Raw genomic sequence first — 72,089 nt, 5'->3', positions numbered from 1 at the left:
GTTAAAATATCGCGAGCGAAAAAGAAGACTGCTAACAAGAGTGCTTAGTACAACGAAAATCAAGAGTGCTGTGTGCAACGAACAATACTACCTAAGTGTTGGGCAACAATTACGTTACAATATCTGGCAGCGAGATGTCAAGGATGCAAAAGTGGCGACGAGATATTCGAAGCTTGCTTCGGACGTTAACAATTTTTTTTTGGGGGGGGGGGGTATGAAATCAAAGAAAAAAATCATTAACATGGAAGACTTATTGGCTTGCGTGGTGCAGTTGCAACTATAACAACAGCAGTTACAACAACGAGTACACAACAATACCAACAGTTACTGGAATTAATGTTGAAGAAGTCTGAAAATACTTGACGGCGTACCAAACTCAATTAGAGAATTTATTTATAACCCAGAAGGTACTACTTTTATGCATGATTTAGAAGATATGAAGAAATCTTCAAAGAAGAATGTAAACATTGGAATGACGAGAAGAAGCTGCAACTACTTTTAAGAAAGTTATCCCCTGCCGAACACGAAAAATACTGTAATTATATTCTGCCGAAGAAACCAGATGAGATTTGTTTCGAGAATTTTCGGTGAAAGAAATTTCCTGTTCAATACTCGTTCAGAAAAAAGAAAAACGAACGTCAAGACCAAATCCATGCTATGCGTGCGGAGGTTTACATTTTAGAAGTAATTCTCCTTTTAAAAGTCGTAAATGTTTTGAGTGTGGAAAAGGTGGACATAAAAGCTCGCATTGTATAGCAAAACAGAAAAAAGGATCAAACAAAGAAAAATCTAGAAAGAATGTATTGTTAACAAAATCCTAAGCGAGGCTCAGGAAAGAAAATTTGCGTCCATAAAAAGGAATAATGTGAATATCAAATTACAACTGCAGTGATATCACCATAATTAATACAGATACATGAAGAAAAATAGGGAAACCTAGAAGGAAACTTCGAAAATTGCGCGAGGTGTTTCTGGAAAAAATTGCATTTTGATATCGGTGACAAGGTGTGTTTCAAAATATAGAAAAATGGAAGACAAGGTTGGGAAGACGGAGTAGTAAGAGAAAGAATAGAAAAAGTGACATAGATGATAAGAGGCGAACAATGGGAACACAAAAGATGTTTAAACCAGCTAAAAAATAGATATGCTGGAAAAAGAAAAGACATATCCATGGACATCTTTGATGTTCCAGCGCCACAAGAAATCAAACCTAGGCGTAGCAGCACAAGATAGAGGAAACAAACAGAATGGTTGAAAGTAGTGCCTAAACGGAAGAAATATTAAAATTCGCTATGAGGAAAATAAAAGAAAAATGAAAGAAAGATAAATAAAGGCGCAGGAGTGGCTGTGTGGTAAGTAGCTTGCTAACCAACCACATGGTTCCGGGTTCAGTCCAACTGCGTGGCATCTTGGGCAAGTGTCTTCTGCTATAGCCCCGGGCCGACCAATGCCTTGTGAGTGGATTTGGTAGACGGAAACTGAAAGAAGCCTGTCGTATATATGCATATATATATATGTGTGTGTGTGTATGTGTTTGTGTGTCTGTGTTGGTCTCCCTAGCATTGCTTGACAACCGATGCTGGTGTGTTTACGTCCCCGTAACTTAGCGGTTCGGCAAAACAGACCGATAGAATAAGTACTGGGCTTACAAAGAATAAGCCCCGGGGTCGATTTGCTCGACTAAAGGCGGTGCTCTAGCATGGCCGCAGTCAAATGACTGAAACAAATAAAAGAGTAAAAGAGTAAAAAAGAGTAAATAAAAATAATAGCATTAACTTCCAACGGAAGTCAATCTCTAAGGGAGAGATGTGATGAGAGTCATTGACACCCCTGGGGGATCGGAAGAATATACCAGCCGAATTCTTATAAAAACTAGCGTATTGATTCAAACAACAGGTCGATAGGAGTCGTTTGAAAGGACGTTCTGGAGTCTCGCGAGTACGTCGTGTGAACGCATTGTTTTTACCTCCGCATCGTTAATCATATATATATATCCAACGTTTGTTCGACGATATAAAACTATGTGTGTGAGACAGAGAGTGAGTGATGTCTAAATAGCACTCACTCACTCTCTGTCTCTCTCTCACACAGACATGCACACCCACGCACACACACACACACACACACGCGCGCACACACACGCGCGCACACACACGCGCGCGCGCATCCATTTCGTATACACGTACATACATCTTTCGCTTTCTCCTCTCTTTCACTTTAACACATAAGTAAGTAAATAAACATTTTCTACGGAAATTAACGAAACGAATCCAGCCTGTTCATTTTGGCATTTTTGAAGGTCCAACCCAAAGAATGCCGATAGTTTTTTTACGAGCTTTTATTTATACGATTTTTTCATTTCATGTTTATTTCATTAACTGTTTGCAATGTTCTCTCTCTCTCTCTCCCTCTCTCTCTCTCTCCCTCCCTCTCTTTCTCTCTCTCCCTCTCTCTCTCTCTCACACACTCCAGGTTTGACTAGCTGGATACCGCTCGGTGGGCGGTCTTTCTGCTGGTATTTCTTATGGAACTTTTCTTTGCATAACAAACAGATATGCCTGGTGGATTACAGTACTATAAAGCAATGGTCTGCGCTGTGAATGAGTTGTCGTTATAATCCATCACTGAGTAAAACTTTTCTCTTTCTCTTCTTCCCTTTCTCCTTCCCCTCCCCTATCTCTCTTTTTCTCCTCTTTCTCCCTCTCCACATCTCTCTTTCTTTCTCTTTTTCTCTTCATCTGTTTATCTCTCAGTCTGTCTACTTATATACCTCTAGTAGCAGCAATAACTTCTTTAAGAAGTTTAAGAAGTTTAAACTATCGGCATTCTTTGGGTTGGACCTTTAAAAATGCCAAAATGAATAGGCTGATTTTTTTCGTTAATTTCCGTAGAAAATGTTTATTTATTTACTTTTGTTTTAAAGAGAAAGAGAGGAGAAAGTGAAAGATGTATGTTGAAGACGTTATTGCTGAAGACGGGAAATACTTTTCAAAATCTCACGTCGTCGATGTAGTTTAACTCTAGGTTATCTCTGACCCAGTGCATATTTAATCAAAAGCCTCTCACTGAAGATCATACCGTCAATTTTTAAGCACAATGTATCTTACAGCACATTGTCCAAAATCCAATGTATCCATTTTGAAACGAGTAGAGTAGGATTCGAGAGTGATTTAGCTTGGCAGTAAAGTGATTGTATAGAGCTCCTTTAATAAGCAACTAACAAGTCTTAAATCAGAGCTTTAGTGACGTTTCTCTGCAATTTTAATTGAAATTACTGGACAATACGCTAAAAAATCTAAGGCTCACTGAGGGTTAGCTTACATCAAGCATTAAAAGTGGCATTTATACGAAACATTGAGTAATGAACTGTATGTGCAATATTTTGCTTCTTAAACAAATCAATTCGTTTTTTCTTCTAATGGTTTAGTCATGAAAAAGAATATGTACATTATTTAAACTACTCAGGCAAGATGGAAGACAGTGTCTCATTTTGCCCGAATAATTACAATAATGTACCAGTCTAATACTAGATTGAATTAATCAGTTTTAACTTCTCTTTACCACCTCAAAAAATTACTTATGAATTTGTACAAATACTTGAAATCAATATTCTTAAATATCTAACAATAACTACATAACTGAAATATATACTGTTCTTATATTTCACCTACAACAGCAAGATGTTTCAACATAATAACCAACAGTGTATGAGTTATATCTAAACGCCAACCTTATTTTTTAAATTCTTTTATTTGACTGCGGCCAGGCTGGAACACCGCCTTTAGTCGAACAAATCGACCCCAGGACTTAGTCTTTGTATGCCTAGTACTTATTCTATCGGTATCTTTTGCCGAACCGCTAAGTTACAGGGACGTAAACACACCATCGGTTGTCAAGCGATGGTGGAGGGACAAATACACACATACATGTATATATATATATATATATATATATATATATAATCAATATAAGGGTAGCAAAAATTCAAGAAAAATTCTTCGCCACCAGCGGTCTAGTGAGAAAGAGAAATAGTCACAGACTATATATATATAAATTCAACAATATTAAGGAATGGCCTTGATAGGCCATTCGACCCACTAGAAAGAGCAGTCAAACTCAAACCGCTAAATAGTTGTAATTCTGAAATCAAAGGAGAAGTAAAAACATTTACCCTTATCATCTTTGGACTATGCATAGTTTCGACACTTTGGTAAACCCATTTAATTAAATTAAATTAAATTTGTTTACATCTGGCCTGTCTCGTCAGCAAAGAAGCCAAGGAAAATATATATCCACGAGGCGACACCAGCGACGCCTCGAGTCTATATACTCTAAATTTTCAAAATCCACCGTCACCGCGCTATTTTCTCAGCAGCAAATATAAACTGCTGATATAATTTCAAAATTAGTCAAAAAGTCATCAATTAATCAATATAAGGGTAGCAAAAATTCAAGAAAAATTTTTCGCCACTAGCGGTCTAGTGAGAAAGAGAAATAGTCACAGACTATATATATATAAATTCAACAATATTAAGGAATGGCCCTGATAGGCCATTCGACCCACTAGAAAGAGCAGTCAAACTCAAACCGCTAAATAGTTGTAATTCTGAAATCAAAGGAGAAATAAAAACATATATATATATATATATATATGTGTGTGTGTGTGTGTGTGTGTGTGTGTGTGTGTGTGTAAATGTAAAAAAATACAAACTGGGACAAGAACGTGAAACATTTAGAAGACGATACAAAAAACACGGACGGGACATTCGAAGCCTTCAATCTTCAGTCAAGAACCAGATCATCTTCGCAATTTCGGCTGATTATATATATATATATATATATATATATATATATATGTATGTATGTATGTATGTATACGTCGGGCTTCTTTCAGTTTCCGTCGACCAAATCCACTCACAAGGCTTTGGTCGGCCCGAGGCTATAGTAGAAGACACTTGCCCAAGGTGACATGCAGTAGGACTGAACCCGGAGCCAAGTGGTTGGTAAGCAGGCTACTTACAACACTGCTACTCCTGCGCCTATGTCAGTTTTATTTAAACACCAACATTCACCAACAGTATATCAGATATGTTTAAACGATAACAGCATGTCAGCTATGTTTAAAGATTAATTATATAACAAATATGTTGAAACACCAACAGCACGCGTGTTATATTTAAATAACACTTACTAAATTATGCTTAAACAATATATATATATATATATATATATATATATATATATATATATATATATATATATATATATATATATATATATATATATATATATATATCAGTTATTCTCGTGACATTTGTTACTTGTTAACTATTCTCACATTGTCCAACTGAAACTATCTGCGTGCTGATATCTGCTCATGCTATATTTTGAAAAAGAAAAGCTCTATTTTGATATGGTCGTTACATAATTCTTCATAATTAACTTTAATTTTGCCACAGTCATCTTTAGTTTGAGATCATATGTACAAATATTTAGCATACATCCCTGTTTGCTTCTCTTATTTGGAAGGAAGATTAAGACCTATCCGAAGTATCGTCTGAAGAATATCAAATATTCTTGCTTTTAGCTGGCCTAAAATATTAGATAACATTGTCAAATTCCACCAACATACTTTTTACTGTTAGGTTTATTTATACACGCCAATAACTTAATATTTATTACAATATGTCATTAATTAATTTAAAATTTACTATATTGTCTTCGACAAGCTAAACAAGTTTATTTACATCATAAAAACAAATTTCATACTTGCTCTAAGGCTATAAGTAGAGATACTGAATTTAGCGATATTCAAGGCTAGCAGATTTGGCTGAGGAAGGTGGAAAAAGCAGAGAACTACTGAATCTTCGGATAAGCATACATAAACGCATTTGAAAACATACTATAATTTCAAACGAGATGAAATATGGAATACAAAAGAAAATCAAGGATATTAAAATTGCTTCGTTTGGAGTTTTTTGTATAAAGATAAAATTACTTTGCTTTCTTATTGCCTGCAATCCTAGTATGACATGGCAGACCAAAAGTGATGTAGTTGTTTGGGAGGAGAAGAAGAGGAAGAAGAAGAAGAAGAAGAAGAAGAAGAAGAAGAAGAAGAAGAAGAAGAAGAAGAAGAAGAAGAAGAAGAAGAAGAAGAAAAAGAAGAAGAAGAAGAAGAAGAAGAAAAATCAGCGTAAAAGAAGCTTTCTCTTGTAGTCAGAAAAACTCATAAAAATAAGAATCAGGAATATTAATGCTGTCGTCATTATCGTTACTGTTGTACTTATTTGCCTTGTATTTGTGAATGTTCTTTTAATAAAGTTGCTTAGAAACTCATCTTAAAAAAAGAATGGCAGTATATTATAATAAAACAATTCAAACAGTTTCCTCGGGTTAGTTACTTTCACAGGGATTTATTTTATTAATGTCTTGCTGTTATGAAAAATATCTGACTTCAACTTTTTCAATCTTTTATTTCAAAGCGTTTCTACTTTCTTTCCCTCCAGTGCCTTGTCTGTGTATATGAATATATATGTGTATATATGTACACACACACACACACGCATGCATACACGCATGCACAGACACACACACATACACTCATATATATGTATGTATATATATATATATATATACATACACACATCAAAAACTAAATATGCATATACTTATATATATATACACGTTTATATATATATATAAATTTATATATGTAAGTATGTGCATATATATATTTACATGCAGATACATACATACACACATACATACATACATACATACATACATACATACATACATACATACCTACATACATACATACATACATACATACATACATACATACATACATACATACATACATACATACATATGAATGAATATCTTTAGAAACGTGAAATTAGTTCTACTTGCGACAAGTTTGGTAACGTTGATCAACGATAGTTAAATACACAGCAACAAACTCGCTTATAAACACACTTAAAATTACAGCTGCATAGATTCTTCAAAGTAAAATAACTCTCCTAAGATATTTTGAGCAAATAGTAATCTGGTACTGAATACAAGAATATCGTAGGATGATATCTCTGAAGAATTAGACTTAGGCGGTATTATATATAAATAATAGCATGTAAATATTGGGCTGAAAATCCCCTTCTGGTAGAAAAAGTCGAAATCCAAGCAGGGTTTTTCAACCCAATATTTATATGCTACTATTTACACTTTTATGTGTGCTTCGAGATACAATATTCCGAAAAACATTTCACTAACTCTAAAGTTTATAAAAATTCTTATGATGGGATCTTTTCCCTTTGAAAGGCAGATCGAGAAATTTATTTTTTGTAATTAAACACTTTCAAACTTCGGACATTGGTAGAATGTGTCATGTAAAACATCTTTTACTCTTTGTGTTGTGGAGAAAAGTTTATATTTTCAAAGTTATTTCGTGTTAAAGTTGTTGTGTTTCGGTAATTTCAACCAATCAATGACGTGTATTCAGCTAAATAAAATTACTGCCGACGTTTGTCAACAACAACTATCGGCGGTGTATATTTTGTTTGTCACTGTTATTTATGACGCCGTTCGTGCGTTTGTACTGGTTTTAGCTTTAGGGGTTTAGGGTTAGGTTAAGGTTTTAAGGCTAAGGTTTTAGGGTTAGGGTTACGGTTTTAGGGTTAAGGTTAGCGTTTTAGAGTTAGGGTTAGGGTTAGGGTTGGGGTTTTAGAGTTAAGGTTGGGATTTTAGGGTTAGAGTTACGGGAAAAGTGAAAAATGAAGAAATTTTAAGGGGGAGGGGGGATTCTTTCCGAAAATAGTAGCTGAAAAACAAGAAAAAAACTAAAAGCAGTAGAAATGCACGAACGATTATGGTAGTGCCATGAAGTAAACATGCTTCAGATACACTCGTTTATTCATACAAACGTAACTGAGATGAAATATGTCATGAATAACAGTGACTAACGAAATATACACCGCTGATAATTGTTGTTGACAAACAACAGTAGTAATTTTATTCAGCTGAATACACCTCATTGATTGGTTGAAATTACCGAAATGCGACAACTTTAAAACGAAATAACTTTGAAAATATAAACTTTTCTCAACACCACAAAGAGTAAAATATGTTTTATATGACACATTCTACCAGTGTCCGAAGTTTGAAAGTGTTTAATTACAAAAAATAAATTTCTCGATCTGCTGTTCAAAAGGAAAAGATCCTATCATTAGCGTGTGACATTGATAGAGATTTGGCTGTTATTTCCAGCAAATCGTAGAGAGAGAGGGGGGGGGAGAGAGAGAGAGAGAAATGGAGAGAGTGGTGGTGTGTTGACGATCTGAACGACAGCTTATACAAACTTACCAATCCCCTACTACTGCATATTCATTTATTAAACCCTCTCCTTTTCCTTGCTTCCATTCGGGGTTTTATCAGCTTTACATGAGTGTGTGTATGTGTGTGTGTGTGTGATGGACAGCAGAAACGCTGCATAAATAACTGTTGTCAACTTCACAATCCCCCTCCCTCCTTAAAGCTATGAATTCCTAACATTTACCTCCCTTTCCTTTCCTCAGCGTTCTAAAAGTTGCATGTGTATGTGTGTGTCTATACGTATACATGTGTCTGTGTATTTACGTATATATATATATGTATGCAGCTTTCCAAAACAGTTGACCCGATGACCCGGATGTTGCTCTTCCATTACTTTCGTAAAAGAGCAGTAACATTCTTCAGCTGAATACATGTCATTGACTGGTTAAAAATTACCCAAATACGACAACTTTAACACGAAATAACTTCTAAAATACAAAATTACGTCAAAAAACGTTAAGACTAAACCGTGTTCTACGTGACACATTCAACCAGTATCCGAAGTTTCAAACAGTTTAGTTTGAAAAAAATAATTTAAAAGTTTGTAACTGAGATTGAAAATATCCCAATTAGATACAATGAAGTTTTAAATGAGTAAGATAAGAAAAAAAAAAGATAGAAAAATGATTTTTTTACAAGTTCTGTCGTAGTGCATGAAGGAGGATTCTTTGTCGTGGGCTTTGACAGTGCGAGCTTGGAATGTTTTAAGCTGAAGTCGTTTTGTAGATATAGATTTTTAAGTTATAGGTTTAAGTTCTGATTGGTTATTAATTTGATGACATTCCTCATTTTATTCCGGCTTCAATATGTCTCTTGTTTTTCATATGTTCTGGTCAAATATTTTAATTTTGGCAGTAGTCCAGCGTTCTGCTTAGTTGACTTCCTCATAACGTCATTTGGTTATCGACTGTATTGATCGTGTGTTTTTGACCAGTCGAGATCCAGTACTCTGGTTGACTGGTTTTCTTATTTCTTTATTTGGTTGACTGGTTTTCTGCATATGTCATTTGGCAGTTACAAGTCTTGGTAACCTGGTTTTGTCTGACGGTCATCCAGTTTTCCGGTTGGCTGATTCACTTAAGAAGTCACTTGTCTTGGTAAGCTGAATGTTTGTTTTTGATGGGTAATTTGATGCTAGTAAGTAACCGTTTTAGAGACTTGGGTTTCTTTTACATTTAGCAATGTTGTTTTTCCAGTGCTTTTTCATTCACAGGTCGTTCATTAATACGGATATCCATCCATGTTCCATGGATTGTGTTTGATACATAAGGTAATGTGTTAAGTGTATCAGGATGTTTTCTTGTTTCTCGTAATTTTTGGATGCCTATTGATTTTGTACGTGTCATTCCCTTATTGATTAAACTGATAGGGTATTTTCTTTCAAGTAATATATTTTTATTAAGTAATATATTTTCAACTAATATATTTTTCTACGAGCTGACAGAATCGTTACATGCATGGTAAAATGCTAAGCGGCATTTCGTGTGTCTTTATGTTCTGAGTTCAAATTCCGCCGAGTTCGACTTTGCCTTTCATCTTTTCGCAGTGGGTAAAATAAATACCGTTTGAACGTTGGGGGTCGATGTAATCAAACTACCCCTTCCCCAACATTGTGACCTTGTGCCAAATTTTAAAATCAATACATTCTTAAGTTCTTGGAGTCGTTTTTTTCCGGTTTTCGGGATTTGTTACGATTGTACAAATTCTACTTGCTAGGTTAAAAGGTATTATAGATTTTTATATGCTATGGATGGAAGGAAAAAAATAGTAGATATTGTTTTGAATTTGTTGGTTTAAAGTAGATGTTGGCTTCAATGATAATATCTGTTCTTGTAATTATGATGTTAAAAAATGGTTGCTCTTTTAGCTTTATTCCTTCGTAAATTGGATACAGTGCTTTATGTTATTAAGTTTTTAAACTCCAAGAGTTGATCCAGATTATGCAACCACAAAATGAAAGAATCATCCTGGTAGTGTATTCAGTTGGCAAGTAAGTACTTATAGAAGTTATCACCGAATTTCAGTTTGGTGTATTCGTATATTTGGTCTTCTAAATATACTAGGACAAGGTTAGCAAAGCTACCTTCATCTCCACCGCAATCATAGATACTTGTCTGTAGGTGTTGTCTTTGAAATTAAAAAAGTTATTTTGTAGGGCGAGCTTTAATGCTTCAATGATAAATCCTTTCCTAATTCGTCCAGATATGCCATTTAGAAATTGTACCAGCCAGAATTTATTACATAGAATAACACAAAAAGAGTATCCATGCTGGTTTTGCTTATATGAAGCTCGGTATATGTTTAAGAATTGGTTTTAGAAGTACGCCAATAAAGTTACTGAGTCCATTTCACAGGACGAGCATGCCACAATTGGTTTCAATTAGAGGTCTATGGGATGTGGCACATGAGGTTGATCTGCTACAAGCTTCATTTATGGCTTCACTTTTCTGGATTTTCTTAAGTTCGTAAAAGTTAGTGGTTTTGCAGTCAAATCTTGTTAAGTATTTTTCTTCTCCGCCAAATCTTTTTGGAACTGTTGGTAATCGTTAAGGTACAAAGCAATTACATTATAAGGCACAAAAAGAAAATGACTCTCCCCAGACACAACAGGTAATTGTTGATCTTTTTTTTATAAGTGCTGTCACGAAGAAGAGTTAGTGTAGTGTTTATTCCGAGTCCTCAATGACTATAGTACTACATTTATCAGTTTCTTTAATAGCTATATTTTGATCATCTTCGAGATCATTAATGATTTTCTATTCTTCTCAGCTTGTATTCGGTTTAAATTTCGAAGGTGGAAGAGAAAATGACTACATTAATTTACAGTAACCTTCCCATGTAAAGAAAGTTTTACTCCAAATATGGACCAAAATTGCAAAAGTTAGAAATTCGCTTTCTGAAACATGATCAAGAATAACAACACAGCAGAGATTTATGAAAGTCGTTCTTGGGGGATTCGATTTCAGCAGCTGAAAAAAGAATTTGATCACATAATGAGCTTGGTGATGGAGATTTTAATTCTATACTATCTAAAATAACATTCTTTGTTTCTTTAAAACATATACACACTCGGTACATTACATGATAGTATGAAAACGCGAACGGAATTTTTAAATCAATCTGTATTTTTGTATCTCTCTAACGCTCACTCTCTCTCTCTCTCTCTCTCTCTCTCTCACTCTCCCTCCCTCTCTCTCTCTCTCTCTCTCGCACGTGCTTCCATTACTCTTTCCCTTGCTACCTTTCCTTTCTCCACCTCTCTCTCCCCTCTCCCCTCAACATTTTCTTTCCTCTTCCTTTCTCTCTCCATCTCTCTCTTCTCCTCTCACCCTCCTACGACTATTTCTCCTTCTTTACTCCCTCTCTCCCCTTCCCTTCGCTGAATCGCATTTTATCTCCTGAAGTTCCATTTTCACTGTTTTTCTGTTTTTACATTTCTGTTTTGCTTTCAGTCATTCTTCAGCAGTTTTCTATTTATGTTTCATCTATTCCTATGACATTCTAATTCTTTATCCTTATAAATTCTTATCTTTCTCTCCCCCCCTCTCTCCCTCTCTCTCTCTCTCTGTTTTACCTATGTAGAAACCAACTCTCACGTACGCACACACGTGCATACACATACACACATGTACACATACACGTACACACACACACAATAATACATGCACACATACACATATACAAAGATACACTCACATGTACACACACACACACACGCACATGTGCACATGCATGCGCACACACATACACGCATACACATGCACAGACTTCGCACTAATTGTTTCCATATTTCTTAACTGCTAATTCCCAAATTTAATTTCATTTGATTTCACTTCACAGGGGAATACTACAAATTAGAAGAAAAATGGTAAGGAAGAATAAGACAAATGAGGATAAAAGAAAAGGCTGTGTGGTAAGAAACTTCGTTCCTAACCGCATGGTTTCGAGTTCATTCGCACTGCGTCTCACCTCTTACGATATGTACGGTTATTTTCTTCTTTTTCTCGTTTTTTTTGTTAAGAGACTGAAAATTGATAGCCATCCATTGTCACACAGTTCAACCAGAACACTTTTTCTTCCCCAGATAATTCAGGTAACTGCAGCAAATCAAGGAAAGCTAGAAGCGCTTTCCTTCTTTTCAATTCGAACTCTCCATTCATCTCTTTGATTGGTAAAAGGGATATGTATGTGTTATCGAAGCTGCTGTTGTTATCGTCATCTATGTCGTATTTCCCCCAAACGATGTTAGCTTCTATCGAAAAAGTATTATTTGCTTATTGTTATATTTCGGGACGGTCATTTTTTTCTTCTTTCCATATAAGCACACGCCCTATATATTCGTTCGTCAATTGTTTATCTTTGTTCTTATTTTATCTTATTATAAAATAAGAACAATAATAAACGAGTCCCGAAATACAATATCTTCTTCAAAACAGGATTTCATATCAGGTATCTTGCAAAATAAATTCATAAACGTACTATTTGTTTCTCTTTCTGAAATATATTCCACAGGTATTTAAAATATTTTCTTTCTGTCTTTAATATACGTTTGTTTTCACTCCAAATTTGAGGTGGGGTTTTGTTTTTAATACTGTGGCCACTTTTACTACGAGAGATATGAACTAAACATTTTCTACGCAAGCTTTTTTTTTTCTTTCTTTTTTTTGCTACCGGCGGCGGCGGCGGTGGTTGTGGTGGTGGTGGTGGTGGTGGTGGTGGTGGTGGTGGTGGTGGTGGTGGTGGTTATGGTGGTGGTGGTGGTGGTGATGATGATGATGACAGGCACAAACACAATGTTTGATATTTGTCGAGAAAGTGTTAGCGATTAAGTCGACCCCGGTACTTGACTGTTATATTTATCGAACCCGGGGGAATAAAGACAAAGTTGGCCTGGATAGAATTTGAACTGAGAACATAAAGACCTGAAAGAACGCTGCAAGGAACTCTTTCCGATGCTTCTTGCCAATTTAGTACATCTTTAATTGTTTCTAACATCAGCCCAAGGCATGGCATTTTGGTGAGAGTTGTCTTTAGTCATAATAACGGCAAAATTGGTGTCGGCACTCTGTGTTAGATGTGAATGATACTTTGAGGTGAAAGGTTAAGGTAAAAAGATACGGTTAGTAAGATCTGTGTAAGAATAAACATTGTTGGAGGCAACAATAAACAGGTCGCTGTTGTATAAGAAAACGAGTGGTAGAGAGCAAAATCGAATCTTGGGGCACATCGAATGCCGGTCTCAGTTAAAGTGGGGGTCAAGTGATGTAGAATATATGGGACCCGTGCACACCAAATTGCTCCACCAAATTACCCACTACTGAGTAATATAGGAGAGTAGGTACGTGGCTTGACTGAAGCCACACTAAAGGTCAATGAAGAAAGAGAAGACAGAGCGCGTAAGAGAGAGAGAGAGAGAGATTCAAAGTATTGAAGAAAGCTGTTAATAGAAATCTTTGAAATGGAAACGATAAGAAGAAACTTGGAAGGTCAATAGAGTTACTAATGGGACACTCTATAGAGTGTTTCCAAAGATAGGAATACATCCCTGTAGAGTCTGAATGATTGAAAAGTTTGAGGAGGAAAGATCCACTGTGTATTGATTGAGAGTAAGGAAATAAGCATTGTCAGGTGTGTGATGGGCTTGTTTAAAGCGAACAAAGGTGCGTTTGTATTTGGGCTATATTTGTATGGGCTAATGAGCCGAGCGAAACGGAAAGGAGTTTTCCAGGAGGAGATTTATCTGGTGTGTGCAGAGTAAATTTAATGACAGGAAGAGAGGGAGAGCGACAATGAGAGAGAGATGGATAAATAGATAGAAAGATAGATAGATAGATACATACATACATACATACATACATACATACATACATACATACATACATAGTAGGTAGATAGGGAGATAGTAGACAGGCAGAGAGATAGACAGATAGGCAGACAGTCAGGCAGATAGACAGACAGACAGGCTGATAGACAGACTGGGAGACAAAGTGAACATAGAAAGAGAGAGGCAAAGGGAGAGAATCGTAGCTAGTCGTGTCAATATATGACTGTTCGTAAACTTATATTTAACATATAGTATCCATTAGTCACTGACCATAACACTGAACTTATGATCTCTCCTAGCTGTGAATGGTTGATAAAGTGATATCTTTATGCAACTGGAAGAAGTGTGGGAGTTGAAAAGGAAAAAAAATCTGTCAAGTAATTTGTTATCTTACATTTGGGATTTCAAAAACTCCATTACTTCACGAGTAGTGGACCAGAACCAATTCCATTTTATCAAGAGATTCTAAAATCGACAAGATTGCTAGAAATTCAATAACCCAGTGACGTTTTCTGTGGTGTAATGAGGACGAAATCAAGCAATGCATGTAACTATATGTGTTCTTGCACGGCACGGCTATATAATGTTGCAATGCGGCAAAATTTACAGTCTTTCTCTTTCTTTCCTACTTTTTCTTTTTCTCATTTTCTCTTTTACTATTTTTCTCTTACTCGCTTTCTCATAAGTATATAATCAGAAGATTGTTACAGTGATTACTTGGCCATTTGTTTAAGCTGATTGACGATTCCATCATTTCTCCAGATATGTAATTTGAAATGCTCCAGAGGAATCCATGGTAATTCTTTTACACACAAAACTGAATCTTTAAATAACTACTAGAACTCAAACATTCTTTTTCTTTTAATTCTAAACTTCTTGGCATTGTCTTCACGGTCTGTAAATTTTATCAGTTTATTGCCAGATACAAAGCATTTACTTGTTAGTATATATAATGCATAGAAATAAAACATTCATCTTTATCGTCGGCAAGAGCTATAAGTCAATGGCTTCGGCTGTCTTGGAAAGAGGCAGCCACTAACCATTGGATCAACCATATTCTTTTAATCAGAAAATTTCGTACTTCGTTTACCGAACTGGTCTGCGTAGAATTACATATCCTATCTTGGAACAACGTGGAGGCACATGGCCTAGAGGTTAGAGCAGCGGACTCGCGGTCGAGGGATCGCGGGTTCGAATCTCAGACCTGGCGATGTGTGTGTTTATGAGCTAAACACCTAAACTCCACGCGGCTCCGGCAGAAGGTAATGGCGAACTTCTACTGACTCTTTCGCCACAACTTTCTCTCACTCATTCCTCCTGCATCTTGTAGCTCACCTGCGACGGACCGATGTCCCGTCCAGGTGGAGAACCTATACGCCAAGGAAACCGGTCCTATGAGCCAGACGTGGCTCGAGAAGGAACAAACAACAACAACAATCTTGAAACAAAACAATAGACTGACATTGGGTTCCCTACTTCAATAACACTTTCCCATTAACCGTTACCCAATAATTACACGCTGGGCTAAATGCTTAGCGGTATTTCGTCTGTTTTTACGTTCTGAGTTCAAATTCCGCCGAGGTCGACTTTGCCTTTCATCCTTTTGGGGTCTATAAATTAAGTACCAGTTGTGTACTGGGGTCAATCTAATCGACTGGCCCTCTTCCCCAAAATTTCGGCCCTTGTGTCTAGAGTAGAACAGAATATTCATCTGACTAAGGCAGTGAGCTGGCAGAGTAAGAAAAAAAATGCTTAGAAGCATTTCTTGATTTTACGTTCTAAGTTCAAATGCCGCCGAGGTAGAATTTGTCTTTTATCCTTTTGGTGTCAATAAAATAAGTACCAGCTGAGCACCTCCATGAAATTGCTGGCCTTGTACCAAAATTTGAAACCAATATTCATCTAACTCATTAATTCAATACATGTAGCCAGTTTGAATACGTAGTACCTACGTACGTACATACATACATACATACATACATACATACATACATACATACATACATACATACATACATACATACATACATACATGCATACATACATGCATACATACATACATACGATTGTCTCCAATGTTAACAAAGCGAAAAAAACAGCTGGAATATATAACATTTTGGCCTAAAGAAACATGCATATTTGATTGTAGAAACGATGAAAAGCAGTCCCCGCAGACCCAAAACTTGTGCATCAAGGGTATCACTATCTCTCCTACCACACACAAAGAATGCTGTACCTAGGCATTGATGAAAATATATCATACGAAGGTACTATGAATAAAGACAGAGTGACCCAAACACATCACACTAGATTTAGAAAACTGTGGTACTTGGAACTCTCCTTTTACAACAAGACAATATCCCACAATGCATTTGCAGTACCAGTGCTGATTCTAACAGTTGGAATACTTGATTGCTCTTCAAAGGATTCCACTCCAGAGACGTTGAGACCCACAAGATAAACTTTAAATCGCCACAGATATGGGGATATTGTCAGGTTCTACCTAAAAAGAGACAAAGTAGTTAGAGGCTTGAAGTTAGTGCAGGCAGCCTTCGAATCTCGTATAGACTCTTTCAGATAGCACTTCCTAAACAACAGCTGCAAATATAAATAGATTAGTGCTGAAAAATGAAGAGAACAATATCCTACATATCGGCAACGAACTTCTCGGGAACCGCTCTCTTCCTGATGGATTCCCATACAACCTCCAAACAGCCGGACTAACATTCTTCAAAGAAGACCTGATTAATTGTGAAACGCTCAGTATCCCCAAAAAATACTATGCATGGGTGTTTCTCAAAGACTTGAAGGAGACAGTAATATCGACATGAAGCGTAGCCTCTCTTGATCTCTTAACCACTACCTCACATCACACTTCGTAAGTTACGCATTTGCAATCCAAGGACGGGAGATTGCTACTAAATATCCAATCAACAAAAGAGACAGTGAAGGCCTTGGAGCTCCAGGATACAACCAAAAATGTAGATTATGCCATATGTCTGTGGAAGACATCACACATTTGGTTAGCAGCTGCCGAAAAATGTTACCAATGTCCCACTTCATATGCAACATGACGTTGTTGCACAAAAATATACAATGCCTTTCGAAATAAAGACCATCTTGGAATAAATATAGAGAATCCTCCCGTTATTGAATACATACACAAGCATTGACACAAGGAATACTGGTAGAACATTCCCATTAAAACATGTCAAGCGTAAATGTAACAGGCGGGGTTTGTGATAGACAAGAAAAAATATGTACCATAATAAATGTCAACTGTCATGGTGATGTGAATATCTCTTTGAGAATCAAAATGGTTAACTATGGACATCTGCTTCGAAACCTTCAGCTTCTATATCCAGATTGTTAATTCACATATATATTAATAATAATTGATGCACTTGATTTCCAGAATCAAAGTGAATTCCAGAAAAAGAAATCATCCAGCTAACTCGCACATTACAAATACACTCTGTAGTGAAACACACTTTTCTCAAGCTTAACATGTGACATTGTTTCTATCTACATTCCAACGATTGAACTTTGTATTACTGTTAGAAACGAGCTTATTCCACAGATGAAGGATTTAAATAATTAAAAACAGTGAATATATATATATATATATATAATATATATATACGTGTGGGGTGGGTGGAGATGCGCGGGGTGCGTGGAGTGCGTGGGAGTGATTGTTGGGGTGTGAATACCTATATAACAAATGTACATATATTTCATATATATTTGTGTGTAGATACAAAAGTTGATCTTTGTCGAATGTATGAGAATGAGGGTACTCAATACATGCTCTAGTTCAAACTGGATATTTACCTCGCAATATGAGCCGAAATCTTGATTCGTGATTAAATGAATATCTAGTTTCAAAGAACTATACATAGATATAAATGGAAAATAGAACAGAGGCAGAAGACGGAATTCACGAGGTTCTTTATTCAAATCCACTACAGTTGTTTGGTGTCATTCCGCATCTGTACCTCACAAGTGAGATGCTGTGCAATCAATTGTCTGGCATCGCCGGTGCGGATTGCGTCTCCTCAGGTGACATTTCAAACAAGTACCTCACTCTTTCTTCTCTGCTTAGCGGTGTAACACTATTTAATAGACAAATTTACATATTAAACACATTCCTGGCAACTGGTACGTAAATATTAATTGCTAGCAAAGACTTGGTAAATATTTCAAGGAACGGACTGACTAAAGAAATTTGTTGAAAAAATGTTATATGGCTAAGCAATGTGAAATGTGAGCTTTCTGTCAAGTATCAAACTGTTGCATTTCATTTGAAAATGACAATGCTTTGGAATTATACCTTAATCTATTTCTTAGTCTGATCATATGGCATATTTCACTGTCATTTATTTATTTATTTTACTCTTTAACCGTTTCCATAAACAAGTATTATATACGGTGTTATATACGATGAATTGTGAATTCCCTTGAGCCTCAAGCAACTGATTAAATAAAAGTTACAGAAGTAGAAAACATTGTTTTTTCTTTATTTTCTGCTGCAGTAGCTCTCTTCTACCGAACGTATCTTTAATACAATGCCACCATAACTTAAGCAACAATTGAGTGGGCCTTTGAAATAAACGGAACCTAGCACACTCACACACCTCACAAACACACACATACACACACCTATATGCGTATATCTGTATGCTTCTATGTATTTGTATTCGCACTGTATTTTCTTATTTACTCAAATAACTCAATTTTTCTTGCCTAGTCCGACACTTAAATATGAGTCTGAACTCATATGTGAGTGCCGTTTTCAAATATGGAGGAAAACAATGTGAAAATACTTATACTAAAACAAATAGCGTTAACAGTAATTTCGAAAATAGAATTTTCCAGCTGACTCCAAAATATATTAACAAAGTGTGAGTTCTTTATATTAATTTCCATAAATGAATCTTTATGACTAATTCATTCAAATTTACCCGAACGTTTTGTTACCATAAAATATTAATATTTGAATTAATTTTTTTAAATAATTAATTAAGAATTAATGTTTCCTTGTATTCAATATCAAGGTCATATTCCTATTCTTGTTTTATGTAATCATGGCGACTGTCTCACATTCATGTTTGATTTCTTTTATTCCGTAACACATCATCTTTTACGCAGAAAAAATCAATAGTACAGTGAAATTGTGATTCAATAATACGATCAGGAGGTTTTTCATAAGACACTGTTAACTAAATTCCAACATATAACTATAGAAGCCTTCACATGGACAGTGGAGAGCAGCAATGGTTGAATAAAGATTGATCGTTCCACTCACACTTCGTGCATTAGAATCCAATAGCTAACAGCGCAATTTTCTTTGCAGAAGCTCTTAAAAAGCCCTGGTCTGAGTTGTATTGGACGAGAGTCATTGTATCAACTGATTTAAGACAACGAACAGGAAAAATGTTCAGAGCGTTGGATAAAAATGCTTTGCAGTATTTGTCCCAGCTATTTAGATTCTAAGTTCGAAACACAACTACGTCAAATTTATCTTTCATCCTTTCTAAATCGATGAAATAAAATACCAGTCAAGTACTAAGGTCGATAGTATCGACTAATCTCTTCCATTTAAAATTACTGGCCTTGTACCTAAATCAGAAAGTATTGATTTAACTGTTATTGTACAAACTGTACAGCCTACTTGATCAGATATTAGTATTGTAGAATGAATACAGAAAGCATATTTATTTAACAGGTAATATTATCAAGCTAGCATAATATATTTCATTCATTTTATTCATCTATTTATATATTTGATGTTTATTTGGTTTCTAAAGCGCCGTTCATCAGAGGTATTCAACAAGCTAATCCATGATTTAATCCATTTTTGAGGGTGAGAGAGACAATGGTGGGCTTCACACGGGGAAAAACAAGGGACTTCCTTGTTTCTAAGGTTTTCTAGGCAATATTTATAAATCATATATATAAATCGGCAAAGGATGCATAAATACAAACACGAGCGCAAATACAAAAATATCACACACTCACGCACAAACACACAGACACATACATAAATGTGTGCGTGTGTGCTATGGTGAATATAGCCGAAAAGTCAAGAACTGAGCTTCGCAATGGCGAGGTCATTTCAGGCAACTTCCCTGTTCTGCAGCCTTTATGAAGAAATTGGATATACGGAAACTCTTCGGAAAGCTATTGGATAAACTATGCCTGTAATGTAACGCTGAAAATAATGTGGCTGTGGAATACGCAGTCAATTACATGTGAACTCCATTGATCGAATAACTGAAAACTTAAGATCAGAAATTCCAACAATTCGGAAATACGTGGCTGCATTGTAAAGCAATAACGCAGCCCTTTTTACACCCTGACATCTATCTCGAATTTGTTGCCTTGTCTTTTCTCTAGTAATTTTTGATGGTACAGTTGAAATAAAAGCAAACTTCCGAAAGATAAAAATACGGTAGTTGAACACATTTTTAGTACGGTAGTTTAGTTAGTGTAGTTTAATATATATTCAAATTAGATACTTCTGCAATTTGTCAATGTCTGTATATATTTTGGCAATATGATGAGCACAGATTTTATTTTTAGCTCTGGTACATCTCTTCTTGATCTGTAAAAGTTGAGTAAGATGGCACTCTACTAAACTCTGTGTGTATGTGTGTTTATTTGTGTGTGTGTGTGTGTGTGTGTGTGTGTGTGTGTGCGTGCGTGCGTGCGTGCGTGTGTGTGTAGAGCGCTCAATGGAAAATATATTTATAACATCTGGTAGGGGCAAGTTCAAATTTTATTTCCCTTTCCTGAAGATGCTAATTATTTTTATTAGTTTAAAGTTTTTTTTCTTCATTTCGGTAGAAGATATATTATCTAACTATTACGGAATTCACGTTTAATGAATTTTGCCGATTTAATAGTCGCGAATAAGGTGTGGACATCGAGAGAGAGAAGGATCCAGAAAATTCTACAAAATGCAGTGGCAAAATAATTTAATTTTGCGCCTGGTAGGCATTAAAACTCATTAAAATTGATAGAAAGAAGAGGTGCAGATTTAATAGGTGAGTTTATTTCAAAATCGTTCCAAGTCTGCTGTTTCTAAGAGCAGAGACATTTGTAATAAATACTAGAAGAAAAAACGGTAGAACTTCCCTTGACGTTTGTAGTTGAAGTATGTTAAAAAGTAAATGACAAAGACTAAGAAACTGACATCTACTTTTATCTGTTTGCGAACATACGTTTATTTAAGATACATCATAAGCTTTCCTATTTTGACACGTATTTCACTTTCTCTTGTCTCCACCATCAAGCAGAAAAGATGCGTTATAAATGAAAAATTATGTACATATCTTTAATTGAATAAGTATAATTAGCCTCCACCAAGAGCTACATTATTGTTCTTTCCCTGTTTATGATATAATGTAAGGTGATGGAATACTATCAACATCAGCGGGTAATAGAAAAACACCTCACTGAGCCGTCTTTCTTCTGCGCCAAAACAAATACTAATGCCAAGGGACTGCACGATTTTCCCGCTGATTACCCGCTGATGTTGATAGTCTTCCATCACCTTTTCTATTTCTTGTCCCTGAGCTGGTTCTATCCTCCAAGTCGGTTGCTTGAGTGGGCGATGATCCCAGGTGTCAATATGGCGCTTCACTAGATCCGTGCAACCAAGGTCTAGGTCTCCAGTAGAGAACACATCAGCATACCTCACTAGTAGCTGTTTCAACCGCAACATCTGAATGTCATCCACTTACTCCGACTTCCTCCGACTACACTCCTTCTGCAGGTACGCAGGCGACACTGCTCCTGGTCCACTGCCGGGCACAGTCCCACAATTTGTCCTTTGCGAATTTTCTGTGCCACCCGTAAGAAATTAGCCGCCACAACTATCAGTACCTGTTTCCACTAGGACTCGTCTGACCATCCCTCCAGCCTTCATCTTGTACCGTCTGTCAGACTCCACCATACCCAGACAACCATCAAATGAGTCACTCACACTACACTGGAGCAGTAGCTCTGATCTCGGTGGTATCACTGTCATCCGTAACGTTCTCACCTCACCACCAGCAGTGGTCCGTTTTATAGCCCTGACAGGGAGGGACAATTGGCACAACTATGAGGTGCTGCACCGTCGAGGACAGGTACATAGCAACGCTGACAGTCTGAATCATCGGCCTTGTGACCAGGATTGCAAGCATTGTAGTGGAAAGGAAGATCGTAGCAAGAAGTGCACCTGTACTGCAGTGACTGCGCATGTGTTGACTGGAGAAGAAATGAAGAAGAGACAGATGGAAAATGCAGACTTGAGTGGCCGCAACAGTGAGGCTATCTTGGGAAGAAATCTCCAGGACCGCCCTTGAGACTAACAGCTATTGAAGCCAGTGGAACTCACTTCGCCTGAACAACTGACTACTCCAGAGATGGCCTTAACAAGTATTGGCAACTAGTGATATCTAAGAAGATGAGACCTGAGTTATTAGAAGAAACTCATGATCTATTTATGAGTGGAAATTTGGGGGTAAAGAAAACTCTAAATCGGCTGCGGCAGAGATTTTACTAGATGGGCATGCGTAAAGATATTGAAGAATGGTGTCGTTCCTCTGATGTATGCTGCGCCAGGAGGGGACCCAAGAAGCGAAAGTGTACCCCCTCTTCAGCTGTACCAAGTTGGTGCACCTATGGAAAGATTAGCTGTGGATATTGCTGGACCTTTGCCACTCGATGAAAGAGGAAGTTGTACATACGTATGGCCATGGACTACTTTACAAAGTGGCCAGAAGCCTATGTCATCCCTGATCAAGAAGCTACTACTGTTGCACAAGTGTTGGTTGACCAGTCCTTCTGCTGGTTTGGGATGCATCAGGAGCTATATTCCGACCACTGTAGGAACTTTGAATCAGCAGTGTTTCAGGAGTGTTGTAAGCTGTTGGGAATTAAGAAGACCAAGACAATCCCATTGAGATCACAGTCGGACGGGATGATGGAAAAGTTTATTTGGACACTAGGGCAAGAACTAGCCAAGTATTGTGTAGAAGGACAGTTGGAATGGGATCTCAAGTTACCCACTTTGTTTATGGCATATCGTTCGGCAACGCATGAGTATTCTGGCTATACATATGCAATGCTGATGCTGGGCCATGAGATGAGACTCCTGGTTGACCTGTTGGTGGGAAGGCCACCAGTTGAAGGACTGCCTGGCGAAACCTCCAGCTAAATGAAATACCCGCAAGGGAGACAGACAGAGGTACACCAGCATGTTATGGAAGCTCTAAAGTTTTCGAGTGGAATGATGAAACATCGGTATGATTCCAGGGCGAGCAAGATTAACTTTAAAGAGTGAAATGAAGTGTGACTTAATAATCCCCAGCGGAAGAAGGGCAGTCGTCGAAGCTGCAGAGTCCACTGGAAGGATCTTATACTGTGTTGAATCGAGTGTCCGACGTGACATACCGGATCCGAGGAGCCAAGAGGGCTCGTCCTAAGATTGTAAATGTGAACCGTCTGTGAAAGGACTATGGACCTGGTCAGTTCAGCTGAGACTCCCCTTGGAAGCTGGATATATCTGTTGACGATGGTACTGGTGAAGGCCAAGAAAAAGGAGCGCAAGAGCAAGACAGACACTTTAAGGACTGAAGTTATAAATGTATACTTTTTTCGGGTCGGCAAAGGTCTAGCGAGGAGGTAGTGTTACAAAGGAGAAATAACGCTGTTGATCACGTGACTAACTTGAAGTATGCTGCACGCTTTTCTTTGTTTTATGCGTCTTTGCTTACGAGGTGGACGATTTGAACAAGTAAAGGAACTCGGGGTGGGAAGTTGATGACGTAAAAAACGCGCGGTTTCAATTGGCGACGTAAAGAATGAGGAATGTGAAGATGACAGCGTAAACAAACAGTAAAAGGAAAGTCAATGTGAAGTTGGCAACGAAAATAATCTGTGTAAAGATATGATGCGACCAGTCAAAGTGAACCCGAGCGACGAAGAACCACGTTACACAAGACATCCAGCCAGTTACTACTACTCCTTCTACTCTAAGCAAGTTGGCTTGCTGGGCTGTTCTGCGGTTTTCAGTTGCTCACTTGGTTGTTAGAGCCATGTTCGTGTCAGGAAACCGCAGTTTCGCAACAATAGATTTTACAGGGATCTCTAATATACTGACCTTGCTTCTGGTTACACACCCTCCCTACAAATACGTGTACACTGTGCCTTGTAAAATATATTGACATTGCTAATTGTTATGATCGATTAGATATGTTATGATTGATTAGACTTCTACTTATATAAAGGAGTCAATGTAATTAACACAATCTCCTTTATATCAATAAGTCCTAAAATAATCAATTTTAACTTGATATGACATAAATTTTCTTTAATAGATGTTAGGAAAGCAGTCAATAATTCGCTTGTAGTAAATTCAGTAGCACTTATTTTATCAAATTAACCAGACTGAAAGGTAAAGTCGAGCGCAACTCTATCTGACCTGGTTAACTTAAAGCAGTGGTTTCCAAACTCTTTTGGATTGCCACCTCCTTGGTTACCAGACCACATTCCTAGGGCCCACAACCACATCACCATAAACATCGATCGCTTTCTACTGCAAATTGAAGAAAACTCTATTTTACAAATAAAGCTTAACCTACTTAACACATTATTTTGCTATTTTTGCAATATGAAAAAATATATTTGCATTTCCCATGTAACTACAAAGTTTTGCATATTTTTATTGCTATGGATGTACTTTGTGCAATGATATCAGCTTCCCAACATCAGACTGAAAGACATTAAGAAACAGTCTTAGATCCCCGCGTTTAATTTTTAGTATGGGTTTACTTGGCTTAGAAAGAAGCTGATCAGCTGTACGAAACCCCGCTCTACTGAATATTACATTGAGGAGGCTATAAAGTACATCTTCATTTTGTTCCACGGTGCAAGGTAACAATCAGAGATGACCTTTTGCAATAAAAAATTCTGGTATGATTTTTTTAACTTTCGCCTCAGTTCAGTATCAAAAACCATTGCCCCCGCCAAAATGTCAAAGCATTAGATTGTTGGTAAGAAAGCTAGCGAATGTGTACGACAATAAAGAATATAACAACAAGAATTTAACAAGAATATAACAACAGGTGTCTTGTGACTGAGGACGAATCAAATTGAGCTGGCATGTATGAAGTGAAATCCTTAAAGCAAGAACATAGGAGATGGACATAAGAGGTGTTGGTGGTCGGCAGTCAGGCCAAGAAAAAAGGATCATGGCTGGCCTAATACCGGTCACGTGGAAGGAGGAGAAAGGGTTAGGGGCAGCGGGATCGGATGATTAGAAAAAATCGAAGAGACAAAGGGAAAGGTACAGGAGAGATAAAAGAGGAGGAAAAGTGAGAGTTAAAGAAAGAGAGGGCCAAGAAATGTGAGAGAGGGGAAGCGAGAAAAAGAAAGAGGAAGAAAGTATGAGGGGGACTAAAAGATAGAGTAAAAGAATCGTACAAAATTTAGAAAGATACTTACTATAAGGTGAGCAAAAGTGTATGTACACTGCTATATGTCTATATAAATATAAAAAAATGGAACAAAAACATAAAAGAGTACGATAAAACATCCGCAAAGACAGACGATAGAAAGGCGGACAGGGAAAACAACAATTAGAGAGACAAGAAGAAAGGACGGGTCATTCGTGGCCACATGTCCTCACAGTTTTGGGCAGTTACACTTGAGACTGTTCGATCTGGTTGCCTCTCAAAAAGTCGTCCTCTATTGCGTTTTTGTTGTCTATTTATAATTATTTATACATTTCGCGGCGTACGTACACATACACACACACATACACACACACACACACACACACATACACATATATATATATATTTATATATATGGGGAGAGTTTACGAAAAAAACAACGAACGATGAAGACAGGTGGTATACAAAACAAACAGATGTATTAGTATAACGCTCAGGAATAGAAAAAGTTTTTTACGTTTCGAGCCTACGCTCTTCTACAGAAAGGGACACAGAAAACAAGGAGAGAAAAAATGTTTGTAGTGGCTAACGATCTATCATGGCGTCTGTATGTATGTATGTATGTATGTATGTATGTATGTATGTATGTATGTATATTTTCAAAAATGTTACTCCCAGCGTTCACTATTTTCCTCTCGTTCAGGTCTAACGATCCTCCATGTTTGTTGTCATTCGCTTTCCTTGTATGTCTCCACTCTCATGTTTTTGTTCCCCGCTTTGACCCTCCATAAATCCTAAATTTTATTTTAGAATTTATGGCCGCAACTTTTTGAAGACTCATATTGTCATTGAATGCTCGAAATGAGGAGTAGATAGAAAGTCAACAACTGACGAAGGGTGAATTCTCTGTGTTTACTTGTTCTGTTTTCCAGTTTTTCTTGTTTACGTATGTAACTTGTTTTTTTACGTATTCCATGTTATTTGCACCGTTGGTGACGACCTGTACCCACATATGCATATATATATATATGTATGTATGTATGTATGTATGTATATATATATATATATATATATATATATATATATATATATATATATATATAAAGTATAAGGAAGGGGACAATATAGGCGTAGACGATCTTTTAATCCAAAGTTGGTACAAATCCAGTAAATATTCTACAAATTGTCTCCAAGCCTAATTCATTCCAAAAACAAAGCGAAAAAATAATCGCTTTGAATTAGGCTTTCCTTCAGGAACTCATCATTGGAATGAATAGGCTCGCCCAACATATATGTGTGTGTGTGTGTGTGTGTGTGAGTGAGTGTGTGTGTGTTATTTAGAGATAGCAGTCCCATCATCACACCATATAAAAGAATTTTAATTTAATACTTACTACTCATTTCTAAATCTCTGCTATACGTTGTTTTTGAGGTTCTTTTACGGTTCCTTAAGCACTCAGTTCGATATCAAATAGTATATTTGAATTTTAACAGATAAGTATGCGTATGTGCAAATATATTCGCCGAACCTTACTGTGCAAGCCATAATTTAATTCAAATAAAATTAATATAAATAATAAAAGTAAAATTAATAAAAATAAAAAATTTACAAAAACTAAATTCTCACGTAACTTATGTCTGTAAATATTCATATAAAATTAATAATATGTAGGGATAAAATTAAAATATATATTTGTGATGATATAATAATGAAAGCAATGACAAATAAATATATTCGAATAAGAACTATAGTTAAAAGTGGACATACATAAATACGAATGACAAAATGCAAAAAGAAAATTTACAAATGATACGAATGATAAAAATTCAAAATTTACAAAGTAAAAATTAGAGCGTAATAACTTAAGAGTAACGTAAAAGAAATGTAAAAAATATCGTAAAAAATATGTATGTACAAACTACCGTTGACTACCACAGTCCTATTATGTATATATATGGGATCGTGGATTCATCAGTAAAGACATTTTGTTGGACCAAAAGCTGAGCCAAACTATATAAAGCTTTCATTTAGAAGGTCCAGAAATAGGCGTACCTTTTCAAACTTGTCCTTGCTGTCGAGTTCATTGTTGTCTACTGCATGAAAGTATTTCCTTATCTCAAATTTGTTTCTTCGCAATGAACTGGCTACAAGCTCATTTCGAATATGATTCGGTTTCCCAGTATAAACGATGGCGAGAGAGCGTGTTATACTCTCACCTTCATCCCGCTACTTAGTAATTGGAATGTATGATTTCCTTTTAGAGCTGCAAACAAAACAGTATACTTGGTAAGTTCTATGACGGTATCGTCTAAGAAGAGCGCAAATATTTCATGAGGTTGCCGAGGTGTGTCAACAATAGAAAGCCTGTAGGGGTAACTTGTGACTTCCTCTTTCTGAGGGCACATCCTCCACACTCTAGTGCTTGGTCTTTTTACGCTTACACTTTTTTGTCACTGATGTGCATAGCCTAGAGTTACGTGCTTGCCGTTGCGATAACGCAACACCCTGTTAACGTAGGGTACCCATTATTGCGTTTACGCATCATCAAAAAAGTTTATTTTTACGTTTTCATATGAACTACTTCAAGTTGGTAAAACTTATAGATATTTTTCTTTGTCATCAGGTTCAAAACATTAAATAGCTTGAATTAAAATATGATATACAATACTTACTTGAATTTGTGAGAAGACATGGTGACTTAAAATTTCACTGTATTTAGATTAAACGTTATGATAAACTTTCACAATCTCGAAGTGAAGGACAGTATGCAACTGTTAGCTACGGGTATCGACTACCTACTGAATGTTTCGCATGCTCAGTCAGATGCTTCCCGACGAGTTCATGTCCAAACAAGTAGGAGCAGGTCTTGCGTTGCGAAAATGCAACCAGTGGTATATATGGATTAATAGCAAACTACAAGAAGATGACTTCCAAACACTAGCAAATATCGCAGATGTATAGTTTAACAATATTGTGACGTTACTCTCAATTTGCAATTATGACGTTATAATTAGATTAAACCGTGCTGGATAACGCTTTAATACCTGACGTACATAGGGCACATGTAATAAACAAAATTTTCGCCTGATTTATCTCGTTTCTGCGGGTTTCCCCCCGCTTTCAAAGCAAACTATTACAATACACATGTAACTTGAATTTACCGCCTAAGAAAATTATTTATCTGTTTGCTCTTAAGAAATATTGTAAATTATAGAAAATACCTTACCAGGCCTAATATTCTAAGAAAAACGAAATTCGTATTTTTACTTTATATTCGGTGGCAAAACTACCCAGCTGTTACGTGTGCCCAGACGCTTGGTGATGCCAAACTTTTAACACTGCCGCAAATCAATATGGTGCGTATTATTAACTTTTTGATGTGCAGAAATACTTTATATAAGGGGTAAGGGGAGTGTGCCTTTTCTTTTTTTTTTTTTTTTTTTTTGCAATGTTAAGTTTTCCCAAAGGCATTTGCGGTGTAAGTCATTTGAAAAGGTAATAAGCAGAATCAACACTGAGTTGTGAACTCTTGGAACTCATCAAAACATTTCTTCGCTAGTCACAAAGGCCCTATCTTTTAAGGGTAACAGAAAAGGGAATGTGTGAACTTCATGCATTTCCAAAACGAAAGTGGAACAAATTTGCATCTAGCTAAAGTTGAAATTATGTCGTTCGAGGAACTAACTGAAAGCTCAGTTCATGTTTTATGAAGTTTCCTGCTATCATGAAGTATACCAATCCTGTGTATTTCTATCGCTACCCTCTACGACTCCTGGATCTGCAAACTATCGGGATGGGGATCCGTATTAAAGGTACTATTTTTGACTTACATTGGGAAAAAATTAGAACTTAATTTGCCAATTTTTTTTACAGATAAGTACCCAACTTAGAAGATAAACTTCCCAACGGAGTATGTTATTCCTTATAAAGTTAATGATTAAAAGATTCACATGTACCTATGTATTCAAGCCTTTATAGCCAGATTGTAGAATCACCCACTAAACGGGTAGTAATTATATGATGCTGAAGTGATTCTAACCGGGATCATTGTATCGTATGTATCCCTAACGCGCGCAGAAAACTATTTATTATTTCTCAGTTCCGAAATTAAGTTTTAATTATCTCTAATATTCAAGCTGTAATTTATAGATTTTTTTTCACATTTATGTACATACATATTTGTAGACAGGATGAGAGAGTGATTTTTTCGTTATATGACTGTCAAGATTTGCATGAAACAGAAACCAGCTGGCAAGCAGAGTTGTATGATTTCAGTTCTCTCCACTGAAACCAGAAAGAGACGGAAATATTAAAATGTTTCACGATAAAAAGTAAATGAAACAAAACTTTAAAAACTGTTGCAAAATGCCACATTAATTGCTAAATAATTCAAGCAGGCAGCAATAGAGAGTAGCATCAAACAAAAATGGTAATTTTACCATCGAATGAAACGAGTTTCAAAGTTTTCATCTATTTTCTTAGATGTCTCATTATTAATATTGTTATTATTATTCATTTATTTATTAATAACTTGTTTTTTATTTTGCATTATATTTATAATTTATAGCAAACACAATGGAAAGAGACAGTAAAATTACGAACACACATGCATACACACACACGCACACACACAAACACACTCACTCACACACACACAACATCAATATAACTTAATGATCTTCATGTTTTTATACAATAAATATTAAAGATCACTGAATGACCTTTAAAGTCATAATGACAGTCTATTCTGATCGGTAATGTTTTCCATTACATCTTCATTCAAATATCTGATTGAAATATTGTTCTCTCTCCCCACCACCAGCACCAACACACACACACACACACACACACACACACACATACACACACACACACACACACACAAATACACACACACACACTCACGCATATATTTGTCAATATGTACAAGTGTCAATGTTTGAAAATATCTCTGTCAATCTCCTTATTTCTTTCTATCTCTCCTCTCTCTCTCTCTTTCTCCTCTCTCTCTCTCTTTCTCCTCTCTCTCTCTCTCTCTCTCTCTCTCTTCATGAATATCAAAGGAGAACCCAAGCGAAGTTTGCTGAGAAATCAATGCTACTATCAGGTCGCATCAAGAGGGTCATACAACACACTCGGTCGTAGTTAGACAACTTGAAATACGCTCTTCAGATTGTGTATCTAGAACAAGGAAGACCTGTAAAGATTCTTTTTCGGTGAGTATATGTGAAACGACCAGAACAAGCAATACAAGTAAATGCGATATTAATGTCAATTTGACCATGTTTCCAGTCGCCGCAACATTTAATCCGTGCTTAAACATGTAATCTATTTCCAGACTGGGCGATCGGATTACTAAAGATTTAAACATTTTTGTTCAGTTGTGGGTGACAGGTTGCAAACCTTAATGTCTTCGGTCTCCTTGACATCACTTCTAACTATTCAACCAACCACCATCTTAAAGTACGCACACACACACACACACACAAATATATAGAAATATATACACACGCGCACTACTACTGTCGCTGGTGCTGCTACAGCTACTGCTGCTATTACGACTACTACGACTACTACTACTACCCCTGATTCTTCTTCTGCTGCTACTACAACTGTTACTGCTACTGTTGCTACTGGCATGGTTCAGTTGTGCCAAGATTTTGTTTCGATAACTCTCCCTAATTTACAATAGAACTGGAAGAAGTTCGGTCTCTAAAAGTATTTACATTCTTATTGCACTCTCTAAGGCAAAAATGTTTGCATTTTTGGGTTTTTATTTGTTTTTAAGAAAGAAAGTAAAACTAACAAGTTAAAACAACTACCAAATCTTAAAAATACAAAAGAAAAATACGTATCAAATAACACACAAACAAATGACAAGAAATGAAAAGAATTACGCGTGTATGTTGTAAGAATTTTGCTTTCGAATCATTTGGTTTCTGGTTCAGTCCCACCACATAGCATCTTGGACGAGTGTATTCTACTATAGGCCCCATGCCGCTAAAAACTCTGTGAGTGGATCTGGTAGACGGAAACTGAAGGAAACCCATCATAAATCAGTGTGTGTATGTATGTATGTATATATATATATATATATATATATACATATATATATATATATATATATATATATATATATATATATATATATATATATATATATATATATATATATATATATATATATATATATATATATATATATATATATATATATACAGGGTGCGGTAACTAAACTGTAGTCTAAATTAAGCAAAAATGTAAATAACACTCACATCTCATTTTAACAGATATATTTACGAAAATTACGTAAGAATATCCTGAAATACAAAATAGTAAATTTATTCAATGACATCGCCATTGGCTTCAACCACGGCCTCCAGACGACTTCAGAATTTCCTGCAACTCTTCTGGACGGTCTCCTTGTTTAAATTGGTGAATGCTGCCACACTCTTACAAGGAGTTTTGTTGGTCTCTCGCTCAATTGTGCCCCACGCATAATGATCAAGAGAATTATAGTCTGGGGAGTTAGGTGGTCAGATGTTAGGGGTGATGTGGTTGCAGAAATTGTCTGACAGCCATAACTGGATTCTCATGCATGTGTGGCATGGTGCAGAGTCCTGTTGCCCGACATAGGGTCTTCCAGCACTCATCCTCTCTACCCAGGGCAGCACTACCTCCTCCAGGCACTTGACTCAGGCCTCCGTGTTGAGTCTTAAGTTGTGTAGGAAGATGAATGGAGGGATAACGTCGCCACCATTACTATATCACTCCAAGCACCATGATGTTGACTGGATGTTTGATTTTTATCACTCTCGGTACATGTCCTCAGATTGACACCCAAACACTCTGAAATGTTGGTATTGGAGCTTCCGACGCGAATGCCAAGCAATACAGCATGTCGTTTCCAACTGAATGAAGACTTTACAATATTTCTTAAATTAATAGAGTCTTGAGTTGACCTAGTTCAGTATGGAAATGAATAAAATGGGTTTTTCATTTTTTACTGTTTTTGACATTCTGAAAATTGGGGGAAATGAAACTGCTACAACAGATCTTTATGTAAGGACACACTTTAAATTTTATCACCCGTTTCATATGAAAAGGAACATCCAATTTAATATAGCAATACGTTTACAATCAATAATTACGAGAACATAGACGTAAGACATGATTTAGAATTAATAATATTCTTTCAAACACAAAAATACCCGATAAACATAGTAAACTATACTATAACCAACGAAAAGAGGCACCAATTTCTGTCTTACGTAGAAACCCTTCACAATGAGAGCGAAGACAAAAAACAAATATATATATATATATATATATATATATATATATATATATATATTGTTGTATTTGGGGATGGTCATGTTGCCAGTTTAGCCAATGAAAGCACACGCACTATATATTTGGTGTTCACTTGCTTCAGCTTTCTACAACCTTAATTCTTAGGTAAAATTAATAGAGGTCACGAAAGTGAGCTTTGTTTTCGGGAAGTAAGAAATAACTAAGAAGAAAAAAACCCAAAAGTTCTTGAATGGGAAGAGATTTACGAGTAATGCGGACATGAATAACAAAACGAACTGAAATTTTACAGTATCAGATGCCCCACAATGCTAGGACAATTATATCGTCCAAACGGGGTCAAAATGAATACATCGCATTAGAATACATAAGCAACAATTGATATCTTCGTTTAGTGAACATCTAGACATTTGTGCAAATGGAAAATTCAAAATATTAACTTTTTTCATAATACAGGCAAAAGAAGAACATAAGAATTCTAAATCCGATATTAAATCAGAAATAGTAAACACCACTACTAAAAATAACTTGCCTCATAACACATGTGACACAGAGTAAAGAGCGAAAACTTCCTTCCACGATACGAAAGCTTCTCTCCAAACGATTTTCAGTCTAACAGCTTTCTTCAAATATATATGTACGCGCGCGCGCACATATATATATGTATATATATATATATATATATATATATATATATATATATATATATATATATATATAAAATCAAAACAAAAAATTAAACAAGAACGTAACAGGCAACAACAAAACATTCGGACAGTAGGTGATACAAAAAAAGGGACAGAAGAAAACAAGGAAGGACATCTTCAATATTCAGTCCAGAAGCACATCATCTTTGCAGTTTCGGCCGGTTAATCTCGAGACTGCTCTAATCTGGCCGGCCCCAAGGAAATCTAAGTTAAGAGCACTAGATTCTTGGGAAGAAAGCAAGCGAATGTATAGGAAAACAAAAAAACATGGAGAAATGGTAAACAATTACAAATACAAACAATAGGACATTAACAACAGGTGTCTTTCGACTAAGGACGGATTAAATTAAGCTGGCGTGTGTCGAAGTGAAGCCTTACGGCAGGAACATAGAAGATGAAAGTCATGGGAAGCAACACGAGATATGCTGCACGGCTGGTAGTCGAACCAAGAAAGAAAGGTCAGGCTTGGTCGAACACCGGTCACGTGGAAGGAGAGGAGAGAGGTTTTGGATAGAGGGATTGAAGGATTAAGGAGGGACGAGAAAGAGAGAGAAAAAAAGGAATGGAACAGACTGAGGTAAAGGAGGAGGGAAAGTGATGAGAATGAAGGGAGTGCCAAGAAATATGAGAGAGGGTGGGAGCGAGAAAAAGAAAATTGAAAGGAACGAAGAAAGTGTGAAAGGGGCTAAAGGAAAGAGTAAGAGTCGTACAGAATATAGAATACAATATAGAAACAATACAATATAGAAACAACCACTTTCATTCATACCCTGCCACAAGAAACGAGTTCTTTACTAATCTAAACAACATTGTTAGCCTTGTGTACTAGCAGAGAGCTTGTAAATTATTTTGCCTGGGTTCATAATTCGTCACTAATAATTGTGTGTGTGTATGTATATATATATATATATATATATATATATATATATATATACGCATCTGTGCACACAGATGAACGCACATATACCTCTCACACAGACCACACACATGCATACAGAAACTCGCATGCACACACACATACCCACACACACATACACACACGCGCACACACGCGCACACATCGCACACGAATGTATACATACCTAACACTCACAACCCACGCACACACTTACCCCCCATACACACACGCACACATGCATACACAATCGTACACGCACACACAACTACACGCACATACACATACACACGCACACTAAGCGCACGCGCATACACGCGCATGCACGCGCAAAAAACGCACATATACCTCCACACACAACTCCTTGTTCACACACACACACGCACGCACACGCACGCACACACACACATGCACATACACACGCATACACATACAGACACATATATACACACATACATACACTCACACGCACATACATATATACACATGCACACACATACACACACACGCGCGCACACGCACACACACGCACACATAACAGAGCAATGCAGATTTTCTCCACAGACACAACCCCACACATACACACGTACACACACGTGCACACACATACAGACACAGGCACACACATACACAGGCACACACAGACACAGGCACACACAGACACAGGCACACACTGCACACAAAAGACACACACACACTATATATATATATATAATACATGCACACATACATACTTCAAACTATCAGATAAACACCTTTCTACTGACCATTCTCCTGCGCACATGTGAAGGGAGACACACAAAGGACAGCCACTCCTACCAAAAATTCTTACTATAAATTCTTTCTACGACATTCAGTGACACACAGTCCACTCAAACACACACATACGCACATACACGTGCTATTATTACACACACACACACAGACATGCACGCACGCATATACCCACACATACACACACATGCTCGAAACGTTAAATCCTCTTTCTTTCCTTTCCTTAGCATCTGATAATACAGTAAATCAATATGAGAAATATCTAAAATAATTGGCAGATATTACCAAACTGTGCAAAAATTTGTAACAGCTTCTACAAAGAGACGTAAGGCAGCCGACAAGGGTCAATCGAGGACTGTTTCTCAACGTTCTCTGTCACGAATTAAGCGTGAAGTTGCAAAGAGACCAAGTCTTATAAGTGGAGAACTTTTCAAGTTCTTTGGCGAAACAACTACGTCCATTTCTGAGGGAGCACCTTGAACTTTGGTTAAAAAAGCAAAGTATCACCTTCTTGACAACCATAATATTCATGTAAGATAATGCGTCCTCGCACTCAGCGAAGAAAACTACAGAGTGTCCAACAATTAGGCTTCTGTGGACCTCGGAAGATGAAGTGCCTGTTTCTCCCACTTAAACCCAATAGAAAACTTGTAGAGTATTCTAAAGCGACGAGTTTACGACTATGGACGCCAATTTAGGAGCAAGGATGAACTGTGGCAGATAATAGTGGATGTATCTCGTGGTATAACGTCAGAGAAGAACCAGAAATTGGCATGATTCATGGACTAGCGCCTTTTCCAACTTATTTCAAACAAGCGCTCTATATCCCCTTCAAACCACCTCACCTATCATTTTTGAACGCTGTTTATTTGTTCATTTCTATTTCTTCCATGTTTATGACTGTATATGTTTATTTCAGTATGCACATCAAACAATTAAACTGGTATTTTCTTGCTTACATGGATTTTAATTACACAGTGCTGATAACTTGAAACAATGAAAGTTTACGTAAATTTGGCATAGTTTTTGTGTTGCCATAGTTTTTGTGATGTTTTACAAAATCTTATGTACTTTACACACCACACACATATAACTGTTGTCATCATTCTGTGAAAATTTCGTTGAATTCCAATGAGTAGTTTATAAAAAAAATTAAAATGTTACATCGTTAATAATTTGAAACCCAGTGTGTGTGTGTGTTCATATAGATAGATAGATAGATAGATAGATAGATAGATAGATAGATAGATAGATAGATAGATAGATAGATAGATAGATAGATAGATAGATAGATAGATAGATAGATAGATAGATAGATAGATAGATAGATAGATAGATACCTCCTATTAAAACTACAAGCAATTGTTATATGCCAGAGTAACACAGAGTGTATTATTGGAGACCAGTTGTTTTTTTTAACTTCCTTCCTTGGTCTTCATCGATGGCCAGATACTCTTTCGAGGCTGTATCTCAGGCTTACCTACTAATCTTTTATAGTGATGAAGTTCCAATTAACCCATTGTCCGAATGGTAATCTGCCGGCGACCATGTTATAGATGCTGCAATTATGTTGCTAATGTCCATTCGAAGAAAAATATCCTGTGTGAAATGGGAATGAATCCATATGCATTCAATAATATATATCGCTGCCCTCCATCGAATCACTATGATCACCAGTTCCATCGTTGCCACAAACATCCCTGTGATAGACATACATACATGTATATATACACACATACATACATACATACATACATACATACATACATACATACATACATACATACATACATACATACATACAAATCATACATACATACATGCAGACACACACAGACACACATACTGATATATATATATATATATATATATATATATATATATATATATATATATATATATATATATATATATATAGTCATAGTTTATGTTTAGTTTGTCTGTTCAGCTTCGATTGACAGAATGATAAAAATATGATGTTTTTCCGGGCATTTTTAACTGTACGATATATACATCGGAGTGGGTTGGAGTTGGTTTTTCTTCGTGATATGATAAGTTTGTATTAAATGCTACATTAACGAGCTTAGATGTTTCCAACTTGCATTGTTATTCTAGAAGAGAGGAAATCAATATTCTCTGCAGCTGACAGGGATATAATTATATATTAACAAGCCGGTAGTGCATAATTGATCACAGAGAAACGTTTATCGACTCTGAATGCTGAGCCAAAGATAAGGGAAGTTGTGCTGAAACTATGAAACTACCTTCAATAATTACTTCACGTGGGTTTCACAATGATTCTATGAGAACATCACAAAGCTAGCATTTTTAAACAGTTTACTTCTCTGACATGGGGATTCCACAAAGACCTGATAAAGTGTCAAGGGAAAGTGAAATATTCGTAAATAGGTATCCATTTATGAAAATTTTCTCACTTAATTGACACTTGGGATTTTAGATATATATACATGTATGTATGTATGTATGTATATATGCAGATATAATATGTATATATATATATATATATATATATATATATATATATATATATATATATATATATATATATATGTATGTATGTATGTATGTAATATATGTATATATGTATGGATGTCTGTATCATTGTTCAGTTTTATATCGAGATTTCCTGCCTGTATGTATGTATATGTATGTATGAATACATCATGACTAGTCTTTCGATGGCTCTGTGTAGGCATCAGTGTGAGCCACGTCTATTGATGATCACAATATTTCTCTGACTGAAAAGTTGACCCTGTTTTAGATTTCTCTTCCCAGCATCTTGGGCACCTTACCGTTGATTAGGTTGACAGTTTTTCCGCCAAGGTTTCGTACCTGCTATGCTGCTCCCCATGCAAGTAATCAGAGCCGTGTTTGCCAGTTTGGTTTCAACCTGCCCGCCTTGGGTCACCCCGTCAGATTACCGGAGGTGATCTTCCTGTCCATGGCCAGAACAGGAAAAAGTTTCTTTATAGCTTAAAGAGGCAATCCCAAACTGTTGCCATCACCACACGAATTATGACGAGGGTTTGGAATTTGTGGTGGAATTACAAAGGAAATACATTAATACCAATTGCAGCGAAGATTTACGATGCATAGCTACTCAATCGAATCCAACCTCAAACTGAAAGAGCTCTTAGGAAAAATCAAAATGGATTTAGGAAGAGACGCTCTACATCTGGTAAAATTCTCAGTTAGGAGGATGCTGGAAGGAGTACGAACCAGAAATCTTAATGCATTTCTGCTCTTTCTTGATTTCTCAAAGGCCTTTGACTCTGTACAGAGAAATAAGATGGCAGAAATCCCTGATGAAACAATAAAGTTAGTAATGATGCTGTCTAAAAACACTCGAGCGAAAGTGAGGTCACCAGATGGAGACACTGACTTCGATATTCGTGCGGGAGTATTGCAGAGTGACACACTAGCTCCTTACTTGTTCATACTAAGTCTCAATTATATATGACGTACCTCAGTAGACCAACACAAAGATTTGGGTTTCACTTTACAGAAGTCTAGAAGCAGAAGATATCCAGCCACCTACTTGACTGACGCCGATTATGCTGATGAAATTAAATGTCCTTGTCCTGCATTGCCTAATTGTTTGCCTTTCCTCACTACTTTAACCTATATATATATATATATATATATATATATACTTGCAGAGTTACCAGGCGTTGCCCGAGTTACATACAGTTGAAGAATTAGACTTTTCTGTTATATTTTCTCTAATGAACTGGAATACCTATGTTTCGAATTTCATCAAAATTGCAGATGAGGGTTATTCCCCTCTTTACACACCCAAACAAATTTGTAATCGTGCTACATGTATCCCATACTACTGATGTTTATGCGCATATTCCAAAATTCCTGTCTTATAGAACTTGTTAAAGGGATTTTTCTCCTGAAAAATGGAGGTCATGGAGCTCTAAAATGTGAGAGTTAACGCCCCTATTGGGGGTGGGCATCTTAATGTCAACCAGAGAAGTTGAATTGTTGAGATTCTTTTTAACTCAGGTTTTATATCTATTGTTTGAAATAGGGAATATATGTTCACTGGGTTTGTAAAAGAGAGCAAATCTACAGGAAACCAAAAGACGAATGATCACAATAAGCAGTCAGCTACAGTAACCTAGTCATTACCACTCCCAATGTAGCATTCCTCACCATGCAGGTGACAGACACAGCCGTAAGATGCATTACGAATCTATAGTAATTGGAAGGGCGTGACCCAACTGAAATAAACATTAACAACTGTGTGACGTGATGGCTAAGAAGAAATGAAAGTTGGAGTTTGCAAATGACCACTATACTGATACGTAACTGGACAGAATAAATATACAATCTATAAATGTCTTTGAATAACCAGTCACTCATCTGGGAAGGCCTTGAAATCAATATTACCATGTGGGGACTATGTGTGATCCAGTAATAATAAAAAGACTGAAAGGAAATCTGCAATCAAATAACTTTACTCAACACTTTGCAACTGAATCAGTGGAGGCAAAGATGCCTCTCATTTACTTGACAATTTATACAGCACATTGCAGAGAAATCACAATCTAAGTGTATGTCAAAGCAAACTCTTACACTCTTGTACCATTGAATTACAAATAATGCTCATCTTCTATGCTCGGATAACCCCACAGCTTCCAAGAGTACAACTACTCGTCTTTGCTTTGATAACACGACAAAATTGTGGGTGTTAAGTCCCCATGAAGGGGTCTTTCTAACTTGTAAGAAGATGAAATTTCATAAATATTACTGCATTTGTATCTAATATCTATGGTTAAAATTTCATCAACAGCAAAAATATATGAATTGTCATGGGGGTTGTGGCCCTTATGTATAGAATATAATTTCCAAATTTCGTAAAGATCCATTCAGTACTTTTGACCTAGTTTTGGATCATAAAAGAAATGACTAAAATGTGGGAGTTAAGACCCCCATTAGGGTGTCTTAGAATCCTCATGTGAAGTGGAAACTTTGAGAATACTTCTTGATGTGTGTCAATTACCCATGGTTGAAATTTCATCAACATCGAAAATTTATGAATTTTCATGGGGGGTTCTGTCCCCTTTAAGCCATCTGAAATTCAAACCAAACATATTGCATTATACCCGCCCTTACGCATTGAATCTAAGTTTCAAATATCATAAGGATCCATTCAGTAATTTTGATCCATTAAATTATATGAAACACACAGCATTACCCTTCTCCCTAGGCTTCGATTTTGTGTTCCAAATTTCATTATGATCGGTGCAGCAGTTTTCGAATGTATAAGTAATACACGAACACATAAAGACATTGTCTGTGATATAATAAATATGAATGTACACATATACATACATGTATATATATATATATATATATATATATATATATATATATATATATATTGTGTGTGTGTGAGTGTGTGTGTATTTTATATATATATATATATACACACACACACAAAGATAAATTGATAGATACAACTGAGTGGGCAAACAAAAATATAAGACACATCGTAGTGCTTTTTTATGTTGATAAGCCTGATACTTATTCTATTAGTTTCTTCTTGTGAAACCAGTAAGTTATGGGGATGTAAATAAACGAACACCAGTTGTGAAGCAGTGATGAGGGTGAAACACAGAAATAAAGTCACACACATACACTTAAATATATACATACATATATATACGATTGATTTCTTTAAGTTTCTGTCTATGAAATCCATATATATATATATATATATATATATATATAGTTAATCCAAACAAGAAGGCACAAAAAACACAACAACGCGAGGACGTGGAACAAATATAGTATTATTGGACGCTCAGGAAAGAAGGAAAGAAGGAGGGTTTAACGTTTCGAGCGGAGCTCTTCGTCGGAAACATAGGAGAAGGAAAGATCCAGAGAAGGGAAGACAAAGGGAAAAAAATCGCCAACGGTACACACGAGGTCACACACACACACAGACATACACACTCACAAAGATAAATTGTGTGGGCAAACAAAAATATGAGATACTGCCTAGTGGTTTTTTTTATTTTGATAAACTTGGTACTTATTCTATCAGTTTCTTCTTGTGAAACCAGTAAGTTATGGGGATGTAAATAAACGAACACCAGTTGTGGGGCAGTGATGAGGGAGAAACACAAAGACACACACACAGACTAACATATATACATACATATATATACGATTGATTTCTTTCAGTTTCTGTCTACAAAATCCACTGACAAGGCTTTGGTTGGTCTGAGGCTATAGCAGAAGACACATGCCAAGTCACCACACAGTGGGATTGAACCCAGGACCATGTGTTTTGAAACAAAGTTTGTTACTACACAGCCACACCTTCACCTATGTATGTGTGTGTATGTGTGTATGGGTGTATATATGTATGCATGTGTATATGTGAATCACATTTGTGTACATATTACATGTACATCTATATATTTATACATCTACACATATACATGTATACATATACATCTTTGTCTTTCTGCATATGTCTTGCCGACTCCAGAGACGCTTTTCTAGCCTTCCGAAAGCAACACTTGCTTTCCTAATTCTATATGGAATTTCATCATCCAAATTGCTATATCTATTAATAGTGCTTTCCAGGTAGACAAACTGATCAACTACATCAAGTCGTTTACCATAAACATAGATATTTGGTACACTATACTGCTTACCAGGGGCAGGTTAATACATGACAACAGTTTTCTTGAGATTGACTGTCAATCCTAAGGCAGTGCAAGCATCAGAGAATGCATTCAAAATGTGTTGCATATCAATCTCTGTGTGTGCTACATATAGATATAAATACATATATACGATGGGTTTCTTTCAGTTTCCGTCTACCAGATTCCCTCACAAGGCTTTGGTCGTCCCGAGGCTATAGTAGAAGACACTTACCCAAGGTGCCACGCAGTGGGACTGAACCCAGAGCCATGTAGTTGGTAAGTAAGTTACTTACCACACTGCCACTCCTATATCTTTTCGTTATTTCAGACATCAAACTGTGGCCATCCTGGGGTACCGCCTTGAGGAATTCCTAGTCTTATACTTTCTTTCAATCAAGACTAGTATTTATTCTATCGGACGGTTTTGTCGAACCGCTAAGTTACGGAGATATAAACACACCATCATCGCTTGTCAAGCGGTAGCAGAGTACAGAAACAAAAGTACACACACACATGTGCGTGTGTGTGTGTGTGGTGTACGTGGGTGTGCGCGCGCGCATGTGTGTGTGTGTGTTTTTAATTATTATAAATCTTGTACTGAGAAGGGAGCCGGTTTCCAACAAAGATACAAAACTCTATCTTTGAGATATAGTTTACATAGACAACTTGAGAAAATCTTGCATATTTTTATTGTTCCACTCACATATTGCACTTGCAATGTACGAATTAACCGGTCGACTTCTCAGTTTATCCAGATTCTCCTTTAAGCATTTACTAACAAAACCTAGTGCTCCAATTATTATTGGTATGAATATGAATTCATAGTCTAGATATAGAAGCTGGAGTTTTCGAAGCGGTTGTCCATAGATATCTTCTTTTACTTTGATTTTCAAATACATATTCATATCTTCCGGGCAGCTAACCTCTATAAAGGTATGATGGTACATACCTTTGCCCCTCTGTCCCAAACAACGATATCTGACCTGTTATGTTTACATTTGACAGAAGTTTTGATGGGTATATTCCACCAGTATTCCTTGATTTGGGCTAATGAATGTATTCCATAACAAAGGGATTTTCTAAGTTTATTTCAGGACAGTCTTTTTTTGCGGATGGCATTGTAAATTGTTTTAGCAACAACATCGTGCCACATAGAGAGGTAGTATCGTGACGACATTTTAGGACAGCTGCTAATCACATGCGTGATGTCTTCCACAGAAATATGACAGACAACACGTGCGGTTGCATCTTGGGATTACAAATGCGTCACTGTCTCTTGTGGCAATCTCCTGTTCCTGGATTGCAAATGCATATCCGTCGAAGTGTTATGTAGTGGTCTTGTGTCCAAGAAAGGCTGCGCTTCGTGTCAATTCTACTGCTTTCTTCAATCTTCCGGGCAACATACCTATGCATAGTCCTTTTTTTTTGTATGCTGAGTACTTTCTATCCAGGTCTCCTCTGAGGTGAAAGAGTCTAGCTGTTTTGGGGCTGTGTAGGAGATAATCAGGAAGAGAGTACTTCTTGAGGAGCACACTACCAACTCGCACAATGTTGCTCACTTCACTTTTCAGCACTGCATTTATATAATTATTTTTGCTGCTGTTGTTTATCAGGTGCTACCTGAGTGATACCATACGGCATTAGAAGGTCGTCCACATTGATCTCAGGCCTCTACCACCTTCATTTCTTCATAGGAAGAGCCTGTCAATATCAATGTTTCTGTGGAAGTTCCCAGTTGTAGGATTTTGCGGGTTTTGATATCTATTGAGTACATTTCTTCTACAGACCAATCAAGTATCCCAAATGTTGGGATCAGCACTAGAACTACAAATGCATTGTGAGATATTGTTTTGCTATTAGAGGAGATTGCCATATTTTCCTAAGTCTGGAGTGATATTCTCGGGTCACTCTATCTTTATTCACAGTGCCTTCATATGATACTTGTAACATTCTTTGTGTTGAATGGGGGAGATAGAGAGACCGTTGATGGACAGCTTCTGGGATTGGTGGGGCTGATTTACCTCGTACTATAACCAAATATGAACATTTCTTTTGGCCAAATTCCATGCCTATATTATCTGAAAATGTATGTATGTATGTATGTATGTATGTATGTAAGTATGTATGTATGTATGTATGCATGTATGTATGCATGTATGTATGAAATATATAAAATAGTAGACTCACAGACTTAAAAGCATACAAATTCAAATCTTTTAATTGCATTCTGTAAATCCTAACATGGATACAGTGTAGAAAGTCACAAAACGGTATTCGTTTTGAGAAAGCTTCTGGTATAAATATATAGTGGTAAACAGCACAAAAATGTACCAGTAGCAGACGAAAATATTCGGCAGCGGTAGTAGAATTGCTAAATCTAAATTTCCCTGTCGGATATTTGCGCAACCAGTAACTTTTTAATCACTGTTTTTCTATATCAATAGAGGCTAAATTTAACCAAGCAAGTAATTAATACTTGCAACTGATAACGTGCAAAGACATGGCAATCATGATTTTACAATTCCACTACTCCTGCTGCTGGACGCTTTTCATCTGCTTATGATACATTTCAGTGCGTTTTAGCACAATACGAGAAGCTGTCTGAAGATGAACATATGACGAATATAGTTTTGTAGCTTTCTACAGTATATCGACGTTAAGTAAGATATACAGAATAATATTTTGAACCAATGCTCCTTTCGTCGCTAATAACGAAAGTTTCCACCCTTCAAGTTTTTTTTTTAGTTTCACATATATATGCGGTAAAATTCAGCTTCACTTCAGGAGGGATGTAAAAACAAATAGGTGCCTTGGAACAGAATATACGGAGAAAGTGAAAAAGGAAATAAATAGGTATTAGCGACAGATAGTGGGAATGAAACAGAAAAAGAAAGACAGAGAAAAATAAAGGAAAGGAATAATGTGAGAATGAGGGAATAAAACAATGTTACCCAGTAGAAATAAACGTTGAACTATCGATCAGGAACGTAACATAGAACGTCCAGAGCAAAGATTACAAAATCAAGAAAATAACTGAATGGTTAATAGAAGGGAATATAAAATTCTCGATCAAACTTCATAAAGTCAAGAAAATTATTGAAGAAAAATTTAATTCAAGGGAATCTGAAACTTTTGAGCAAGCAAAGACACAAGCAAGTCACTCAGAGGAAAAATAGAAAAAAGGCAGGAGGTGCCGTTTAACAAACAGAAAATATAGAAGGCCTGTATGAAAGCACACAATGAATTTAAAGATGCAAGGATAGACACTATGTTGGAATACTGGATGCTAAATGTTTAAAATGCGTGTGCAAGAGAGCATTTAAAATGCAAAAACAAATCAAATCCTAATTTCAGTTTATTGTGTGGAAATGGATAGGTGATACTATAACTTAGTTCCTGCTAGTGTCGACAGAATATATGTGCTAACCGGCCATCTTAAAGATAGTGTTTTAGTACACAGCTTGTGTGTGTGTGTGTATTTGTGTGTGTGGTGGTGGGGTGGGGGCGCGTATATTAATTTCTTTTGACTAATGAACATGCACAGCATTTTAAACGAATATATGTTTTTACTTATCTGCTTTTCTGAAATTTAGTAGCCGTTTCTCTTTTTATATGCCCGTAGATTTGTGATTTTAAGAACCGAAATGTGGGATATTTTATTGTTTGCAATGACTTTCCTTTGGACAATACTTGAACCATCTGGGTATTGAAATTATACTACGATCAAAATTTTGCATTCTGCCATATGCTATCCATGGTGCTGCAACTTGTTATACGCTACTCGAGAGTTCTTTTTAATAAGACAAAAATGTTCTCTACTTTGCAGGAAAAGCATGAAGAATATTGCAATAATATTCTTATTTTTCCAACAGCATTGTTGTTGTATGTTAATTGAGCTCACTTGAGCTCACTTCAGACAAAATATTAAAACCGAATCATGAACTCTGCTTTCCCTGACGTAGACCGTACTCGATTGAGCTTCCAACTATATAAAGAAATTCCGCCTTTAATGATAATCTGGCTGGATCAAGGTTGATTTAGGACTACTCCAATGTTTGTTCTTGAATTGCAAGCATCTACTGGTTCAGTATCAAAATCCACCTTATGAAGCGTTAAATACCCCAGAAACATGATTAGTTTTAGGCCAAATGCTAATATATCGTAAATAATTTACTTTGTTAAACAGGATTCCTATTCCACTCAGATATGAGAACTATTTCCTTATTGATGTAATTCATGTAGCCAGAAACCACAAAATGCCTATATCGGTTATGAACTCCTGACCATCACTAAATGCAAGCTTAAGCATAAGTTATTTATTAACACTGATATAAATCGATTCCCAGACAAGTAATTTCATTTTGAATTGAATTTTTTTTCTTAAAATGAAAGCCTTTCCTTTATTCTTGTTTCTCTTTATTCTTAAAATTGTATCTTTTTCAATAATTATATGATGCACTAATTCATGTAATCGCGATATATCTCGAAATTCTTGACACCAGGCTCATCATCGGAGAAGACAGATTCGGTCTCTAAAGATATATCATCATTATTATCTTTCATCACCCACTCTCTGAAACATACCTTAACTAGTCATTATTAGGTAGTTGGCAATCAAACGTAGAAAAGAAAAAAATATCTTGAACGCTGACTTCATGTGTGCTCTCCCTTCGAGCGATTTGGGGAAACTGACAAGCTCGGACAATGGTCGCTGCTTTTGGGTACCAAACATTTAAACATTTCGAGTTTATCAGACTGATCCAGCAAGCTTGGAAACCATGCGATATTACGTTACCATTCCATTCTGTAACATATTTTAACGATATATATCGTATCTTTCCCAAAAGATAACATTGTCAAAATTCGAGATATTTCGCGTATAATCCGGGAGGGGATAATCCTTGATGCATTTGTATTAACTTGTAATATAATTTGTATAATACATCAGTGCCCGCGGCTTACTTCATGGTTTCACCACTGCATGTGTTTCTATTGTTTCTTGTGTGATTTTCTGTCAGACATATCTGTGTGATTAAGAAATACGCCGAAGCCTCATGCTTTTAGGCTCAATCCCTCTATGCCGTACCTTGGGCAAGTGTCTTCTATAATAGCTGCGGGCCGATCAGTACCTTGTCAGGAAATTTGATTGAAGCAAACTTTACAAAAGCCTGAAATCTGTGTAAGAGCGTGTGTGCTCTTGTGTTTATCTCTCACCACTCGACAAAAGATATAGATTTGTATATGTCGCTGTAACTTAGAAGTTCGGCAAAAGAACGATAGAATAAGTACCAGTCTTAAAATATTACTGGTGCAAATTTTGATCGGGTAAATTCCTTCAAGACAATGTCCGAGCATGACCTTAGTCCAATAGCAGAAGTATGCGAAAAGATAAGAGTATAAAAAGAAAGTGTGTAAAAGATTGCTAATAAGTTTATGGCATCCACTGTGTCATCCACTTGATTATTGCAACCTCTAAAAATCAAACCAGAAACTACTTTAAAACAAAATCATTAAGAATCTTTTTTTTTTTTTTTTCACTGTAGTAAATGATTTTCTTCGAAAGATAATTCAATGAACTGAGGGAAACTACGAATAGAAACGAATTGACTTCATTTATATTGTTTAAGCACATAAGGAAAGCATGAACACCACTGCTTCTTATTTACCTCATCTAAAATATAGTCATGACAAAAAGAAGTGATACTTTATACATCTCACAGTTATAATCTGAAGATCGAAGCACACTGTCCTCTTTCGATTCCCGATTTAAACTATTTCGCTAATGCTGCTAATATCATTGAAAAAGCATGAATATTGTAAATATCTAGCCCTGGTTTCCAATAAATGAAAGGTTTCGTGTGTAAGAAGCCAAATATGTATCATTTTCTTCTTGATGTTTCTTTATTATGACACTGTTGTTAACATGAACTGACAAATCTTACAGATTCACCGTAATATTTTACAGGCAAAAGCAATTTCGATCGGTAGAAATCAAAGATTTTATTTCCCTGATTTTGAACTTAATGTTGTGCATACCATGTTATTAAATAGGTTTATTAATTCAATATCTAACTTTGTACGTTTTTCACTGAATCTGCAGCCATGAATATCTTGCACTTTATTCCATGTAGATGAAAAGGAAATACAAATATATGTGAGAATAATAATCATAGCGCAGCAAATGTCACTTTGAAAAGGAAACATCCATTGTTACATGTTTGATACCTTCTCATTTTAACCAACTTCAGCTGCTTATTATCTCCACAAACGATTCTTTTCAATAGGCAGTGTTTCCACAAGCTGTTGTAACTCTGCCTTTGCCTCATAGAATTGTAAGTAACATCGTGTATTAGTAATATTGCTAGAATCTTGCCAGCTGACCATAAAATACACTTCCGGTTACTACATATAACCGTTTCACTTCACTTTCAATAATCAAGCCTTACAGAAAAGCATAAATACAACACATCTACGTTCTCCTCAATGTAGCTGCATGACTTACTCGAAATAACAGTCAAATATCCCTAAAATCATACATTGCAATCTTAAAAATAAATCCATACACTGGATAATACAGTCCTATTCACACCATTTCTGAAAACAAACACTAGATGATGCCGACAAAGTACTATAATTTAACTTTGAAGGAAACTCATCAGCATATTCTAATACCTAATAGGCACCATTTTAATGAATTTGTTTCATTAAAACTGTTAAAATTCATAAACATTACACTACAACTGCATCCCACTTGTAATAAATATTGAACTTTATGTCATAAAAAGATTAGTTGATCATTACGATTCCTCTTACGTGGATAGTTAATGTAACGACGAGGTCCTGCGTTAACAAAAATTGCGACTAAACTTCCTTTTTATACTTAGAAATTGTTTGATACTTTATGACCAACAGATATGCATGAAAATCATTCCCTACTTTTCGTATGTGTATATAAATATGTGCAATTGTGTGTATGTGCGTGATTGTGCGCTTGTATAGTGTATGCACATGTAAAGTATTTGTATAAGTGTGTGTATACGATTTTATGTATACGCTGCTAGGTTAATGTTTCACCTAAATATTGATTGCAAAGAATGAGCGAACAATGTACTTTTTTTCATGTTTAATGTTTCGTTACAACTTTTCATCTTTTAAATTTTCGGAAAAGTAACCAAGCTTTTATTGTACTGGATATGGTAATAGCATCTATGCTAATCTGAAGAATCAGTAGAACGTCAGTAAGTACAATGCGATATTTACCTACGTGTTCTCACGTTCTGAGTTCAAATCGTACCAAGGTCTGCTTTACTTTTCAGCTTTCAAGCGGTGTGATGTCTGTAATGGACTATCAATAGAGTGGTGTCCCCAACGGAACATTTTACAAATCTTTAGAGTTCCAATGATGGCTTGGATCTGTAGGCTTCATGTATGTATGTATGTATGTATGTATGTATGTATGTATGTATGTATGTATGTATGTATGTATGTATGTATGTATGTATGTATGTATGTATGTATGTATGTATGTATGTATGTATGTATGTATGTATGTATGTATGTATGTATGTATGTATGTATGTATGTATGTATGTATGTATGTATGTATGTATGTATGTATGTATGTATGTATGTATGTATGTATGTATGTATGTATGTATGTATGTATGTATGTATGTATGTATGTATGTATGTATGTATGTATGTACGTACGTACGTACGTATGTATGTATGTATGTATGTATGTAACTGCTTGCATGTATACATGCTAATGAGAGTCAACATCCATAGGCTATCATGCCTATGAACTCAAGGAGTTCGTTCTCAACCGCACAGTTCCTTGTGTATAGAATTTCATAGACAAAAACTGTGCGGAAGACGATGGTCTATGAATATATTTATTTTGTGTGTGTGTGTGTGTGTGTGTGTGTGTGTGTGTTTATCTTTCGCTGATTTATATCGACACAGGATATCATTGAAAAATCCGGAAGACGGGTGCTTTCTGAGGTACCTTGCATCGATGTAGACATTCCCTTGTTATTCACGCCACCATAAATGCAGTAAACCCGTGATTTACCTGTTAAAAAGCTATAACAAAAGAATTAATTATTCGCAGAACGCGATATAAACTAAATAACTAAATGTAGGATGTCTAATCCCACCGTTACCAACATATATACCATATAATAGTTATTTAGAGAGAAAAGAAGTATAACAGCCTCTATTTCAAAATGTATACTGACATAAAATATAATGTCCGCACATTCTGCAATATATACAATGCACCACAAAACTAAATCTGAATGAAGCATTCGATTATAATTTGTCTTATTTTATTTTAATGTGATGGCTACAGACAAATAAATCAACCCGAATCTAATTAGAAAACCAATAGCTTGTCTATAAATGACGTTTATACGCAATAATCTCTTGAATTATGTAAAATATTAGTAGGTGTGTGTGTGTGTGTTTTATTTAAGAAAGAGAGAGGGATGGAACAAATGTATGGGTGTATATGTACGTCTGAAAGCGTGTATATGCATTACATATATATATATGTATATAGTCATGTAGTTTTTTATATGACAATAAGTGAACATGTACTCGTATATTCTATTGCCTACCAGTGCAAGTGTTTGTGTATAAAAAGGTAGAGGTAGGCAGTTGTACATACTCAAACACATGCGCGCACAAACACGTATACACACCTGTATTTGCGTGTATGTGCCTGTATTTGCATATAGTTAGAGATGTAGAGTTGCGTACACTCTAACTTACACATATACACACAGCATATGTATGTGCGTTTGGATATAAACAGAGATGTAGACAGTTTATAGGCACTCATCTAAACACACACATGCGCGTGTACGTTTGTAGGAAACGGCTTTAATCTTAAATGTGTTACATTAGATACACAACTGTGCTCCAGGTTAAACTTTTTTATTAGAAATTTCTGAAATTAACTTTTTCGTCCTTTGTGTTTATTTTGAAATAACCATCATAATCGTCGTCGTCGTCGTCATCATCATCATCCTCATCACTATCATCACCTTCATCATCATCATCATCAAATGCCATATTCTGTCGCATAGCTAAGCTATTTTCTTCCACTGCTATCCAATCGCAGTTAAATGTCTTGCACCTCCGTCAATTTGGTTGGTCTACTTCTTGAAAATGTCGAACTTTCCATTTCCAATTTGTGATCGGATTTCTTCCACTTTGCTTTTCAGTGTGTCATTAATACTTAAGATGTGCACAAAATAAGGACCTTTATCGCCTCAATGCAATGATATTCGAGAAATGTTGCCACGTTTTGTAGTACACATCACAGGGCCATAGTAATAACGTTATAACCTATGAAATCATCATTGCCGTATTTCAAATTGTTAAAATTGTTGCTATTTTCAAAGTTTACTTTATGTGCTTGTTTTATATACAATGCAGCTTGTAATGTGAAGTAGTAGTGTCAGACATCACATGTAGAGAAGAGTGATACGGCTTTCACTGAAACAGCAAAATCTAGAAGTAAAACAGGTATTTAATAGTATAATTCTAATGTATGATCGGTTTATGTCAGATTTTACAAACCGTATAATTATTTTTAAGTACATAAATAGTCATTACTCAGAATATCGTTTTCATTAATTTTATTTTCTGATAAATGACACAGACGTCCCACAAAAACTAGGAATATAGAAATATATCATACTCCATAGGAGTATGCATGAAATCATACACATACATACATACATACATACATACATACATACATACATACATACATACATACATACATACATACATACATACATACATTTATATATACATACAAACATGCATATATATATATATGGGCGCAGAAGTGGCTGTAAGAAGATTGCTTCTCAAGGTTATAGTTCTGTGTTCAGCCCTACTGCGTGGCGCCTTGGGCAAGTGTCTTCTATTATAGCCTCAGAATCTGCCACAACTATAAAATTTTGGTCTCTATTATTGATGTAAATTTATTAAAAAATGGTTTATCCTTTATGTTCGAAGTCTATGCGTTCATCTGACGAGAACGGTTTCTTTCAAAATGATGTAATGTTTTCATTAATCAATTAAATGGAGCCGCTTGAAATGGCCATAATGAATTAACACCTGTACACCTTTGTAATTTATTTATATTATATTATATTATATATATGTATATATATATATTATATATATATATATATATATAATATATAATATATATATATATATATATATATATATACATATATATATATATATATATATACATATATATATATATATATATATACATATATATATATATATATATACATATATATATGTATATATATATATATATATATATATATATATATATATATATATATATATATATATATATAAACAAAGATAAATGCGATACAATAAAATTAATTATAATCGCCGGTGTACCAGTACACGCCATATATTATACATATATCATTACATTCAAGGCGAAGAGTGCACTAGATACACAATAGCTGGATAAATTTAGTGAGATGAAATTAAAAACTTTTACAAACTTAACTTTTCTTATACTGCAGTTTCGCCAAATTCAGTAATAAAAATAGTATTTATTTACTCAGGCTGGCTCTTCAGTAAGATTCCTGTTAATGATGGGAAGACCATATCAATAGACCCTGTGCGTCTATCGAAATGCTCTTTCTAAACTATTCAAAACACTGCGCAGACTCAGAACAAACCCGACAAAATAGGGGATTGTGGTATATCGTCTAACGGTCAGAAATTTATCGAGAGAATATGTAAACAAAGATAAATGCGATACAATAAAATTAATTATAATCGCCGGTGTACCAGTACACGCATATATTATACATATATCATTACATTCAAGGCGAAGAGTGCACTAGATACACAATAGCTGGATAAATTTAGTGAGATGAAATTAAAAACTTTTACAAACTTAACTTTTCTTATACTGCAGTTTCGCCAAATTCAGTAATAAAAATAGTATTTATTTACTCAGGCTGGCTCTTCAGTAAGATTCCTGTTAATGATGGGAAGACCATATCAATAGACCCATGTGCGTCTATCGAAATGCTCTTTCTAAACTATTCAAAACACTGCGCAGACTCAGAACAAACCCGACAAAATAGGGGATTGTGGTATATCGTCTAACGGTCAGAAATTTATCGAGAGAATATGTAAACAAAGATAAATGCGATACAATAAAATAATTATAATCGCCGGTGTACCAGTACACGCCATATATTATACATATATCATTACATTCAAGGCGAAGAGTGCACTAGATACACAATAGCTGGATAAATTTAGTGAGATGAAAATTAAAAGCTTTTACAAACTTAACTTTTCTTATACTGCAGTTTCGCCAAATTCAGTAATAAAAATAGTATTTATTTACTCAGGCTGGCTCTTCAGTAAGATTCCTGTTAATGATGGGAAGACCATATCAATAGACCCATGTGCGTCTATCGAAATGCTCTTTCTAAACTATTCAAAACACTGCGCAGACTCAGAACAAACCCGACAAAATAGGGATTGTGGTATATCGTCTAACGGTCAGAAATTTATCGAGAGAATATGTAAACAAAGATAAATGCGATACAATAAAATTAATTATAATCGCCGGTGTACCAGTACACGCCATATATTAATACATATATCATTACATTCAAGGCGAAGAGTGCACTATATATATATATATAATATATATATATATATATAATATATATTATATATATATATATATATATATATATATATATAATAACACACCCATATAATATATATATATATATATATATATATATATATATATATATATATATATATATATATACCCACACACACACCCTTCATGTTTGAGCCTCTGATGAAGTTGTTACTTAGACACTCACCTATGATACCACCGCATCTTAGAGTGAAAACAGCTGTAAAAGATAATGAAGTTTATAAGATAATCGTTTATTCCTTTGTCGTCTCTTTTTCATAAAAATATATATCGGTCAGTTGCCCATAAATCCGAAAAAAACACATTCTAAAATGTTTTTTTTTTTTGAGAAGTAATATTTTATATATTCAAATCCTTAATAGCGTATCAGTGTAAACAAAATAGTTTACAGTCGTATAAGGTATAATAATAAAGTCAAACCAAATATTGCTATTGTGAACGCAATTAATACACACATTTCAGATCATTTTGCAAGAGAGAAGGAATTAATCTCTCATGTAACATCTTCTTCAGCTGAGATATTTCAAAGTGTAGAATACAGTAGAATACACCCATAACATATAGTTTTGGCCAGGCTACATCAACATATCCTGCCCACTAGAAGAAGAAAGGACGTAGCTAGAAGGAATAGAATATCTATAGAGAGAAAAAGGAATTAGTTTTGTAGTAATGGGAACACTGAACGGAAAAAAGAAAGTATGAGAGGGGTAGAAATGCATTGGAGTACTATGAAAGAAAAGCACAACTAAATAAACAGATAAATTAAAACTTGAATAAATAAATAAATAAATACTAAGTAACTAAATAAGTAAAGGAGTAGATATACAGGAGTTGAACAAAATAAGGGAAGCACCTTAAAATTTCAAACAAATTTATCTTAATATGGGGTAGGACGGCCTTTGCCAGTAATTACAGGCTTGAATTCTATGTGGTATAGACTCGTACAAAGTTTGAATTGTTTCCAAAAGAATTTTTGTCCATTCTTCAGCTAAAACAGTCTCCAGTTCTTGTAGTGATGATGGTGGCGGATATCGACTCCTTACTTGTTTGTTTTTCTAAAATGCACCATAAATGTTCAATAATATTGAGATCTGGGGACTGTTCAACTTCACTAGAATGCTCCTCGTTCCATTCAGTAATAACATTAGCTGTGTGAATTGGTGCATTATCATCCTGAAAGATTGCGTTTCTCTACGGAAATAGTTCTGCAACCATAGGATGAATTTGATCAGATAAAATGCTTAAATAGTCTTGACTATTAATTCTGACCTGAAACCCCCACAGATCATCACAGCTCCTCCTCCATGTGTAACAGTTGGAAGAAGGCAGTCTGGGTCAAATGCTTCTTTTGGCGGTCTCCACACGTATACTTGACCGGTGGTCGGAAATAAGGTAAAGGATGACTCATCCGAGAAAATAATATTCTTCCACTGTCCTAGAGACCAATTCTGTAGGTTTTTACTCCACTCTAAATGCTTATAAACGTTTGTTCTTGAAAGGAGTGGTTTTCTAATTGCAGCCCTCCTATGAAATCCGACTTTGTGCTGCTCCCGGCGAACAGTTTTAGGGGGAACTGGGTTCCCGAGGCGGTCATTGAGCTCTGCAGTAAATATTGGAGCTGTACCTTTTGTGATCCTTTCTGATAATTCGCGTAAGAGTCCGACGGTCCATATCTAAAAGTTTTGGTTTTCTTCCAGAGTTTTGTTTCGACGAGGAGGTTTTACCCTCCTTCTCAAAAGCTGTCATTACTTTCGAGACAGTACTTCTTGATACACCAAACATTTCAGCTGTCTTCGTTACGCTAGCGCCTACCACACGAGAACAAACAATTTGACCTCTTTGAAAGTCTGATAGATCGGTCATTTTAATGAATTTTAATTACCTTTTTCCTACGATCTGTAAAGAAACAATGCTTTTAGCAAAACATATTAAGCAACACTAATAATAAATTAAAAGGCTTAAAAATAAACAAGCATTTGACGGTTTTATAGATATTTCAAAATTATGGTGCTATGATGCTAAGTGCTTCCATTATCTTGTCCAACTCCTGTACGTACGATATATCAGGAGGATATGAGAAAGTATAAGTATGATAAAAGAAATTAAAGAAAATGCCAGCGAAATAAAGCGATCGTGGTATCATAAAGCTAGAATCGGTGAGAGAAGTTAAGTACCGAATGGAGATGAGAAGGAAATAAGGTGAATAAGAAGAGAGGGAGTTGGGGACAAATAGCGGGTCGAAGGAGCCGACAAGGAATTAATAGAAGTTCTATCAATTAAGTGTATTATGTATGTAATTACTGCGGACAAGACTGCGTGGCATTCAATTATAAATAAATTTTAAAAGTAAGCATTAAGTACAGGATATCACCAACGAGTGAAAATTACGTAAATACACGAGAGAAAAGTACAGGAAAAAATATCAAAAAAGATAACTCGCTCATTAGATGTCAACTGTATATTACTACCTCTTCCGTGCTTTTAACGGCAAGAAAGAAATACTTCATAAGAAATACTTCATTTTTTCCTCTTCTACTATTTTCTTCTCTTCTATTTATTCTAGATTCTTTCAATTTTCTCCTAGGCTTTACCATTACAATTCGTCTTGGTCTAACGGTCCTTAATGTTTGTCTTCCTCGATTGTTTACCTTGTACGTTCACTCTGTTGTTGTTTGTTCGTTCGAAGCCCTAACTCTCCACAAATTTCATATTTTAAAAAATTTTTGGATGCCGCTGTCTTATGGAGTATTCCTATTTTGTCGTTAAAAGCGCGAAATGGACAGTAACAAACAGTCGGCCACTGAAGGGTGAGTTATCTCCTTTTGATATTTTGTCCTGTACTTTTCTCTTGTGTGTTTACGTACTCATCCCTCTTTGGTGATATGCTGTACTTAATGTGTATTTTTTATTTATGTATGCATGTATACATGCAGTTTGTATGGTTTGTCTTATGTATGTATTCTCATGCATATTGTTGTATGTATGTATGTATGTACATTTTATGTTTTACTTGTTTTAGTCATTAGACTGCGGCCATACTGAAACACTACCTTGGAAAATTTCAATCGTACTAATTTTTAAGCCTGGTACGTTTTCTATCGGGTGCTTTTTACTGAACTGCTAGGTCACAGGCGACGTAAACACACCAGCATTGGTTAACAAACACAGACATAAAGATAACTCGTTCATCAGTTGTCGACTGTTTATTACTACCCATTTCGTCCTTTTAACGACAAGATAGGAATACTTCATAAGAGAGCAGCATTTTTCCTTTTCCACTATTTTCTCTTCTATTTATTCGAGCTAGTAAAGGATGGTTTTTGGAGTATTCCTATTTTGTCGTTAAAAGTGTTTGTTTTTTTTATTCTATTTATTCCATATACTTTATTAGTGCCAATTCACAACACTCTCACTCTGAGTCACTCTGTTACCTCTGCTAAATATTAATAAAAATATACATATACAGCAGTCCCCCGGTATTCGCGGAGGTTATGTTCCTATGGCACCCGTGAATATTAGACGTGGTCCATAAAATGCCTTTAAATGTCAAAATAAAGCGTAAACTTTTATATTATATATAAGGAAATAATTTTATTCTCAAATGCAGGATAATGCTAATAATATAGCATGAACAGGATAAACTACACATATTTTGTAGAAAAATATGTCGGCGGCCAGCCACGAGACTCGAACTCACATCCCTGCGATTACGCGTCCAGTGCTTTACTTTTAAGCTAAACTGACCCAACGACAAATCCCTCTGCAAATTTAGGATACATAAAAAATAAAGTAAAATGTACAATTACTCATCAATAATGAATGATATTGATTCAAGACGACGATGATGAAAATAATGAAGGTAATGACTGCACAGCAAAGATTTAAAGCACTTCAGGTGACGCCTCTTCTTCAGGTGTTTTAGGGGATGTATGTTCCTGCAAGATTCTCTTTGTGGGTTTGAGAAACATTGTGATGGGAAGTTGCTATCGTTGTTTCTTCATGGTGGTGAGGAGAATTTTATGCTTGCATGGCAGCATCGATGGTATTTTTAAATTGGAGAGACCGAACCGTATATGGATCCCATGCTTCCGCCATCCCTTGCAATTTCTTTGCTGTCCTTTAAAGATCGGACAGACGTTCGATTGTCTGGCCCACCTCATCCTCCTCCTCTTCGCTGGCAGACATAGTTAACTCCAACAAACCTTCGTCTGTCAGCGTTTCAGAGTGGGCATCCATGAGATTGTTGACCTCGTCTTGCGTGATGTCGTCAAAACCATCGCCTCCAAGTACCTTTGCCAGTTTTACTGCATTGTTGACAGCCTCGTTCTGAATATCTTCAGCTGAGAAGCCCTCGTAGTCCTGGACATGCTCTGGTCACACCTTCTTCCAGCATGCGATGAGGGTTTCTTTTTTCATGTCTTTAAGAGAAAGGCACGTTACGATCGTGAGGTTACGCCAGTACTCCTTTAACTTGAAATTCTCGCCTGAATCCATTGCGTCTACAAGGGGGTCCGAGTGAAAAGTGCTTTGATCCATAGGCTGGATGAGGAAGGTGGTGTTAGCAGGGAGGAACTCGACTTGGACTCCCTCGTGATTCAAATCGAAAGAGTGACCACCTTGAATTCCATGCATACATTTTGAAGGTATTCCTTGGCTTGAGGGATGAAGCTATGGTGGAACCAATTCAAAGTTAGACTTTTGGTAATTCAGACCTTGGGCTTGCGCATCCAGTGGACAAGCAGAAGGTTTTTATTCTTATTTTTGAAGGTCTTCGGCTTCGCTGACTTGTAGATAAGACCTGGTTTTATCATGAATCCAGCAGCATTGCTACACATAATTAGCGTCACTCTGTCCTTCTGTGCCTTAAATCCTGAGGCTCTGGCTTCGTCCTTGATGTACGTTCTGGAAGGCATCTTCTTCTAGAACAGGTCTATATTGAAAATCTGTTCCGGCTTGTATCTCTTGTCCTCGATGATCTGCCTGAAGGTCTGAAAGTACTTCTCGGCGGCTTCTTTGTCGGCTGATATTATCTCTCCATGCCGGGAAACACTTTATTTTAAACCGTTTCTGAAAACGGTCAAACCATCCCTTACTAGCTTGAAAATCTTCGGGCTCCGGTGGTGTCAATGGTCTTGGTTGCGGTTCTTCGATGCATTCTGCTCCGCTTCCTTTGTCGAACTACTTATAATTTCCGCACTTTCTCGCGGATGTTATCAGTCAAGGGAATGTTTTTCTTATTGTAGTTACTGATCCACAATACCAAGATAGATTCCATCCTGACCAAGTGCTTATTTCTCACTATCGTTATCGTTTTGGCACTTTCACAGAAATTTGTTGCTACGGTAGACATGATCGCTACCTCGTTCTTCTTTACGTAGTGTATAGTGCTTTAATTGACATCATAACAGCGTCTTGCTGCAGCATAACTTTTACCTTCCTGGAGCATATCCAGCAGTTGTACCTTCTCATGAGACGTCATAACCTTTTTCTGGCGCTTAGATTCACTACCAGAAGCCTTAAAAGGTGTAGAGCATTTGGGTGGCATCTTAGGACTTTAATAAGATGCTGCGAAAAATCAGAACACTCAACAAAACACCCAAGATAGCTACTGGATGCAGTTTTTTCCCCAAAACGTACAACAATATCTTCTTTTCGTCTAATACACCCAATGTGAGATTGAGCAGAGATGTATGGTTTTGAAAAACTTAGTAATCTATATTAATAATAATATATAATAATAATAATAATAATAATAATAATAATAATAATGATATAATAATAATATAATAATAATAATAATAATAATAATATAATAATAATAATAATGATAATAATGATAATAATAATAATAATAATAATAATAATAATAATAATAATAACACCACACACCGAATAACTGGGACCGCGAATGCCGAACCGCGAATAAGTGGGGGTACACTGTACTTGTATTTTGAGTTTATTTTTCCTGTTTGCACCAACATACTTATATATACAAATATATATGCGTGGGGGGTGTATCTATATACATACATACATACATACATACATACATACATACATATACATATATATATATTTAGGCGCAAGAGGGACTGTGTAGTAAGAAGCTTGCGTCCCAACAACATAGTTCTGGGTTCAGTCCCACTGCATGGCACATTGGGAAAGTGTCTACTACTAAAGCCTCCGGCCGACCAAGTCCTTGTGAGTGGATTTGATAGACGGAAAATGAAAGAAGTCCGTCGTATATATATAAGTGTGTGTGTGTGTGTGTGTGTGTGTGTGTGTGTGTGTGTGTGTTTGTGTGTATTTGTGAGTCTGTGTTTGGCCTCCCACCATCGCATGACAACTGATGTTGGTGTGTTTACGTCCCCGTAACTTAGCGGTACGGCGCAAGAGGCCGATATATAAGTACCAGGCTTACAAAGAATAAGTCTTAGGGTCGATTTGTTCGACTAAAGGTGGTGCTCCAGCATGGCTGCATGCATAGAAGAATATTACACTGGGTTGTTTCCTATATTTGATGTTAACTTGGGTTCAAATACTCAGGGCAGTATCTTCTCATTCGTAGACAGTTATGTAAGAATCTTTACTGGGATCAATTCAATCCACTGTAAGCTACTTTTATGTCAATGCGTTAACATTTACTTCTGTAGCGGCTTCTGTACTAGCAAAGGCTTGTCCTATCACATACACACATATATTATGTTTCTAAGCAACAGAACACAGGAGGCACAGGAGTTGAGACCTTTATATATGATAAAACTATTGTAATTCATTATCTGCCTCTTGGTTAAATAAATTTTGTATCTAACTTAGCAGTAAGTAGAAACCCATACAGTCATATAATACAAACTCAAGATACAATTGCTTAAAAATTAACATCATAAATCGACCAGTCACGTTGGTAAAATATAGAAGAGTCACTCTCGCCTCATTCAGAGACTTGCGAACCTGCAACAGAAATCTTTACTTTTCTCTGTTTTATACTGGAACTAAACTGAAACTAAACATGCACGAGATATGTGTAATAACCGTTTTAATGATTTACTGCAATAAGTTGAATTGTATTGCACTAAGCAATTAGAAATTGAATAAACAAATTTTATTTCTCAGATCTACAACTTCTTGCGTCATGAAATGAACTGCAATATTAACTTTGTAAATTCTCTAAACTGCCAATTTTTCTGGAAAAAAATTAGCTTTTAATATCATTTGACATTATATTTGAACATTGATGATATTTTTGATTATTTCAGTTTTCTCAGAGAAAATCTTACAAACCAATTAGAAATGATGGTGTTTGCTTGCGAATTTGACTGGCTGCCTTTACCTTTTGAGAGTACCACTAAACTTTCGCACCATATTTCAGCAGTTGATAACTTTGATTTTGATCAATGATTTTTATCAATGGTTACTTAAATTTACTTCAAACCACTTTTAAACTTACTGCCTACAAAACATTCATCCATCACCATTCTACTTTATCAATTTTCTATTTTTGTCTTTTTTATCACCCAGATATGAAAAAAAACTTTTGAGAGTACCACTAAACTTTCGCACCATATTTCAGCAGTTGATAACTTTGATTTTGATCAATGATTTTTATCAATGGTTACTTAAATTTACTTCAAACCACTTTTAAACTTACTGCCTACAAAACATTCATCCATCAACCATTCTAAGTTTTAAATTTTCTAGTTTTGTCTTTTTTATCACCCAAGATATTGAAAAAAAAATAGGTTTCAATATGATAGCGATGAGGAGGAAATTCAACTGTGTTTCGTGGTCTGCTACCACAACAGCTCCTTTATGGGATCCAGTTAGCTCAAGACATCATCAGGAGGAACCACGTCCGGTTTCGGCCCCTACTCCTCTACCGTTTTGACGCTTGCCCTCCCCCCCCCCCCCTTCGGAGGTGTCTTCAGCTTCTGGTGTTGGGTGCGTGTCTTCTTTCTTCTGTTCCCTGACCTCTTTGATGTATTGTCAGCAAGTGTCAGCTGGTGACTGACTGTCTTGTCAAATTTTTCTCTTTAAATACCTACCGTATAGGCTCCAGCAGGCATCCCCAGGAAGTTGTCACGTGACACTGTCTCACCTCAACTGACTAGTGAAGGCGCGTAGTTTTAGCCCGCGCTTTTTCTAAACGACCGTCACCTGTCAGCAGGCAACCCAGCAAGTTGTCATGTGACACTATCTCACCTTAATTGACTAGTGAAGGCGCATAGTTTCAGCCCGCGCTTTTTCTAAACGACCGTCACCTGTCAGTCAGCGAAGCTGCTTCAGTCAGCTTGTTTCACCTAATGATTTTATTTCCCGTCGGCGTGTTTATGATTTTCAAGCTATTTTCGGTCTTCCCGCTTCAGCCATATATAGAAGCTGGCTTTTTTTACCACCTCCTGTACTCCCCTTATTAGTTTACGCAGCTCGGGGCTAGAAAAAACAAATCTTCTTTTGAAAAGCGTTGTCATTTTCTTTTCAATGAAGCCTCTAGCCCCCACTGCCAGGTGATAATATTCGACATTCCATCCCTGTTCTCTGCATTCTTCGATTAGCTTTTCATACATCTTCTTTCGTTCCTCTGCATTGCCTATGTTCTCTTCCCAAGATACTGTCAGTTATAGTAAAATTCCCATTCTCCGATCTCTGTTCCATAGAACTAAATCTGGTCTTTTTGTTGTTTTAATTAGTGGGAAAATTGCTTGTCTTTCCAAGTCCGTGGCCACCTCCCAGTATCCCTTCCATCTTTCGTCCATCTCGTATACTTTACTTGTAGGTCTGGTTTTATAATCTTTTCCCTCCTTGTGGAAGTATACTTTCCTGCGCTTTTCTACTTTTGGGTACTCTCCCCTATTGTACCTCTCGATCTTCTCCTTGAGTGCTGCGTTATGACGCCGAGGACTTGATTATGCCGCCATGTATATCTTTCAAATGCTAGGTCTGCAACCTGACAGAACATGTCTAACTGTCGGCTTTCTCTCCGCATCTGCACTCATCGGTTGTTTTTATGTTTCCACCGGACTAAGTTCGCCGGTGAGGGTAGAACGGCGAAGGTAAACTTGATCAGGAGGATGTTCTTGCTTGTTCCCAAGCCCAAAGTTCCTTCCATGATATTCTGCCCTCTTCCGCCTTCCATTTCCTTTTCTGTTTCGTACCTATGGAGGGGTTTCCCGGATTCTCTGATCTTTTGAATACCTAGCATCATTACTGCCTAGTGTCGCCTTTCCTGCCTTATATTCTTCGGCGATTGATGTTATTGGTAGTTCAGCACGGGTTTTCCATATAGTGCAGTTCTATCAGGATGGTTTCAGCAGACCCAAGCCATTTTCTGATAAACACACTGCAATCTTTGCTCCATCCTTTCTACTATACTCGAGGCTATTTCGTTCGTACTTTGCAATGGCCGACCAACATTATTCTTTGATACAGCCAACTGCAGTTGTCCAACATTGAAAGTTTTCCCGGCAGCGGCGTTGTGTCCGTCAATTGCCTTTAATCCTTGTTCTACTAACTCGTGTGTTTCTTTCCCTTGCTTCTTATCATTTAATAAATCCCTATACCATCTGCCGAGACTCTTTACTGGTTGTTCTTTCACCGTTGGTATGTCTTCACTTCCTATCCTGAATTTCACTTCTTCTTGCCTTCCTTTCACGAAAGCCACGCTTCGAGATTTTTTGGCTTTGAATTTTATCCTTGCCCATCCTATCAGTTCGTCCAACCGCTCTAACGTTCCCTCTGCTGCTTCTCTACTTTCCGATAATATAGTTACGTCGTCCATAAAAGCCCTTAGTGATGTCTTTGTAACAGCTTTCTCACAGTTTGTAGATCTAAGTAACATTTCTATGACTAGCACGAATAAGATGACTGATATCGTGCATCCGGCTGCAATACCTATTTCAAGCCGTTGCCACTCCTTTGTGAACCTTCCTGCTGTAAATCTCATCCTCAGATTGTCGTAGTACGACATGAGCATTCGTTGAACATCTTTTGGAATCCAAAAGAAGTCCATCGCTGTTTTTATTATTGCGTGCGGAACAGATCCATAAGCATTGCAAGATCTAGCCAAACAATATATAGGTTTTTCCTCATTTGTTTTGCACAGGTGATGGCTTCCCAGATGGAAAATGTGTGTTCTATGCACCCAGGGATTCCGGGGATTCCTGCTTTTTGAATCGCTTCATTAACGTATCCGTTATGCTGTATGATTCGTCTAGCAATTATTCCGAACAAGATTTTCCCGTCTGTATTTAGTAGAGAAATCGGTCTAAATTGGCCTAGTGTTTTTGTCTCTTTTTCTATAGGTAGATAGATACCTTCGGCTATACACCATCGCTCCGCTACATCTTTCTTCTTCCACATTTCTCTTATCAGTACAAACAGCTGCAATCGTAATTTCGGGCAATATTTGTATACTTTGTAGCTGACTCCATCGTTCCCTGGTGCACTTTTCGCTCTTGCTTTCCTTATGAACTCATCGATTTCTTTCCGTTTGATGTTGCTCAAATCAAATGGTACTCTTGGTTCAGGTGGTTTCTTCAGTCCGTGCATTTCTGGGAGTACTTCATTTCTGTCAGAGTCGCTTTCAGATGTTGTTCGAGCTCTTCTTTCGTGCAATCCAATTTTCCACTTTTACTTTCAGTAAATAGATGTTTCGCATATTGATAGGGATTGTTCACAAAGCTACAATTTATCTCTTCATACAGCTGCTTTAGCCCTTCTCTTTCCTCCTCCTTCGCATCCCTTCATCTGGTTCTGAGTTTTTTCTTCTCTTCTCGAATCTTTGCGATCCGTCTTTCTCTCCTCGATGGTCCGCTCTTTGCCGTTGATTCTACATTCCCTGTTGTTTCCAGTTCAAATCTTTTCTCTCCTTCCTGGTAGATTGTATTAGCCAGGTTTTCGAGCTTTTGTTCGTCGTCGCCTTTGAATTTGGTGGTCATTCTTCCTACCTCGTCGTCAAATTTTTTATAACTCGCTGCGTCATTTGCTTTCGGCCACTTAACCTTTGTCCTCGTCACGCCTATCAGTCTTTTTGACTGTTCCAATTCAACTGTGGAATGAACCTCACTATGGTTATTTTCCGGGGGGTTCTGGCCACACGTCTTATGGTTTATCAACCCGCGTTGTTGAATTACTTTCTTCTGGCACACCTTCCCTTGGTGGATTATCAGCCCGATATAACTAGCAAACACCTTTCCGTAGCAGCTGAACTCCTATACCGTTTCCTTTCTCATTGTCCATTTCCGGTCCAAGTCCATTTCGTTTTTTTCCGTCCCTATTTGATCTTTTATTCTCCCCCCGTGGTCCGGGATCATGGGGGCATGATTTCCCATGTTTTTTGGTTTTTTTAATTGTCTAAATAGTTCTATAACAAAACTTGTTTGTGCTTAATTACATTACAGGAGGAGGACATTTATTTCTCCCATATAAAAAAAATCCTAAATGAACAACGATGGTTTAATACGATTGTTTCGCTAAAATAAATAGGAATTGGTTACTTGCATCAGTATTAGTCTCACAAGTTTGGAATGCTTCTTTAGTTAAATGTATACCTTGCTTCTCTAATGAAAAATCACAATCGGTTTGGAACCAGAACATAGTCCATCGGTAGAAAAGTAAATAATTCAACCGGTAATCAATGGAAGGTTTATCCTTGCGTTCGACTTCAGACTAATGGTAATGTGAATAAATGTCAAAAACACATCGACATGCACAGCCAAACAAGAAAATGACGATGGATCCTGAATGGAAATATCAGTAGTTTTATGAGCTGCATACTTGGAAGTTACACTTCACCACCCATCTAATCAATGTTGAAGGATCAAACTTCTTCCCACACCTCAACACCTTCAAAATGGTGTAGACCCAGTGAAGAATTAAGGGTTCCAATGTGAAACATACATTGAGCTTCCTGTAAATTCTCTTCCAAAAACAAATTGTCAGTCACATAAAAGCAGTATGCTTTCAATTTTGGATTGGTCGGTTGGTAGAAAAGAAAACCCTGATTCACAAATTCTTCCACTGACTGTTGCTTGACGTCATTAATTGTAAAACAAAATGTAAGTTTTCATGTAAGGTCATCAAAGAGAATGTAGATTAAGGCTACTTTGACTTTCAGGTAAATCCGTCTTGAAATATTTCTGAGCGCATTCTGAACGAGAGCAGATTTAATACCAATGCTATAAACAAGGTTTATAGTTACCATACAAGAGATACAATGTAACTTGGATAAAAATGTGATGTACGCATTTTTGATCACGTGTTGACTTATTTTTATGCTACAGCAACAAACGAATCAATAAAATTTTGATCAAATTAGAAAATCAATAATTACGAATAAGTAATAATAGACATACAGTTGACTTTGAAAAGCTTCCGTCGCAAGTGTACAGCGACAATACTCTGCACTTGGTTCAATAATGATTTTTAATCTTACCAAAGAGGCATCTCGAAGTGTTTGGGAGCAGGCAAATTCGGTGTATGGCGTTAATTTTTATACTTGTGTGAAATAGATCTAAAGCTTTTCTCAGAGAATTATCAACAATACATTTTCTACTTGGAAGCATATACTGCTTTACTGAGCCTTACAATCACGTAATTATCTGGTACCTGTCTCCTGGAACAACAGACTCATCCCTGGAAAGTTCCTAGCAAAGAATCAAGTCGGTGTAAGTCCACCCTCAGACTAGCCCAGATACTTAAGACTATCAGCTGCAAGTGGAACCAAATCTCCCTTTTTCCACGCTACCAATGTTGACCAAATGAAAAAGGCAACGGTCAATGTAGCTTGGTTAAACATTGCCCTTGACTTGTATCTTCTTATCAATCGCGAAGAATGAAAGCCAAAATTGGCATAGGCAGGATTTGAACTGAAAACACCAAGCGCCATAACAAATATCAGAAATCATTTAATCCGACGCTGTAATATGTAACCCAGTTCACCTCAAAAACATGAACATTAAAAATGCATAAATTAGATGAATACTTCTAGATTCAAGGAATGTAGTGATGGTCTGCGTCGACAGAGCAATTGTGAGGATGTGTGTTGGGAAATAATTCAATTACAAAGATTTCCAAAATCCTGCAGTGAATGAAAGTTGGAGACTGTGAAGTGAGTGTAGGTACAACTCCATGAAAGATGAGATACGTGGTACGGTCTTCATTTGCAAAGATTTCTATCGGTGCTTGGAATCTTTTAAAATTAACGACGGTTGATAAATTTCTATATATGGAGCTATAAGAGAGGCTGTTAGGGGTGAACAAGTATAGCTGATGCGCGGGGTAGAGTAAATGGAAGTTCTGCACTAAGATATTTCAGTGGCGACTTCTTAATGATTAGCATGCAAAAGTAAGAAAGAAATGAAGGCCTTAAATGATAGAGACAAGATGTGGACAAGGGGGTAACCTTAGTAAATGAGAGAGTCAAGAAGAGAGTGACAGAGATGTGGTGAGAGGAAGGGCCAAGAGAGACTTAGATGTAAAGACCACACTACTTCTCTCACACTGGCTATTTGCGAAACCAATGCCTGTTCTGGTACTGTTGTTCTATATATCACTGGCGGGTAGGTGAATCACTACTATCTCTAGCAATCGACAGGACCAAAGAAGGTCGAAATCACGCGATCTGGTGGTCTGGGCCCCGAGGGCGGTGGGGATTTGTCTCCCGCTAACGATATAAACAAAGCCAATATGATAGTTTCTCTCATGATATCTACTGTAGTATAGTTTGTTCCAACAGAACATCCAGGTTTAAGTGGGAATAAATATGACCTCACTTCACAGTCTCCAATTTTCATTAACTGCGATGATTTGTCGTCTATTGTTTACCCCTACCATTTTTTTTATTATTCCTACTTCCGTCAATCAAATAAGAGAAAGAACTCACTATTGAAACACAATAATTCAAAACATCAGATTTCTCAGTTCCCCATCGCAACTGAATGGACTGATATCTACAATCTCTTATGGATTTACTGTAACCACTACTTCTTATATTGCCCCCGCAGATTCTTAGTACTTCCCTTAGATTCAAAATATTACCCCCCCCCCACACACACACACACAACACACACACACACACACACACATACACACACAAACAAGCAAACAAGCACACACAAGCACACACGCAAACTCATACACAAACATATATATTCAAGATACATATTTGCATTTACTTGTATGGAAGAGGGACACTTGCGTGTTGTTTTCTGTTAAATCTACTTATTCTATATTTTGAGACACTTCAGAATAAATTAATTGGGATGACTAACTGCTTTGACCAATTTTCAAATGACAAAATCAAGGAGTATTCTCCGTTTCGCTGTAACCATAATATACCCATATGTGTACGTGTTTGCCTATATATATATGTATGTATGTATCTATGGATGGGTATATATTCATTCTATATGTGTGCTTGTGTGCGTGTGTGTGTGTGAAAGTGCACATACACATATGCATGTGTATATATTAATGTAATTATATATTGTGTCTTTCTATTTGTCCGCCTCACCGCTTGACAATATGTGTTGGTTTATTTATATCCCCGTAACTTAGCGATTCATTGAAAATGTCCTATAGATTAAGTATTAGATATAATAAATACAGGAGATTGATTTATTTGATGAAACCCTTACAGGTGTTGTCCCAGCATGGCCGCAGTCCAATGACTGAAAGAAGTAAATGATAAAAGATGTGTGTGGAGGTTGTTGTCTTTGTTGTTGTTGTTGTTGTGTGTGTGAGCACATATACATGCGAGTGTGTGTGATAGAGATCTTTCTTGTGAAATGATTATATACGCGCATCCGTCAAATGACATCTTATTGACTAATCAGTCAATCTTTCAAGTGCCATTCCCGCACACTACACTATTTCCAGACAACTTCATTTCCGTTTCTCTTTCTCTCACTCCCTATCCCTCTTCCTCTCTCTCTCTCTCTCTCTCTCTCTAATTCTCTCTCTCATTCTCTCTTTCTCACTTATTTTACGTTGATTTAATTTGCCTACTATATTTTATCAGATCTTCAATTATCTTTTCATCATTCGCCAGAAGCAATGACAGTTAAACATCGATATAGTTGACATGTAAACTATTTCATCTCTCTATTTTTCATATAGCAGTGTGCATGCTTTTTACTCAATGCACATATACGCAAACGTATGTAAGTGTGTGTGTGTATATACACACAGACACACACACACACGCGTGTTTGTATATGTGTGTATAGATAGATAGATAGATAGATAGATAGATAGATAGATAGATAGATAGATAGATAGATAGATAGATAGATAGATAGATATACACACACATACATACAGACATACACACACAAGTGCATGTGAGCCTAGCACAATATCTGACAATTGTGATGAATGCGTTAGTCATTAATTATGACTGATAGAATAAAGGCAAAGAAAGAAAGAAAATAATTAATATGGTCTTCAAAACTCTTGTTAAACTTCATATCCTTTCTAATTTACTATTTATATTTTATATTTTTAAACATATTTATATTTTTATATTAATTTTAACGCAACTGTGGTTTCTATCCCAATATCATAAAAATTTGAACCTTTAGTTTTCAGAATATGATTTTTTTTATATATATATAATTTCAGAAAGTTATGATTATATTCTCTTTTAAAAAGAAAAAAATGTATCGATTTTCTCGTATAAATTACTTTTTGTGACAAAATCCAACTTGTTAAAAATTCCAGGTTCCAGGTGTATTACGATCTTTTCTTTATGATTGATTAAAGTTATCATACCAAATTTAACTGCATCATTGTCATGAATCCTTGCTGATATTCCATTCAAAACGATTCTTATGTAAGATCATTCCACTCTACACACGATATCTTCATAGATCATGTCCCACTCTATGATATTGTTTCTTTTCTTTTTAACTATATTACTCCTGCAAACACGATATGCATACACACCAGCAGTGAGGAGATTCAAACTAACCACTGTCCAAAAAAAGGAAGTGACATACCATACAACATCACCTTGTGTATTCTTTATTGTTTAATGTTATGTGATATGTTATAGTTTGGTGCTGTATGTATACAACGAGATTTTGTAATGTACACTAGTGAAACATTATAAGATATCACAAACATTGTAAGATATCAAATTTCACGACTCAATCATATCATAAAATATTACATCACTTATTATGTCGTATCATACATCATTACTCTAAGATGCTAAGCAGCAATCCTGTCTCCCATACACTACTATATTGACCATTTCATTTTACATAACCACATCTTTTAAGAAAATATGATTGAATATAGCAAAAGCAAGCAATCAATATTATACCATGCAACGCCAAACCACATTAAACAACATTGAATATCATATGTACAATGTTTTTTTTACAACATATTCTACAGTTGTCTGGAATCTCAACATGGCGTCGAAACACATAACTAAATAGCAAAAAGAAACTTTCATTAATATCGGTTAAGATGTTTCAGAATATAAGCGAGCATATTTCGGTTTCCTATTCTCTTGTGAATTTAAGGAGCATAAAACAATATTATGATAAAATAACATGAAACACGCTGGGTGAGGAAAATAAAACATTAAATGAATAAAATGTCAGATGATGCTTCCAAGAAATCGAACCAACAGAGCTTGGTTTCACATCACTTGGGTTCAGCCAGCATTTATTCAAGCTTTCCTATAAATATTCAGAATGGCTTTTCTTTTGTTTTTTTGCAATTGAACGAAAAACAAGCTTTGATTTTGCTGCCGAAACTTTATATTATCGGCATTTATTGATTCTTACTAAGCAGTTTCTGCTACCTTAAACCCTATATGGTAAACCATATAGATCGTTGTGTGATGCATACGAACACACACGTATCCACACACTCATACACAGACTAGCGTATTCAGCATTATAATACATAATACATATATACTTATATTTATATAAGCTTGTTTCTATTAACACGTCATGTTTGTGTCTATATATATATACCGAGAGAGAGAGAGAGAGAGAGAGAGAGAGAGAGAGAGTGGGGGCATGTGTGTGCGTTTATGTATGTCTGTGTGTGGATATTAACTCGATATGGATGGTCATGTACTAAGAGAGAATTGTAAGTCTGTATTATGTAGCTGTGAGAGTGTATATATACTTACGTGTTTGTATGTATGTGTGCGTATTTCTGTTTCAATACACACAGATGAAGAGATCATAGCTCATATTTTCCATGTTCAGTGTTTCATCATTACAAAACAATTAGTATCAAAATATCCAGAGTGCAACCTTCGCTGTACATGTCATTAAATCATTTGCTGTGTACGTCGTTGTTCTAAGAAATCACATCTTTTCTGCTTTCAATCAGACCACAATAAACTTCATTTTGTGCGCCTATGCTGCAATTTTTGCTCTGTTTTTGGTGTAGTGTATCTCATTCGTTATGCATCATTTCTTTTATATCTTTGCTTTTGACTGCTGACCTAAATTGTATTTTGATTTTAAGTACATCCATTATTGCTAGGTTCAATTAATAAATATCTCGCAGGGTTGTTGTATTTTCCTGTGAAGTTGTTCCTGTAGGACGAATATACATCTAGTTACCCATTAAAACCAAAACATTTTACAATGCAAATCTTAAAAATTCTTCTTCTTTCTTTTTCTCTTCCTTCTTCCTTTAAATATACCTGAACCATTTTTCTTTTTAGCTCACTAACATATTTAATGGGGTTATTTTGTTCCTTATTTGAACTGGATTTGATGATAATTAGCGTAATTATTGAATGAACGATGACATGCCAGGGCCGTACATGCAGAGGCAAATTTTCAATGCAGGCAACCGTAACACACTTAAGGTTCCCATTTGTAACAGCTATTTCATTCCACTTCACAGTTAATCTTAAGGTAAGAAAGAAACGGTTTTATCTGTAACTAGCAGTATAACCCGGCTTTGCCCGGGATTAAGTTAGGATTATTAAGCTAATCAAGTTTCTTTATTTCAAACCAAACTCAGTAACATCGACGTCAAATTTGGGTGAAATCCGTTGAAATTTCACGACTCTATCATATAAAATATTACATATATATATGAGCAACACACACACGTACGTACGTAAACCTATTGCATACATGCTTTTGTATGCATACATGTTCGTGTGTTTGTGTGTGTGTTGCCCGTATATCAACAAAACACTTCGCTAGAAGGGTACTTAACTCTTGTTTGCAAACAATGGTGATTTCTCCGACTTGAAAATTGTTAAAAGTTTTAGTTGAAAATTTATTTTTACTGCTATTCGCTGGTGCCTCTGGAAAAAATAAGTTGACGAAAATACAGCTGG

At 36.2% G+C, this 72,089-nt stretch overlaps 1 long non-coding RNA gene across 1 annotated transcript; it reads left to right on the top strand.

The window, feature by feature from the left end:
- The first annotated feature begins 51,981 nt into the window (after positions 1-51,981).
- On the top strand, positions 51,982-63,677 carry LOC118765278. The gene is made up of 3 exons (XR_005001117.1): positions 51,982-51,992; positions 54,559-54,569; positions 63,549-63,677. It is a non-coding gene; the product is annotated as an uncharacterized LOC118765278 (long non-coding RNA).
- Positions 63,678-72,089: the final 8,412 nt, after the last annotated feature.

Source organism: Octopus sinensis, linkage group LG11, assembly GCF_006345805.1.
Source record: "Octopus sinensis linkage group LG11, ASM634580v1, whole genome shotgun sequence".
Taxonomy (NCBI): Eukaryota; Metazoa; Mollusca; class Cephalopoda; order Octopoda; family Octopodidae; genus Octopus; species Octopus sinensis.
The sequence above is the reverse complement of the archived record's forward strand: the minus strand, read 5'-3'. Positions and strand labels throughout refer to the sequence as shown.